The sequence below is a fragment of the Neopsephotus bourkii genome, unplaced genomic scaffold (assembly GCF_033783945.1).
Source record: "Neopsephotus bourkii isolate Nb327-2 ecotype Australia unplaced genomic scaffold, CSIRO-AGI_Nbou_v1 NB_1825, whole genome shotgun sequence".
Taxonomy (NCBI): domain Eukaryota; kingdom Metazoa; phylum Chordata; class Aves; order Psittaciformes; family Psittacidae; genus Neopsephotus; species Neopsephotus bourkii.
This window is the reverse complement of record NW_026902298.1, coordinates 12,347,983-12,413,355: the sequence shown is the minus strand read 5'-3', so window position 1 is coordinate 12,413,355 and position 65,373 is coordinate 12,347,983. Positions and strand designations below refer to the sequence as shown.

Sequence of the window (65,373 nt, the reverse complement as noted above, 5' to 3'; positions counted from 1 at the left end):
AAAAAAGCTCAACAACATCCACTCAGCAAAAATTCTATGCACAGAAAGAGCGACTGAGTCACAATTTCTGTTTTCCAACGTCTAAAGTTGGAAACATTGCACCATTGTAGTTATTTCTACCATAAGCCCTGCTCACAGCATCCAGTCAAAGACGCATGTGGTTACAATGTGATCACGTGCAATTACAATAGCCAAAAGCTACGTTATTTCAGCACTAACACGGGCTATTACAAGTACAATTTCACACATTTTATTATATCTGGTCATACACACAAATTTACTTTGTTGCAGTGTGGAGTTTCTAATCCACTGTTTCAAGGAAAATATGTGTAGTTGTAGAAATTAAGATTTAATCTGCTTCATATATATCCCTCTCTCTACCCATATGCAGACCTTATATTCGAGGAGCAACATCTCACTAGGCAGCAGCGGCCAAAAATACTCGAAAGTTGCACTGAGATGCGCTAAAAGCAGGAAGATAATCAGGCGGGGGAAAAACTGTTTCCAAAACGGAAAACAAGAAACAAACTAGCAAAAACCACGAGGCCCCCAAGCTGCAACGGAGACCACGATTCCTGCACACAGTGCTCACAGGAGGAGTCCCGCAACAGCCGCGTTGCCGACGGGAGCCCGGCGCCAGATCCAATGGCAGCGAGCGTTGAACGCGCGGCGCTGCCGTTCAACACCCCGGCAGCGGTGCCGTGCCGCCCGCCCGGGCACCCGGGGGGGCCGCGCCCGATGCAACGAGCGCAGGCGGGGCAGGTGGCGTCACGGCCGCGGGCCGAGCAGCGCACTTGTCGCTTGCAGCGCCCTCCCCCCGCCCTGCCGCCACCGCCGGACGGCCCCCAGCCGGAAGCCTCGGGACGGGGGGGAGGCGACCGCCAAGGCCTTTCCGGGAGCGGCGGGGGCTGGAACCAGCGCCGGCTGGTGGAGGCGGAGGGCAGCGGGGCTGGCGCACGTGAGGAAACCGCCGCGCCGCTCTTCGCCGGAGCCCGGCGCCGCCCCGCCGCTGGCGAGGCAGCCCCGAAGCGGCGCGTCGCGTCGCGTCCGTGGAGCGGCCCCGCGGGCCCGTGCCCGTGGCCTCGTGGCTGCGGCGGGTGTTAATTTTCGCAGTTGGGGAAACGGGCGGGAGGCGCGGGGGGAGCGGCGCGGAGCCCTCGGGAGAGCCCGGGAGGAGGCGCGGCAGCGCTCCGCGGTCGTTACCGTGCGGCGGGGCGAGGCGCGGGGCCCTCCCGCTTCCGTCCTCCTCACGCGGACCGTGTGTCCGCCAGCTGGGGACAACGTGCGTGCGCGCCGCGCTGACGTCACCGCGCCGCAGCGCGCGCAGGCGCGCCACCAGCTCGCGCCCCCCTCCCTCCCGCCTGCTCGTCACGTGCCCGCGCCGAGCGCGGGGTCCGGCGCCCGAGCCCGCAGGGCGCCGCGCGCGGGGAAGCTTCTGGAACGGGCGCGCACCGGTGCGGCACCGGCCGCCGCCACCGCCTTCGAGGCCCCGCGGGGCTCCGAGCGACAGCGCCGCCGCCGCGGCCCCGCTTCAGGCCCCGGTTTGGCCGGTGGATGGGACGCCTCCCGCGCTGGCGCACGACGGCCGGGGGGCGGCGCCGGCGGGACGCGACACCGGCGGCCTCCTGGGCTGGGCAGGGTCGGCGAGCACCGCACCGCGCCTTGGGGCGATGCGGGGAGGGCACCGCCAGCCCCGGCGCGGAGCTGTCGCTTCCCTCCCCGCTTCCTCTTCCGCAAGGACAACGCGTGCCACACACGGTCTCTGGGCAGGGCCCGCACCCCCTCGTCCCGAGGGAAGCGTCAGCCGAGGAGGCAACGCCAAAGCCGGGAGCAGCGTCAGCCCACGTCCCTCTGAGCGAGGTTGCACTCACCTGACATAATTTGTCCCTACAGCACGAAAGCCGCACAAGTGCCCCTCGCCTCTGGGAGCCAACGCACTGTCACCGTGCCCCGGCAGACCTGGCATCCTGGGTGAGGTTTGGCAGACTGAGTAACAAATCAACCCTGGCCTAGCAGTGACTAGGCATAACCTCAGGAGCCTTCCCTGCCTCAGCACCCGGCCCAGCAACGTGCCATGCACAGCCCTTCACACACATCAAGGAAGCCCCATTTTGCAAACCATGCATAAGTCCACTAAAAACAAGAGTTCTGAATGTCAAGGGAATAAACACCAAACAAAGCATGGCTGGAAGTGAACACCTCAATGGCGCCCCCAAGCCTCCTTTTTTCCATTAAAGACATCTATTCTACAACACTAGATCCATTACAAAGGGACAGGTAGCTCCACAGCGGTGCCAGAGCCAAGGCATCAGCATCAATAAGCTGGCACCAAAGCGAGGGTCACCTACAGACCACAGTCTGCCACACAGTGTCACTTACAAACTGCTTTGCAGTTGAATCAACACCTCAAGCCACGCCTTTGTTCTTGGCTTGACTATTTTCTGAATCCTAAGAGCAACATCACAGGGGCCAGCACTCTTTTCAGGGTTTCTTGGCAACTGAAATGTACGCACATACCTAAAGAAAAGACGTTTTTATGGCACTTGAAAAACATACATCAAAACTGTAAAATGGGTAGGCCTGTAAGTGAACACCACGGGGATTTTTTTTCCCTTTTAATTAGAAGAATGAACTCAAACTGAAAAACCTGAGGATTGAACACATTCCCTTTACAGAGAAACCGCTGAAATACAAAGTTCTACACATGCGAAAGAATGTAAGGTTGTGATCTTGATATGTGTGGCAGCTTATATAGGATACATGGACAGAGGCAAAGGGAAGCGCTAACTCACTGTGCTGGTTTGGGTTGGGAAAAGGGTTCATTTTCTTCATAGTAGTAGTGTGGGGTGATGTTTCAGATGCGTGCTGGAAACAACGTTGTTAACACAGGGATGTTTTCCTTACTGCTGCGCAGTGCCCACACAGAGTCAAGGCCTTTTCTCCTCCCACACCAGCAAGTAGGCTGAGAGTGCATGAGAGCTGGGAGGTGATACAGGCAGGACAGCTGACCCCAAGTGACCCAAGGGATATCCCACAGCATGTGACATCCTGCTTAGCAGTACAAGCTGGGGGAAGAAGAAGGAAGAGGGGGGGAAGAAACACGTGGAGTGACAACATTTGTCCTCCCAAGTAACCATTATGTGTGGTGGAGCCCTGCTTTCACAGAGATGGCCAGACACCTGCCTGACCATGTTAAGCAATGAATGAATTCCTTGTTTTGCTTTGCCTATTAAACTGTCTTTACCTCAACCCATGAGTTTTCTCACTTTTACTATCCTCTCCTACATCCCATTGGGGTGAAGCAAGGAGCAGCTGTGTGGTGCTTAGTTGCTGGCTAGGTTAAAACACAATCCCATCTACTCGGATAAGATTGGCACAGTGGAAGGGGAACACCCCAAATGCTGGGGTGTGGATTTGGAGAGAAGATAAGGTTCAGAGAAATAAGAAGGAAAGAGATACCAAACATCACAAAGAGATGGTAAGCTTTTTGTTAAGGGTCATGTTCACTCATTCTCTAAACAGCTTCACATTATGGGTCCATCTTGGAAGTTTTTAATATACGGACAAGAAAAAGCCAATGCTAATAGCCAAGTGCTTTCAAGTTTCACAATGCAAGGGGGATCCAAGGGGAAGGAATCAAGAAAGCTATTAATATTTTCTGTGTGTGCCTGCCCCTCGACAAAGGACCTGGGAGACAAGGGCGTGCCACTAGCTGTGTGTGTGCACATCAGGGTCTCTCTATAGGGCAAGGTCAGTGGGTACAGGGGTGCTGGACCCAGGAAGCACAGTAGCCCCAGCCAGCCAAGACCAGACAGCACATACCCAGCCTGGAGCAGGCCTGTGGCCTGCGGGCTCTAGTGTCCCGAAGCCAGCAACTGGGAGGACTGGGACCCAGGAATCAGCTGCTGGGCAGACTGTGTGTATAAGCCAGGCTGCTGGAGGGAATCTACGATGTGCATACACATACACATATATGTGTGTCTATACATAGATACGCACACATACCCTCCCTAGCAGACCTCCATCCTGCTCAGCTAGGGAAGGAAGGAGGATAAGGCTGTTGCTGCTATCTTGTGAGCAGCTGTGTACCTGGCAGATCTGTGTGGCAAGATACATATACATATATGTATCATGTACACATCTGCTCTATGTGCTTGTGCCCACAGGGTATACATTTTTAGCCTTAGTACCGGTTATACCTGGGGGAACAGAACTGCAGCAGCTTCAGGCTCTTGGATCCAGCACAGTATTTTTCCCTTAACAAGTTCAATCAGAAATAATTACACCAATAAAAAACTAAGCCACATTGCCCAAGATTGATCAAGAACAATCATTTTCTAGCTGTGGCATATATGTATAAGGTATACTGGTCATCAAGTTTTAGGGCCACAGGATACATTGATATATTGTGTATTAAGCAATGTATTTCTGAACAGTGACAATACAGAAGTGTCTTTTTCTTCAGCAAGGGGGACATATGCACAACTAAGAGCAGCTGCACAGAACTGAACAGCAGACAGTGTCACGTTCATGGCCCACAGGCCACATGTTCCAGTGATAATAAGAGAATCAACACCAGAGACTGTTGACATTGCCAGAGATTTTGCTAGCATTTTACCCAATGCAGGTATAAATCCTTGCCTACAGCAAAAGCAGAATGTCCAGTTTATCAAGAGAACGGATGCCCCAGACAAAGTCACAGCAGTACCACAGATTTCCACCACCTTAAGCTGGTTCTGAGGAGCTTACAGCTAACAAGAAACAGGAATACTGCAACAAAGAACTACATCCCATTTAGATCAGTACATACACCAGTTTTAAGGCTCTGTTTGTGCTAAACACCAATTGGCAGCATAGAATAACTGGTTTGCACCAAGTGAATACTGTCATCCATGATCAGAGTGAGTTACCTTTTACTAATTAGTAATTGATGGCTGCATTTGAAATGCTAAAGTTCACTACCAGGAAGTACCCTCTTTCCCAAAATGCTTCTTTCAAGCACATTCCCTGCTCTGCAGCACTTTGTAAGAATGAACTAGTCTTCACAAACTGTGCTTCGGTATCCAGTACATCACATTCCTTCTCTCAGTAATGCCTACAGACGTAAAGCTCCTGTTCAAGCCTACACACTGCAAGTAACACAGAGCAAAAGATTCCGTAACAGATCACTAGCTGGGGGGGTGTGTGTGTGTGTGTGTCACAAGGCTCAAGCTTTGCTAAAGATCTGCAAGTGGGAGAGGAACATATGTTGCAGAGACAGCTAAGTGGAACATAACAGTTGCCAACCTGTGGGAAACATAAACGCAACGCCGATTACATTTTTTGTTGGAATACAAAGATCTCCACTACACACGTAGATACACGACAGGACAATTCTGTCACACAGTATACTTTGAAAGGCATTACTACTGGAGGAGTATTGGAGCATAAAGGAAGCTTTCAGCTCTGGAATTCCCTAGCTAAAAACAAGCACCAGCTGAAACCGGATCCTCTAGGTGGAAACAACAGCTATCAAAACCAACTGTGCCCATGGAATACATTCCCAGCAGCAGGCAGTCAGCACAGCCTTGTCTACAAGTTTATTCCTAACCATGACCAGGCAGCTCTGATCATCGTACAAAGTCCCAAGTTTTGGCCATTAAAATAAAAAAAGGACTTTAAAGACCTGAAAATCTAGTGATATTATAAGTGTTGTGCAATGTGCACACTAAAAGGGTTAAAATACTGTAGTGGTTTAAGGACAAATACAAACCCATACTTTCTTTAGCCAATGTTTTGCCACTTTGGAGAATGATTAACACAGTAGCACCCCACAAGAAAGGCTGTTTATTCTGAAGCTTCAGGTTGGATTAAAATGCCAACAGAAAGGTATCTAATCCCATTTTGTAGTCCATAACTGGCCCCAGAAAGAGTACTGGCCTCCTAGAGTTGAATGTCTGCTCTACACAGATGGGCCTAATAACTTGCAGCATCTGTAACTCCAGACTCGCATCCTTAGGCAACAGAATCCCAGCCCAAACCTACTTAGAAAAAAAAAAAACAAACCCAAGGTTTTCATCATTTTGCTTATGATAGAGAAGTAGTTTAAGTTCTTCCTTTGGTAAGGAAGTACAACGCAGTGTCAAGCTTTAAGATATAACTGGTAACAGAATCTAGATAAAAGGTGTGAGATTAAAAAAAAATATTGCAAGAAATGGACTGTTGCAGATGGGCAAGAGAGCAAGAGATCTGATTTTCCAGTTTAGGTTTCTTCATTGATGCAAACATACTAAAACAGATGCTCCAGCCACACACAGAATGCACTAACCCACAGCAAGCATAACACAGCTTGTGTGCCACCAGGTCACTGCAGAGAGCATTACTTTACACTCAAACCAAACTTACTCTATTACTTTATACTGAAACCAAATCCACTGAACACTAAAGCCCTGACTACTGCAGGATGAATTGAGGGGTGACCTTATTAGTGTATATAAATATATAAAGGGGGAGTGTCACGAGGATGGAGCCAGGCTCTTCTCAGTGGCAAACAATGAAAGGACAAGGGGTAATGGGTACAAATTGGAGCACAAGAGGTTCCACTTAAACCTGAGAAGAAACTTCTTCTCAGTGAGGGTGACGGAACACTGGAACAGGCTGCCCAGGGAGGTTGTGGAATCTCCTTCTTTGGAGACATTCAAAACCCGCCTGGACACGTTCCTGTGTAACCTTATCTAGGTGTTCCTGCTCCGGCAGGGGGATTGGACTAGATGATCTTTTGAGGTCCCTTCCAATCTCTAACACACTGTGATACTGTGAATAGGGGGTTCAGGAAGTGCTTCATCAATTGTCAGCTACACCCCAGCGAAAGATTAAGCTTCTACTGGAGGAGTAGGGCAAAAACTTTGGGAGAGAAGAGAAATAGCAGCTTCACCTATTGGATTTGCCACAAGAGTCCAAACTTTCAGTGCTCCTTAAAGCTGGTGCTTTAAACAACATTAATTCCATGTACAGCACACAGTATTCACCATCTCCTAAGAGTTTACCTGTTTCAGCATACTATCACTTCAACTACTGAAAATTACAAAAGACGAAAGCAATGTTTCATGTTTTTTGCCACACAACACTATCAAACCCAAGCCATAATGAGCAGGAATAACATAATTTTGATGAATTTCAGTCCCTTTATGGCCATCAGGAGAAGCATTTATCACACATATGAATCCTCAGCTGGGGCATCTTATCCACATTACAGAAAAACAAAAAAGAGAGCAAAATGTAAGAAAATTCAGCAAAATAAGCCAAGCAAGTAAAAAAGCCCTCACCTGAGCTCAGGACTAGGCTGTTGTCTCACAGCAACATGCACTGCTAGAGAGTCACCAATGGCTCATCAAATTAGAACCGCCAGGGAACCTCTACTGCCCTTTAAAGTTATGGTAAAAAGGAGAGTTACACCAATTAAAGTGCCAGACTGTTGGTGACGGGTTCCAGGTTTATATCCATCTTCATTATTGATTTACTGACTTACCCTGTGGTCACGCAGACCACAGCTTATTAGCAGAAAGCACTGTATTGCAAGAGTTAGCAAAAGAGCACAATTCCATCATCAAAAGTATTTGTTCAACAGTAATTAGGTCACAATCTTGTCATTCTCCAAATTGGATTTTCCTGAAGATAGTGACCGTAGCAATGAATGCAAATATTTTTATTGCAGATATGTTTTATCTGGCTCCCACATTCATTTTCTGGCTTTTATGCTGTTTACATCCCTCACTGCCTTTCAGGTTTGGGCTTGATTAAAAACAAAAATCAATTAAAAAAATGCTTGCTTCTGGTTGCTTTCTTCTCATGACAAGCCTTCATCACCCTTCTCCCCCATACCCTTCTTAATGCATTCTTCATTATCTAGTTCAGAAAAATATAAATCAAGGATTTATCACAAATACTCAAACCAGATGGAATACCAGTGAAAACACGTCATCTTTCTGTGGAGAGAGAAGAGCAACTCCACCACCATCAGTCAAGTCTTTGTTCTAAAGTCAGCCAGTACTAAACAAACAAACAGCATGCACACCCCAAGAAAAACTCAAAACACACAGCACACCACATCCTTAATTATGGAAGAACAAGGCATCAAGTAAGACTTGCTGGTGGCACAGCTAATGGCATTATGTGCACACCATGGCTGAACCTTTTAGTAGATCCTCTGCTGCCTATGAAACAGCAAACGGACAACAGCCAATTCTTAGCTGACAGCTCTTTCTCACTCCTCTAGGCAGAGATCTATTCCATTGTGTTTGTAGAAAGAATGCCTTGGATTTCCGATTCCTTAGAAAATTAGGTTTTTAAAAGCCAACATACACAACCGTGTACTTTAGAAGTGATCTGGCTGATTTGAGTGTAAATGAAGAAATGGCAGAAGCTCGAAGAATTTCTTTTTCTGGTAGGTGACTAAACATTATTCACAAGTGGGACTAATACTGGTTTCCTCCAATTGCATGTTTCCCTCCCATGGGAGGCACAAAAGCACCTGCACCAACACTGAGCAAACAGTAGGCCAGGTTAGTAGTCAGCTGCTGACAGATGGACTGTGTAAGTGAATGAACACTTCCCATCTCTCCCAGACCCCCAAACTATGCTTTTTTCCCTCCCCACATAAACACACACATATAAATTCTCACCCACAGCAACATTTTCCAAGCAGAATCAATTCCCCATGCTGGTTCACAATACAGACTACCAAAGAACTGCGCTTGAGGGCACTTAAAGGGTCCAGTAGTTGCACAGGCAAAACACACACAAGTAGCAAAGCCAATTTGTCAGCCTGCCCTCTTCTTTACATATCCTTCAGTTTTCAAAGCCTTCAAATCTTCAGGGCTTTAGTCACTTCATCAAGCATGATGAAAGATAACCCATGAGTTTGGAAACTACAGTTTTCCAGTGCCTAAAGGAGCCTACAAGAAATCTGGAGAAGCACCTTTTACAAAGGCATAAAGTGAAAGGCCAAGGGGGAATGGCTTTAACCTGACAGAGGAAGATTTAGATTACACATTAAGGAAAAAACCCCTTCCCTGTGAGGGTGCAGAGGCACTGGCACAGGGTGCCCAGAGAAACTGTGGCTGCCCCATCCCTGGCAGTGTTCAAGGCCAGGTTGGACTGGGTTTGGAGCAACCTCGTCTAAAGGAAGGTGTCCCTGCCTGAGGCAGGGGGCTTGGGACTGGATGAGCTTTAAGATCCCTTCCAACCTAAACCATTCTGGGATTCTACGTTAGGAGTAAGGCAGTGTGACTGCATAAGCTCCGACACCTTAAGAAGCTAGGCAAGAAACTCAAACCACGTTATTGGAAGCCGCTCATCTAACCAGGCTAACAAAATAACTGCTAAACCCTCATGCCTACCAACTGCAGAACGAGCTCACTTTACCATTCTCAACCCCCTTTTAAACTGCTTACCAACTAGCGTGCTACCTAAGACCACGAACAGCCACTGCACCGCCGGGCACTGATCTGCTCGGCTCCCCTCGGCGGCAGCGACAGCCGCGGCGGGCCGAGCGCTCAGCCCCGCCACTCGAGGCCGCCTCCTGCGCCACGTTGGCGCGCCCTCGGCTCGGCGGCGCCCGGCCTTTGCCGGGGGCAACGCTGGAAGACACCAGAACAACGGCGAGCACCGGGACGGAGGAGCGCGGGCAGCGCTCGGCGGCGAGACCGGGGCGTGAGGGGAGTGCGGGGGAGGCAGGAGGGGCGCGGGGTGAGCACCAACCCCCGCCCCGCACCAACGGCCGCCGCACGCGACGTGCCGGAGCGCACGCGCGGGCCAACGGCCGCTCCGCCCCGCCCGCCCCAAGCCACTCTCCTGCGGCGCCGGACGGGCAGCGGGGCAGGGCCCCGGGAAGGTCTCTCCCGCTGGGGCGGGGCGCGGGCAACCCAGCCCAGTCTCACGGGTGGCGCCGGCCACGCCTCTCTTTCCCCTCTCCCCCCCTCCTACTCCGGGAGCAGCAGCTGCTGGGGGCCGGGCCTCACCCGACCCTTCCCGGGCGGGGAGCGCGGATGCGGAGCTGCGGGGCGGCTCGGTCCTGTTAACAAGACCCCCGTCAAGTGACGGCCAGCACTGCCCAGTCCGGCCGTCCGCGGCCCCGTACGGAGCGGCGCGGGATCAAGCCGAGCTGAGGGCAGCCCGTCCCGCCGCTCCACGCCTGGCTGCCCCGCTCCCCCTTCGCCTCAAGCGCGGCCCTGCAAGGGAAGGGAGCGCGCCCATGTGATTGGGCCGCCGCGCTCACGTGACGCGCACGCCTTACACCACCTCCTCGAATAAAACTTCAAGACGGGAGCGGGGGAGGGGAAAAACGAAGAGGAAAGAGGGGGAGGGAGGACACACGGGACCGGAGGGCAGCGCCCCGGGGGGCACCGGCTCCTTCCTTCCTTCCTACCTGCCTGCCTGCCGCCGCCGCCGCCGCCGAGCACCGCCCGGGCCCCCGCGCCCCGCTCCTGCGGCCTTCGCCTGCCACGCGCCACCTCCTGCCGTCCTCATTGGCTGCGGCGCCCCATCACGTGCGCCTCTCCCTTGCCCGCCGCGCCCCCCCTCCCCAGGCCGGCACTGGGAGCGGGGCAGAGCGGGCGGCACTCGCTGTGGAGGTGTCGGGGTTGCAGCCCGCGGCGGTCCCGGTACCGCTGCCTCACGACGCCCGCCAGCGCCGCGCCCGCAGACGCGCTTCCGCTCCCCGCCCTCCGCCGCGCCGCGCCCTTCCTGCCCCTCCCCCGCCCCTGCGCGAGGCGAACACGCTGCTCGCGCGTGGGTCGCACGGACGCCGGTGGCGGGCGCGGGTTCGATCCCCCGGGCATGGCGCTGAGCGAGCACCGGACGCTGGGGCCGGTCTCGCTGCCGCGGGGTGCTCGGCAGCGCCATCCCCGCCGCCGCCTCCCGTGGGCGCTCTCATCCCGCGGCTCCGGTGCTGCCTTCACGGCGCAAGGAGCCCCTGCTCTCCGCCGCCCGGCCTGGCGCCGGCTTCTTCTCGGCCCCCTTCACTGGGGACCGGCGGAGCTTGGCGTGCCGCGGCTGCTGTCCGCGATGCCTCGTCCGTCCCTCCCCTCTCCGCCCAGCGGGGCTTGTAACTCACAGCAAAACGGGCTCAGCCGCACCGGGGTGCGATGTTCTGGTGGTTATTGGAGCTCCGGTGAGCGCCCGCGGTGCGATTAACGTGGATCATAAACGTTTCCGTACCTGTGCAATGCTGCTTGTGCAAAAACCTCTGTCCCGACAGGGCTGCCAGCGCAGGTGTGTGTGCTGAGCCCGGGCAGAGCTGCATCGGCTTAGCAGGATGCTCCCCGTGTTACTCACAAGTGGAAAAAGTTAAGCAAAGTCTCTACAGCTCTTCTGCATAGGGACAAACTCAATTGCACCTCTAAATACGACAGCCGTGTTCAACTGACACAGCAGGTGATTCTGGAGATCACCCTCCAGAAAGTCTATTGGGTCCAGAATAACATAATGGAGCAAATGCTGAATTAAAAACCATGCAGATGTTGCCCAGAGAAGCTGTGGCTGCCCCATTCCTGGCAGTGTTTAAGGCCAGGCTGGATGGGGCTTGGAGCAACCTCGTCTAAAGGAAAGTGTCCCTGCCTGAGGCAGGGGGCTTGGACCTGGATGAGCTTTAAGGTCCCCTCCAACACAAAGCTGTCTATGATTCTATGAGAACAAAACCCCCTGAGCTACAGGCAGCACAGGCAAAGGCAGACACCTGAGGCTGGATGAACTTGTCTTCAATTGTAACAGAGTGCAGTAACTGCAACAAAGAACAAGGCGAGGACTCTTACACAGTCTTGAAAACTAATTCCAGGTTGACTTCGCTATAGGCAGATCACATGTGCTGGGAGCTAGTTAAAAACGTAAGCAGGAGGTGATGGTAAATAGCACCACAACGTAGCCCTGGGCTAGAATTTCTGCAGTGAAGGTCTTGGCCTCGAAGGATGCTCAGCCATGGCAGCCATCAGGATTGCCCAGGCATGGAAATGTTACTGAGAATTTGTGACAACACGGCCGAGGGGTCTGTGAGGGATGTGAAAAGGGAGACATCTAATTGGGCATAGATTTATACTTCTACAAAGTCGAGCTTCCTTTGGAATTGATATTGAATTGAGTGCTTGGTTCCCAGGTCACTGAGAAGTTCAACAATATCTTCCCTCACCTATTAGAGGAATTTTTGAGGAATCCATATACAAATGTTGAAAGCTGCAAAGACACCAAGCAGTGCATAAGCTAAACCTTTGGTGGGCGTTTGCAGTCTAGCAGCCAACGTTTGGGAGCATTTGGGTCTCACCTAGCAGAGTAAGCACTGGTGAGTTTGGGTTCTATCTGTCGAGTCCATGAGCAGATCAAAGGATAGACCACTCCTTTGAAATCCCTGTCTCCGTAAAGGATTTGGTGCCCAATTCCCAGCCACAAGATGTGCTTTAGCTAACAAGCCAAGCAGAGGAAACATCATGCAAATGAAATTTGCCATTTGCCATCAAATGTAATCACATTGCAACCCCAGGAAAGAATGAAGAAGTGATACAAAGACAATCGAAGATGCTTGGGCTCTGAACAAATGAAAGGTAACACATGAGGGGAAGGAGGTCATTGATATTTATTTCTCCGGGGGAAAACGACTTTTTAACTGGAGCAGTTTTGAAGGAAAGCTGATGGTGTTTGTGTGAATATCATGGAGATGAGCCAAGCATGTGATACAGCTAAAAAAAAGTGTTGTTTTGGTCTCCAAGTGCAAAACCCATCCTTTATCTGAGAGAGGCAGATCTCACAACTGCTCTGCTGAAGAAGCTCCTATGCCAGTCAGATTTGAAAGCCTTAATTTGAAGATGCACATGTAATCTGAAGCAGAGGTGCCCGAATTATGCGTTGAGGTTTTGCAGAATTCTTTGCTGCTTATTCCTTCTGCTTTTTTTTCTTCACGATGAACAATCTTCTGGCTAATCAGTTTGGGTTTTTAAAAGCTAAGTATTGTGAAGCTAGAGTTCATTACAGATTCAGAGTAAGTAAGGAAAAGAATATTCCTTTTCTCCCACTCCTTTCCTTTAATAATAAATCCTTTAAAGAGGGAAAATGGGGAAGAGTGCTACCTGTTCTTCCAGGGTTGTGTTTGCTAAGGGACCACACTCCTCTTCCACACCATCAGTTCATTCAGAGGCTCCCACTCACTGTCCCACATCTCCCTTCTCTTCTGTTCAGGGACTGTTCACCGTGGGCCTCCTTCCCTGCTCCCTAAATCAAATCCCAACCTTTTCAGTTCTTCCATTCCCACCCATCACAGCAAGAGTGATAAAGTGGGCCTGTCGATCCATTAGGAGAGTTCCCACTGAGGAGCATATTTAGGAAATAAAGGCATATGCTTTAGAAAACTGAGCAGAAACAGGCACATCCTTTTCGAGGAAGAAATCATACAGGTTTTGTGTGGGCTGAGGTGGTGGGAGGAAGGAAGTGTGATACAAAGAGAAAGGGTGGTGCTAAATCTGGTCTGTGCCTAAGGCTGGCATTTTATTGCCAAACTTATTACCTGGTGTGTTTATTCCTGATGACTGCAGAACTCAAACCCAGATAAATCAATTTTGTTCCTCCATTATGAATATCCATTTATAATTAGTCACAATGTAAAAATAATTACATTTAAACAACAATAATTGCATTTAACAACAGCCACCACCACCCTTGTTTTTGAAGTATGTTATTGAAATGCTTTAAATCAATCACTGCAAGTCTGCAAAATGTCAGAAGTAAGGATGCAACTTCCTGGGCACTGAATGAGTCAGGGTCATATGAAGAAAATAATGTGTGAACTTTTCATGAAATCACTATTACGCACATGGGAGCCAGATAAAGAATACTGAGATAATTGTGAAGCTGGCATTTACTAGCTTTCTAGTGTCGATTTTACACCCCAAATAAGGACCTTCTTGTCTGAATGCATAGGAAGGCTGGCTTTCTAAGAGTTCCCTGATGTTGTTTTTATTGGGCAAAGTTTTAAAAAGGATCAGTTGTCTTGGTTACCCTTGGAGCCGCTGCTGCTGTGCATCATCGTCACGACTTAAGCCTGAACCTTCCTTTTATACCTTTTAGACTTTTATACTTAATGTCACCAGGGCTGCAAAGGAAGCAGTGGAATTGCACAGCAAGAAAGGTTCTTCTTTCCAAGGCCAGGGATCAGCCACTGGGGTGGGAGGGGTGAGGTTAGGAGGAAGGCCTGGCCAGATTTACTTGAATAATTCTGCAAAGAAAAACAACAGAAGTGGAAGGCCTGCCCTAGCTTTATTGTTGTTTCTGTTTCACAGATGTAATACAGTCAACCAAGAGCTCACTTGAGGTCTCCAGACTGGTTCTTCTAGTAGCCTTCCTTCTTATATCTTCCTGGTCAGTGGTCAGAGGTTGGTGAAGACATCTCTCTGTCTCTGGACATACGGAAGAGCCTGCACTGCTGAGTCTGGGCTCCTCCTCTCTGTTTTAGAGAAGAGTGCAAGCTAGCCAAGTCCTCCACAGGGTTTTCTGTCCCAGCTTTCCTCCACAGGGACAGGGACAACTGTAACCTCTCAGTTCCCAAACTGTTGCCCTCCCCAGACCAAAGAAGGCAGGGCACAAACAGGGCTGCACTTCAGCCCCTCACCTGTCTTTCTACAGAGAGGAAATGCACTGCAGCACCCAGACAAGGGGAGCTGCCAGCTCCGGCTCCTCTCTCTGCAGTGCACTCCTGGCACTGTGTTTACTTAAGGCAGAAACCTCCCAGGAATGCATCTGTGGTGACACACTTGCACTTGGCTTTCTTGCTGTGGGCCAGTTCCTAACAGGCACAACTGCCTTTGGGCAGACGATCTTGGCTCAAGATCATCACTCCCTGAGGGAACAGCAAACAGCCATCCCTGCGCTGCTTTTCCAAGCCTTACTGTGTCTCCCAGCTGCTTTTTTCAGTGGAGGCTTGGCTCTTCTGCTGTGATAAGCCTTGTCAATTAGCCCAGTCTTTTTCCTTCTCTCGTTTTGAACAGCAGCCTAACAAACCCTTCCCTGTTTGAATGACTAAAACCCAGCATCCCCAGGCACCTGGCTTTGTGCTGCTCTTCTCTACTGTAATGAGCGACTCCAAAGGCAAGGACTTAAATCTTCCTCCCATCAAAGTGGCAAGGAAGGAGGATGCAGGCGCAGCTCCCTGAAGGCAGTTATCACAACAGCATAAATGTGAGACCTTTCAATAAATGGGGGCAGGGGAGGGGGATAAATCTTTCCTGAAACATCCTGTGGAAGACACTGCACAGGAGGAGCTCAAGGCTGGATCCCCAACCCTGGTTTCATGAGGGCCGGTGGTAGGCATTGTGCATGGCCACTGATGGCTCCAGCACTGGAGATTCTCAGTGCTCCATACACACAGATCACCTTGCAGGAGGACACTGTCCTCCGTACGCTCAGATCCTGTCGCAGGGGACACTGCAGGGACCCAAGCGCTGATTGCTCTTAATCCAAATGAGGGGAACTGCTCTGGAGACCGAGCAGAAAGCATCAGCTGCCAAACCCCTTGCATACATCTGTCGGCAGCAGTGCAAAAGCAGCTGTGGTTTTGAGCCCCCTGATTCCAGTGCTCCTGGCTGACCTTCCTGTAAGTGCCAAAACCACTGGCCAGCTCTTAGAATTATTTCCTTGTAAGCTGGAAGTGCTAATGGTTCCCAACGCATGTGAAGCCAGTAGTTCGCATGCTGCAATATCCTCATTCAAAGCACCTTTGAGAGGCCCAGACATTAAAAATGGCACTAAAAGACAGACTGTAGCCTTGCCCTGAAGCCTCCCCATCCTGCCTTGCACTGCTGCAAGAAGACATGAAGCTGCAGCGTGAGGTGCAAGAAAAAACTCAAGTGGGAAGAAACTGAACAGTCACCATTGTCTGTGGGTTTATCTGCACCAAGGGAAAGGTATGGTGAAAACAAGACAGTGCCTTGCTTCCACTTGCAGCAGAATGTTGTTGTGGAGGCAGAGATACACCTCACCCTGCTAATGCATGGGAAGACCACAGAAAGCCCTGTCTTCTCTCAGATGTTACCCCCATCCACACTGATGTTGAGCTAAGAACATCTTTATTTGCCACATTCACTGTGACACCCTGTTGCCCAGACCATTTGTAAGGTGTTTACTGAGAAAACAAATCCATTAATTTTTTCTCATTAGAGCCTTCCTGGAACAAAGGCAAGTGCAGATTTTCTACATTCACAGATTTCTGATGCCAACAGAAATTAGCCTGGAAACGGGCAAGCTGTAAAGCACGATGTTGAACCCTTGCCAGCCTTGTGACGGCATCATCCCATGGACTTCCGTGAACTGCTGTGCATTGCTCCTGCTGTGGGATCAGCATCAGGGCTCAGCAGTGCTAAATGACACTTGGCAGCTGAACAGGCACGAGGAGAAAAACCAACGTCCACCCAGCAAATCATCTTCACTCGGGAGAGGGCAGAGCATGGTGTAAAGGCAGGCTGGGTGCGTTTCCAGGTTGCACACTATGTGCTGCTTCTCTCAGTTGTGTTATTTTCATGCCAAGAAATAACCTCCGGTGATCTCGGTGCCATTCTCACTGATTTACACCAGTATCAGTAGTGGGTGATTCAGGTATGTGGTGCAGGAGGCCTCTGGGATAAGTTCCACTCCACTGAGACAGTGATGGTCAGATACAAGAGCATGAATCCCCAAATCCTCACAGTGTTCGAGGCCAGGTTGGATGGGGCTTTGAACAATCTGGTCTAGTGGAAGGTGTCTCTGCCCATGGGCAGGGGTGTTGGAACTGGATGGGCTTTAAGGTCCCTTCCAACCCAAACCATTCTATGATTCTATAATAAATAAGGTCCCTGTGGTCAGCAGTGGTCTTCAGTTACAGCACCACAGCACCCCACCAACAGCTTGACAGAGCTCAGGAGACCAGCAACATTTCCTGGAGTGTATTAAGAGGCAAAAGAGGAGAAACACTGAGCCATGTTATTTTCTGCTATAAATAGGCTCTGCTTCTCTCATTTGGATCCTTGCCTGCCGATGCCGGCAGAAAAAAATTGGCCCTGAGCAATTTCAGTGGTGACCCAGCACGATTTCATCAATAGGTGGAAAACATGGGAGCTATTCTGCACAGCAAGCCCAGCCGTTGCCTCAGGTGCAGCCCAGCGCATCAGCTTCCATCCGAGTGCACTGCACAGCCGGGAGTGTTGGCAGACAAAGCTGGAGTGAATCAGACGGGGAGAGGAGGAGTGTGAGAAGTCACCGGCTGTTGGCTCTGCCGGAGATTTCCACCCCCACAGCAGTGCTGGTAGGAACACGTGCCTCTGCTGCATCCTTTCTGTGCATCTCTTGCTGCCTTCGCTACCCTCAGCAGCATCAGACCACAGTGCTTGGATCCCTGATTCCAACAGAGGGGAGCAAACAAACAGTGGGGAGATAGGTCTTAAATAGCCCCAACTGTCTGCTGAGTAAATGCCAAGCCTTGAGGTCAGGGTTTGATGCAGGGGTTTGTTAACAACCAAGGGTTCTGGCAATAGCGAAGAGCCTGCTTCATTCCAGGGCTCAGTTTGGGTCCCCTGCATAGCCCCCAAGTTGCACCTTCCTTTGTGCTTACACCATGCAGCTTAGGTACAAGGTTCACAGGCACCAAAAGGCTGTTAAATCTCAGTCCCTTCAAGCACGCTTGCAAAATATTTCTGCTCCTGTTTCTCCTTGTGTATCTTTGTGCAAGAGGAGGGATAATGTAGACAAATACTACCAGAAAATGTATTAATTAGGTCTGAACCTTACCTGACGTTAGTGCAGGCATGCTGCTGCACATCGTCTAGCAATGCAAACCTTGTTTTCTTTTAGCTTCTTTTAAGGTAATTTAATAAGAAGAAGCAAGGAGAGGCATCAGTGTGTGACCAGAGGGCTCTGCTCTGGTTAACCCCTGCATCGCACAAAGGTGGCTGTTGCAGAGACATTCAGTGGTGGAGCAGAAGTAATAAGCCAGCAGCAGTCTCCCATGCAGCTTGGATAATGACAGCAGCCAGGGTCCTTGTCTTATGCACTAAGAAAGCAGCCACCTTCTGAAGCTGCTGCACTAATTGCCATGTTAGGGTGCACAGAGCGCGCTTCCCTCCAATGCCCCACCTCATTTTCTTTCAGCTCCCACTTTTTGCCACCTTTACTGGCACTGTAGATATCAGCATATAGTGAAATACCTTATGTTCCCCATTAGATCTCTTTCCTCTTCATGAATTCCTTGCTTCCTCACACCGCATGCTGAAAAGAGCCAGCTGCTACACTCTTCTAGAAACTAGTGCCATGCCATAAAATCCCTACTGAATCTAACAAGACTTAAATCAACAAGCACCACCTATTTCCCGAGGTCAAACGTTTCTTTCTGTTCTAAGCCAGTGAAAAGCGACTGGTGGAAACCAAAGCTGTGTAGATGTTTTCCAAGCTGTGGCTGGTGGCTCATGGGAACACCCACCTTGAGAACTGGGCTGAGTGGCAGCCAGCAGCCGTGCTGCTGAAAAACCTGCCTCCTAATTTAGATCCTATCATCAAATGTGACCAAAAGGTGTTCCATCTCCCCAGCCCAGCCACATTTGGGAATGACTTGGCTTTGCAGGCCTCAAGCTGGAGAATCTACGAAGTAATTAATAAGTAAGGAGTCAATCATCTTTCATTGGTTGCTAGTCCTCAGTGCAGTGATTGAGGTCTGATTCATTCTGATGCAGAGTTCATTTTATATGACAAAGCAAATGCAATCAAAACCCATGTCCATTGGTCTTTTCTGCTCTTGGACTAAGTAATTGATTTTTAGCTCGGTTTCCCATGGTAACAAAGCTTTCTGATCACCAGCTACATGTGTTGGCCCTAATAGCTTTTGAATCCACTGCGTCATTTCAGCCGAATGTGATGGGAAGATTGAGAACCAAAGGATGATGAATTTCCCTACAGGTTTCCTGAAAACAGGCTGTGTGTGGCAGACCCCCTTAGTGCCACATTGGTACCTTCACCGCAGATGGAAGTTCAGTGACTTTGTATTAGGCATCAGAGACTCCACCAAGGGAAATGCTCTTGTAAGTACCTCATATAGGGGCAAGCTCAGCTGGGGCATTCAGTCCCCTGTGGGATGCAAATCCATAGGACACCAGGCTTCCTTTCCTCCTAGTGTTTGCAGAACTCACTATTTTAAGGGAGCATATCAGGAGTTAAATAGCAAATCAATATAAAATGAGGACTATGTATGAGGGTCCTCGACAGAAATCCCTTGTAAAACAGATAAGAATTTGCAGCAGTTGGTGGCTGTTGAGCAGCAGGGGAGAATGAATACTGTCAGCAAAGCAAATGTAAATCAGGAAAATACCTATGTGCAAATACTGTTCCTTTCTCCGGTCAGCCAGGCTCAAGCTTCTACTCAAAATTAATTGCATTTGGCTTCAGGGGGTGTTTTTACTACAGCAAGACTGTAAGACTTCTCTCCCAGCACAGGTCAGGAAAGAATGAAGCAGGTCCCAGGGTAGCTGTACATTAGCTCCAAGGTATATTCACTCACTACAAGCACCTGCTGAGCTGTCAGCCCTGAGCACGCTATTCCCCACAGTGTGCAGGTACTGGATCAGACCAGAGCATCCCTGTATCTGCAGGCAGAACTGCCAGTGTAGCCCATGGTCTAGGGCCTGTCTGTCAGCCATGACACTGGAGCTGATGGGAGCATCTCTCCTTATGCATTAACTATCCCTGCACAACACAGATGACGCTGTGAGCTTCCGCTCTGACCATGCTAGGCACTGTGGGGTAACACTGCCTCACAACCCAGCTAGTAACTGCCCTGAGTGGCTTGAGCCTGTGTAGAATGGTTTGGGTTAGAAGGGGCCTTGAAGCTCATTTGCTTGGGAGGATGGGAGGGACTGCACTGTTGTAGTGAGGCAGGGAAAAGAAGGGTGGTTGTGGGGGAAACATTTGGTTTAGCTGGGAAACCAGTGTGCCAGGCTGGTGCCTAAGGCAGAGTGGTTGGGCTAAAGGGTCACAGAGCCAGGACAGCTGTGTACAGCCTCTGCACAATTCAAGAGCAACACAGTGCAGAGCACCAGGGCTGTATGCTTCACCAAAACATAAAGCCAGGCCCCACCTCAGGCTGTTGCCTGGTCCCAGCTGGGGCAATGCCTCCTCTGTTCTGGCATTTCACATATAAAACTCCTCATCTGTGCTTTCCATCTCCCTTGTTTGCTGTCTTCCCAGCTCGTCCTAGCTGCCCCCATTCTAAAATCGCCTTCCTTACCTCTTTTCTCACTGGCTCTTCTTGTGTTGCTTCTCCCACGCACAACACAGCCTAATTTGTACCTGACCTGACCAGGCTTGCGTGCAACAGGATTAAATCATCATCTGAACGGATCCAAGGGACATCACTGGGCAACGGAACCTTAAAATATTAACTAAATCAACGGCTTCGTGCTTCGGAAGTCGTTTTTCCTGCATTGCAGATGGGGGGTGAGCGCTTGTACCGTTTACCATCACTCTTCCTCTCTGTGTGAGCTGGCAGGCAGAGGGCGTGCAACGTGCTGTTTGCTGGTGAAGAATAAAAGCGTGAGGTACACCTTTTCTTCTCTGAGCTGGGAATCCAGGGGCTCTTTTATGTTGTGCTTGGAACATTTGACTCAGCAGCTGCATTTTACCCACCGCCTCCAAACCTCTCCTCCACAGACAGCACTGCCAGTGGTTTGGTGGGTGCAGGCCAGTCTTCAGGGAGGAACTGGTGCAGAGGCTTTGCATTCCCAGGTATGGTGCAGCACATACCAATAAGGGCTTCTCCCCAGGCCCCTATATAGTGGCGGAGCGCACCTCTTTGTGGAACCAATGGTCCATAAGCATCGCATTTCAGCCTTCACAGTCTCAAGGGTGGAGCAGTGCAGAGTAACTGCCATCTGCAGAGGCCAAACATGTTCTCTGCCTCCAAGAAGTAACTTCATTGTGCTTGGTGATGGTTTTCAGCTGGGGCTGTCAGATTCAGTATGCTCCCACCCATTAAGTGAACTCCGCAAGCTCTGCCACAGGTAAGAGGCTGGGACTCAGACACGGTACATGTTTTATTATTAAAAAATGCATAAAAACTAAAGACATGCTTCCCAAAGTTAGAGTCTCTATGTACATCTGCGCTTCCCAGGCAGCTGCAGGGAGCATAGCCTTCTGCCCTCACCGTAACCTGCACCACACAGGCTTCTGTTACCCTTTGTTAGGTGTTATCTTCTCACCCGCATTTACACCATTGCACCTAAATGAAGAGAAAACCCTGTGCTGCCTGGGGCATAAGATGGTGCAGTTTGTATCTCCAGCTTAGAAACTGCACTGAACTTCTGGAGACACCTGTAGGACATTGCTGGTCAGTAGGAAACTTTACAGAAAGGACCCATGCCCAAGCCCCCAGCTGAAATTTCCCTTCCCTAGGAAGTGTTCTCACTAAGGGCTGAAACTGGACCTGAATTTTGTAGTTAGCCCCAAACTTTACAATAAGCAAATACTGGACATCAAAGGGTGGAGTGTTCTGATACCAAGTCTGCAGTCTCATTAGACTTATTGGTCCCATCTTTGCCAGCTCAGCAAATGATGACATTTGTGGTATTTGTTTCTGAGGAGGAGCAATGTGGAATCCCAAGTCTTGTGATACTGCTGAATTTTCAGCGCACTGGAAAGAAAAGAAATGAAGATCTAGCAAATATTCTGGATAAGTAGAATAAGATGTAACTGCGCTTCCTTGCTGGGAACCACGGCACAAAACAAATGCTGATTTACAGTAAAATATTAAATCATTAAAAACCACACAAGCATTTGCAGTTATAGTGAGTCAGACATGCTGATTGGAAAACAAAACCAAACGCGGAGAGCAAAACCATTCATTTTGCCCTGTCTGGAAGGCTGCAGTGATACTAGTTTATGTTCTGATGTGACTTTTACAGCGTGCCAGAAGACCTCCTAAACAGGAAGGCCAGTGGTTCTCAAGCTTTTTCATCATGAGGACTCTCTCTTCAGAAAGAGATCTCCCCGTTGGTCCCTTTCCTCCGGCTCACACACCTTCCCAACACCGATTTCACAGCTTTACTGCAGCAGCTACAGCACTTGGTTTGAAAAAGTCATAGGACTGATAGAGATTAAATGAACCCTATTTAAAAGCAAACGCTGAATCCTGCTCCGGCTTAACCTGAAGCAATCCTGCCATTCCGTATCATCTGAGCTGTCTCCTTCCTCTCCTGGAGGGCAGCACTTAGCATTAATTAGCACTGTTTCCCCATTCTGCTAAGTCTTCTCTACAGCCTTTCCTTTCCATCCCTTTGAAGTTGGATTCTGCCCTCACACACGCCAGCTGCTTTCCTTCCCTTCCCATTTTAATGCCAGCTGCAAGTCCAGTCAGGCCTGAATTGGCATTAAACAGAAGAAAAAGAAAGACATAAAAGAGGTACGTGGGGCGAAGAGGGATGCTGCAGTTTCATTTTTTATAATTTCATTGCTCATCCAAACATCTGAAACTCTTAAAAGAGCCCCAGACTGAGGGAGCAGCAACCGTCACTGCATGAAATAAACCAGATGTTCAAATTCAGTATGGGGTAGAAGCTGATCCGCAGATCAGTTTGAGAACCACTGAGGTAGGCAACAAGTCTCAGCAGTACAGGTCTCGGCAGTACTGCTGAGTGAACGCAAGGGGAATTCTGCCCTCTTGTCCTGAATGAGTGTAGATACCCATTAGTGTTTTCAGAGGTACCAGTCCCGAAGTCACGCAGCCAGGATCGAAGACAACATCTACACAAGAGCGAGCACGGACTGAACAGAAGGTGTACTCAGCTCTGATCCAGCAGTCAGTGAGGAGCAGGGCACACACTCTGCCCACCTTAGCTTGGAGCTCCTTCCAGTGGGATGCAATCGACCTGCAACCCTACCGCCCTCCTCCCCCAAATCCAAGGTGCTGTTGGGGTTTCGGTCCTTCCATGCCATCCACCACTGCAGCCCACACAGGAGGTGAAAGCTACAGAAGCTGCCCAAGAGCTCTGGCCACTGCTGTTCAAAGCCATTCCATATCTGGCATCAGAGCCCCAGATAACACAGCACCACATCCCATCTCAGGGAAGCAGTGTTACTGCTATGTACAGGCTAACAACTTTTCTCTCCTTCTGTCTCCAGCTCATACAGAAGGCTTTTGTCCTCCCCTTCCTGCCCATCTGGATGCCTTTCACCCTCGGCATCATCTCCAAGGCACAAGGGGCTCATGATGTAACGATAGTCACTTGTGACAGCAGCAGCTGCCCCAGCAATGGTCTCTTCACCGTTCGTGTTCCCAAAGGAGGCATGCAGGGCAGGGTCACTTGCAGACGCCTCTTTGTCCTTCCCAATATTGACATAGAGAGGATCTTGACTGGAGGAGAGTATGGACATCCTCCCCCGAATCATTTCCAGCTGGGACCGGAGCACTCCAAAGCTGGGGCGTAGCTTAGGCTCAGGATGCCAACATCTGCACATGAGATCGTAGCTGCAAAATGGAAGGCGACAAGAGCAGTGAGAAGCAGAGCAGCCACCCCTGCACCTCTGAACAGGGGTGCTGCACAGTTCATCTTCAGAATCAAAAACACTTTTCCCAAACCCTATGTGCTTTGGCCTTGCATAGGTGACAGCACATAATTTGTTCCTTCCCATTCTCATTTTGGTCAAAATCATTATTTAGACAGTACCAAAAAAAACCCAAAGCCCTGCCAAAGGATGCTGAGCTTCTTGATAAAACCCCATTCCACCGTCTCTGGAGAGCTAGAAGAGGACCATGAGTGTGACACCATTTGGCAATAGCTTTTGAATTTATTCACAAAAACCCGATCCTGAACAATCTCTGCTGTGGCTGAACCCATCCCTCCAAACTGTAGCTCAACAGCAGGTGAAACACAGGAAGAAACAAAACAGGGATCCAACTGTGGGAGGTGCGAGTTATTTCCAGAGTACTGTTTTTCACATTGTGTTAGCTCAGTGCTCCCGGTGCCAATGTTGCTTCCCAACAGGTTGACAGTGAGACTGGAAAAAGGCAGAGTGGAGGGCTGTGGAGGAACGGACAACAGCTTCACTGCTGGAAGAGCGGTGCTGAAATGGCCTTTCTACTACAAAGGCACCACACCGATGCAGATGTGTTCAGTGATGTTACCAGCCTTAGGTCCTGTCCTTCAGCATTTCTCCTGCAGTCAAACACCCGTCACCTCAGCTCTGGTTGCCTGATGGCCAGTGTGAGGAGATATAACTACAGAACCATAGAATGGTTTGGAAGGGACCTACAAAAGTCATCTAGTCCAACCCCCATGAAATGAGCAGGGACATCTTCAACTAGCTCAGGCTGCCCAGAATCACATCCAAGGATGGTGCATCCACCACTCCCCTGGGCAACCCGTGCCAGGATTTTACCACCCTCATTGTAAAGAACGTCATCCTCACACCCAGCCTGAATCTCCCCTCTTTAATCTAAACCATCACCTCTTGTCCTATTGGAACAGGCCCTGATAAAGTCTTTCCACAGGACGTTGCTGGCTCTGATGGCCTGTGCTGGGCAAGGGGTGAGGAGCTCTGCTCCCTGCACTGGCTGCCTTTCCTCTGGAGCCCACTAGGCTGGAGCACAGCCGGAGCCATTGTCCTCCTCCTTTTTGTGCATCACCCACAGGACTGGCAGCTGCGTTCCTATGGCGTTATTGTTGCCAGTTCTGCAGGGAGCAGGAACAAAGCACAGTGCTGGCACTGAAAAACACCGCACACAAATGAACCTCAGTTAAACTTGTAAACGGGAAAAATCTGATATGGCCTTTACTGCGAAATAAAGCGTTTCATGGTGGCTTTTATTTTACTCGTTGTGTCCCTTGCTTGCTATCAGCTCTACAAGATTGGTTTTGATCTCACACTAGTTTTACAGAAAGCTTCTATGGTTCAGTCATCTTAATCCTGATTTACATCCCTCACAAACAGTAGAAATAACTCTGAATGCTCCAGATAACATGAAAACTTGCTGTTCTGTGGCACTATTCTCTTTTATCCTCACTGGCAAACAGCAGAAATTCATTTGAAAAAAGGCAGAAAACCACTGGCTTTAATAAATCAGGACAAATAGTCCATTTGTCCCAGTATCCTGTTCTGACAGCGGCCAGTATCATACACTCGGAGAAAGCACATAACCGGAGTGTGAACACTGTAGTGAGATCTTTCTGGTATGTTCTCTCAGGTCTCAATAACCTGTAGCTCAAGGGCCTCTCAAAATGCAGGCTGTACATTTTTAGTAGTCTTTGATGGATTTTCCTTCAATGCCTGTCAGACTTTTTAATCTCTCCTCTACTTTTGGCATCTATAACATCCTATGGCCATAAGCTCCACAGCTTGCAACCAAAGCTACTCACAGCAGTCAAGCTGCAGATACTTAATGTATTTAAGCAGTGGTGTAATGATGTTTTCATTTAAAAATAAGGAGGAGTTAAAGTGAACTGCTGAGAAGATAGAAGTGTACAGCTTTAATGGCAGATTATTTCCTATGTGGAAAAATGCAGGAGAAAGGAAACTGCATGAAACAATCCACCTAATATCAGAGCAGGAGGGAAGAGGAAGGAAAGAGGATTGCATGTTGTCCATGAGGCCATTGCCTCTGCAATCCAGTTTCCTAGATTGCTCTTCTGTTCAGCCTTCAGAGTGTGCTATGAACTCGTCTCCTTCCTCAGATACTGGCCTGAGAAGGTAGGGAGCAACGAGTTTCTGGAAATACAGTTCCCACAAAGCCAAGAGCTGCTTATGTTGACACTGTTCAAACCCTTGGGCCAAGTTAGCTGCTTGTGCAGCTACCACAGGTTCCAGGGAGCTCTGCCAGCAGAGAGTATCTGGTAGCTAACCCAGAGTCTTTCTAGTGAATGCCTCTGTGTATTGGAAAGTGGATGGATTCAGATCAGCATCCCAGCCAGCTGCCCCTGTTTCCTTCCAGCGAGCCAAGCTTCTCAAGGAATGTCAGCAGGGCAAGGAAGTACTCACACATCTTCCAGGCACTCCGGCGGCTGCTTGAGCCTGTTCCCGCTGATGAGGTAGTTGTAGATTTCTGCATTCTCAATGCCAGCATAAGGGGTTTGCCCTCGGGTCACGATCTCCCACATGGTCACCCCGAACGCCCACTGCAAGGGAGCAGCACACAGAACAAGTGAACAGACAGTCCCCAGCTCACTGGGCTGAGGTTTCAGTGTGCTCAGGCTGTGCCAACCCTCCCAGCCTGGGGTAATGTTATGTGAGCAGCAGTGATGCAAGGACTATCTCTAGCTAGAAAACAAAGAAATGACACATTATGTTGGGAGACAGCTGAAGGCTCTGCCTGGCCCTATCCTGCAGTGGAGCACAGGAAGATTTGGGAGTTACTGCAGTCTTCCACCTGCAGACCTCTCCCAAGCATCTCATGGTTCTTAAGCTATTGGTTTTGTTGTTCCCAGCTGTAAGAACATTTGGTCTGGGGCTCACACATCAGTTTAATTTGTTGAGCCTGACTCCGAGTTACTGGAAGTGTACAGGCACAAATGAAAGCAGTTTAGGCAATAAGCAGGGCAAGGAACAAACCATGTATGGCTCATGTTCATTTGTCCTCTACACTGCAACAGTTGTACATCTAAACTAAGTCACAAGGTTTTCTAGGTGCAAAAAATGATTATTTTCATAAGCAAAAGCCTGTCCAGTGTCTATGGTAAACTGGCTGAGCTGTCAATCACCAGTCACTAAACACTGTTCACAGTGGTTGCAGAAATCACCGGGCAACAGAGCAGCCAAGTTACAAGGTACTCTTTGTAAGCTCTTCAGGGACACTGTGACAGGGATAACTGGGAAGGCAAGTCCATAGGCCTAAAGGACAAAACTAGTGTGAAACTGGACCAAAAGGCAGCAAGGAAGAGGGGAGAAGGTATCAGAACTAACAACAAAACCCAAAAATCCCTCAAAACCAAACAAACACAACCCCAAATAAAACAAAGGGAAAGGAAGCAAAAATTCCAGACGAATGGGTTCAGCCTTACTCCGCAGGGGGGAAGTTATAGGGGAATGTCTAAGCACTGATATATTCACAGTCTATGAAGTTTCACCAATACTTTCTGTAGGAAGAGTGCACCTTGGCTGCACTTGCACATGAGTATGTGGGTTAAGGCATTGCAAATGTCACCTTCAAATTGTTGTGCAGAAGAGAAAGGAAAAGGAATAAGAGTAAGAAAGAAGAGACTGCATGAAGAGAGAGGAAAAGAAAAAGGAGATGGGGAAAGGTGAATGAGAGCATGGGGATAAGCACTGAAAAATGAAGGACCAAAGAACAAGAGGAGAAAGGTTCACGACTTCTGCCATAAACCACTTGCATGTATTTTTAGTCTTGAGTTCTGACAGCGCCCAAGACAGGTAGCACTGTCCCTCAAACACAAGGCAAACTCCCCTTCCCATCACCAGGGCCTTTTCCCACCTTCAATGAACACAGAAGGATTCCTCCACTTCAGCAGGAATACAACTGATTCCCAAACGCACCAGAGCAAAACTCACCACATCGCTGTGTGTTGTGTACAGATTGTCTGCCAGGCTTTCCAGAGCAAGCCACTTCACTGGCAGCTTGGAGGCACAGCCCTGGCGGTAGTAGTCTCCGCTGTAGATCTTCTTAGAAAGCCCAAAGTCTGCAACACTCACGTTCATGTTCTCATCCAACCTAAGGGAAAGATCCCATCACTGAGGAAAGCTTTTAGAGGCCACCTCAGGCGAAACAGAGCCCTGTTATGTCCAGGGAACTGAGGTATACAGATCACCAAGTGTTACCCAGAAGGATAATGACTTCATCTACTTGATGACCAATGTGAAATAGTTTAGTGGCCTCAAATCAGTTCCTTGGGACTAACAGGGTGATGATTAGGATTAAGGAAGCAAGGAAATGACTATGCTCAGATGGTCTACTCTGTTATGCAAAGTGAACTCAGGTACTTTCTGTAGTATCCAGGATTGCCAGAGGACACCTGCCGTGCTCACTGCTGTCACTAAGGCATTCACTGTATATAGGCAACCAAGTGCCATAGGGTGCTTGCCTAGACTGGCTGTTACAACTGCTCATACTAGATCTGCCACATCTTGTCTCCAGGCCCGGTTAATGGTCTAAATCGTTCTGTCACTACTTAAACCTAGACACACAGTGCAAGTAAAGCCCACAAAGGCTTCATGCTCCCAGGCCTCATAAAGGACCCCCTGCTTGCTCAGAAGATGTGCTGAAACAGGCATTCAGCTTCCTCTGGAGGAAGTCTGTGTTTTCTAGATATTTAAAAATAGGAAATCAGTATGGGTTTCTGGTAAGTGCCAAAGCAGGCTAACCCATCATTCTTTATTGTGAACACCAGGCTCCTGTCTGTGCATCTGGGAATTCAAATGCCTTTGGAAATCTGTGTCTCACTGAGGATCTTGCTGGTTGTCGTGGTTTTGTTCAGAGGCAGATTTCTGTCTGACAGTTCTTTACTCTGTTCTCAGAGGAGAATCAGAGTGGAAACGATAAGAAAAGGACTTTTCTTCCCTTCGAAGCAGGCAAGGCAGTTTGGGGACAAGAACAGCAATGTGGGATCATACAGTGTGTTCACCCTGCAATTATTTCTAAAGGCATTCTCCGCAGGCTTTCAGGGAAATTCTACATTTCTTATATTGTGATAATCAAGTCCTCAAAATAGACACAAGAAATACAGACTCCAGGCTACAGTGAAAGTCCCTTTCTCCTAACACAGCCAAACCCCTTCTCTCCTCTTGGTTACATTATACTGTGGAACAAATAGCCCATGCTGACACACAGTCATTTGAGTGACTAGTGACAATTGTACAACTCTATGAACCGTATGTGCAGAACATGCTGGCAAAGTTCCTTATAAATAGAGTCTACTTGGAAGCTCAGTGGGACTTCAGGGATCGCTCTGTGCTCCCAGCACTGCCCACACACACCCCTACCCCCATGGCCATGGCTCCCCTATGTCTATGGTCACTTAAATGCAAGGACCAGCATCCTTGGATGGGACCCATCTCTGCTTCTGTCACACAAAAGGCTTCCCATCCCTCTCTCTCCCACTCTGGTCCTTACGTGGGTCACTTACATGCAGTTCCGAGCTGCAAGGTCCCTGTGTATGAAGTTTTTTGAGCTCAAGTACTCCATCCCGCTGGCAATATCAATCATGAACTTGAGCAGTGTCTGAACAGGCAAGTTCTGAAAGAAATAACAGTTCAAGTTCTCTTCCTGGAAACATGCAAGCATGTAGGGCAAAACTGCAAGGTTTTCTGCTGGCTGACTGAGCAGGGATGGGGGAAACAGGGAGGGGATGAATGGAGGAGTTGGTCCTCAGCATGCATGGAATGAAATACTGCAACATCGCATCTCACAGCTTTCTCTGCTATTAATTCCAGTCAAATTCCAATGCCTTGGGGAGACCAACCCTGAACAGACCCGAGCAGATTCTCTGACAATCCATACCCTCCCAGAAGGAATTCTACAGTAAAACACTTACAAAAGGGTTTTCCCCAATCCGTGACATCAGCAGAAAAGCATGAAGGTCCCCATGCTTCATGAAGGGCAGGATCACCATGGGAATTGGGAGACGGCCCTTGGGACGGCTCCGCAGACTGACTCCTAATCAGGACACACACAGCAAATGGGTTTTAGCAAGCACATCAGTCCCAAGGGGGATCTCACAGGCTGCTGTGCCTTTTCTCTTACAAATCTGGAGGAAAATGCAGTTTTGGTGCGTAGATTCCATGCTCCAAGCTTCTCTGCGTGGCTTCATGCCAGGAGGTGTTAAGATACCTCTAACCCTGTTTACAGAGGGAGCACTGCCTCTCTGCTCTCCCAGCAGGACCAGCTATAAGTGTTTCTAGGATCACTCCAGACCAGCCAGCCCCAAACCTCACTTTCTTCAGAGCAGTCTCCACATTCTGTGTATTGTCTATTCCATAGTGCCCACCCACAAACAAATGTCTTGGTTCCTTACTTTGGAACATCACAATCTCCATTTGCTCTATGAGTCTACCAACCCATCTGTCCACAATTCACAGCAGTTCAGACACACCTCAGCCAGCCCGAGTAATACTTGCAAGATCAAAGAAATAGCTTAAGAGATGCTTACTACAGGTGTATGAGGGCAAGCGTCGTGAGCACTTACACACACTCCAACTCCCTCTAGGCCCAGGAAGAGTGCTGGTGCATGCAGGACTCCAGGCAGCACAGAGGTGGCTGCATTAGCACTGCTGCTGTACAGCAGTGAGGGTGAGTGTGTGAGGCTGTGTGGGACTGTGAAGGAACAGGAGGTGCTCTGTGGCACAAGCAGCAGCGCTGCCTTACCGATCAGTTTAGTGACATGGGGGTGGTCAAACTCCTTCATACAGGCAGCCTCTCGCAGGAACTCCTCAATGTCAGTCGAGGTGAAGATATCCGCTGGGAAGAAAGTGACTGTAAGTTTGCTTCATTTGTGGGTGGCTCCGAGGGACTTTACACATAATGATTATCAGACACTTGTTCTTTGTGGCACAGCTCATCCTCTCAGACCTACAGCTGGATGAGCCCGTTTACAACAAAGCAGAGCCTGACACTTTCTCCTGGGATGGGAGTGGTGAGAACACACCAGAGACATCTGGTAAACTGGTTCTTAGCAGCATAAGGACCTGCTGATTAGAAGGTCTGTTCTCAGTGACAGCCTCCCTTGGAAGCCACGCAGAGCGTGTGTGGGTTAAAGATTCAAGAAACTAATTAGCTAAAAGAACTTAAACTGCAATGTGAGGGAGACATCATACAAAATGAAAGAGAATGTTGAAACTGAGGAGATGGCCTGCAGCCCCTGGCTGGCACGGCAGACCCCAGCTCATCTCTCATAAGGGCGGCATGAAAGACCTATGCTTTTATGTCTCTTAGCACAACTGAGTCTTCTGAAGTGCTAGAGCTAAGATTTAAAACCCCACACTGCTGGAGAGCTTGGACCTAATTCAGCGGTGACATACATCAGCATAAAGCTGCAGTAAATTATTCCTCACTGCTCTTACTCCAGATTTATGGAATTATATCACTATAATAAAGAATTAACTCAGTGCACTACTTCGCCCACTGCTGCTGTTGAATTTAGCAGGAATCCTCCAGTCCTGCTGCAAGATCACACTCAGATCTGTAGGGGAGTATTCACATTATCTGCTTTAGGCAAGTCATTTAAATATGATTAAGAAGAGAAAGGTAGATTCCCTTTTTAGAGTCAATGGAGAAGGAAGGTGCTCCTAGAGGGTGACAGAGTTTCCAAGTTACATCCCTGAAGGTAGACAGTGTGACTACACGAAAGCTCGCAAACTGATTAGAACCACTGTTGAAACTGGTGATGCAACTTACACTAATGTGGTACTAGGATATTTCATTTCTGCTTTACAGGCAACAGGGGTGAAATAACATAGGTTCATATATATACACATACATATATATACGCATACTTGCTTTGACTTATACCTATCTATTAATTGCTTTTCTTGTTAGACTTCTGACTGATGAACATGTTAATTGTGTACACTCAACAAATGACAAATCAGAAGGGAGTTAGACTATTTATTCAAACATGCTTGACTAAGATGAGTTAGATTGTCACTGCATTCAGGCCAAACACTCTTTTGTTTATTCTAGGATATATGCTTGGAGGAATGCTGTCTTTCACTGCTGAATTACTGGGGCAGAGCAGACCTCTCTGAGCTGTCTATGCCATGTGATGTAGTGCTATGTTGAATCAAGCAACTAAACAAGATTCTGTATGCACAGAAGCTGTAGCTATGATTTGGCTTCTGTTGCACTCACCGCATGCAAGCAACTAAGGTGGTATAGGTCCTTCTCTGAAAAGCTTCTGCTACAAAAGCTTCTGCTGCAAGACTGACATGAAAGGGATAGAAGACAACATGGGTAGAGTGGTTGAGTGGGAAGCTCAGAGAGGAGTAAAGAGTACTGGGGGATGTTTCCTGGAGGATAGGACAGATAGCATTTAATCTTTCCAACCTCTCTTCTCTTAAGTACTTCAGGTAGCTCTGCTCCCACTTACCTTTCAGCATCTTCACTGCCACTTTCTGGAAAGAGCCGTCATCTAGCTTCAGTAGTGCCTCTCGAACTGACCCAAACTCCCCTGTGAAGTGACCAGAGCAGGCAATGAGGAAACAGCTTCTTGTAAAGAAAGTATGATTCACAGCAGGTTCACTCCAAGGGTCACTGGCAAAGCTGAATAACCACAGGAAACGCAGCTACCAGCTTCATTTTGTATTCTGCAGTTCCAACCAGCAGCTTTCAGCCTATGTATACCTAGAAGAGGTATCACTACCAGTAAACAGAGGTCACTGTGCTAGCAGTCCAGAAAACAGAAGAAAACAAGAGGGAAAGAAGGCAATCCTGTATCAGATGGACGATGCTAGATTTGCTCTTCCTAATTTTGTAACTGCTTACCCCACCAAAAATGCAGTCGTATGAGGAACTCTAGTACTGAAAAGAAGGAAGCAAAACATGGCACTCGGGACACTTACCCTGAAAGCATTATCTTTCCATTAGCCTTTCAGCAGTGTCCTTCATTACTGCATGGCACATGCCTATTTCACAATAACCAAGAGCAGTGGATCTGACCACAAAAGAGGAAAATTGGAAGGAGGAAAGGCTCTTCTGTGCTGCTTCTGTATTGTGGAGCTGTTTCTCAGCTGTAGAGTCAGCAGAGCCCAAGGCAGTGCAGCTATGCTATATTAGAACCTGTATGCTAAGCGTGGGATTGGGGGAACAGGGCTGACAACACAGACCAGCTGCATCCTCTCACCAAGGCCATCCCCAGGGGCCTCACTGCAGCCAATTTCCAGCTACCTGTCACGGGGACAGCCCAGAACCCAGAAGGGTTGAAGCAGGATCCCAGAAACTGGCCAGAAGCTGACACAGATGAAACAGCTGTTTGATTACTTAGCATTGTTAAGCCCTCTGAAGCCACTTCTGCAGGAAGGTCATCTTCCTGCTCTGAAAGAAACGCATTTGTTCTAGGAGGGATGGAGCAAAAGAATGCTCTCAGTGGGAAAGGGTCAAAGAAAACGGCAATGAAACTGCTTATAAATAAGAAGGAAGCCAAACACTTTAGCTTCCTTGTGCTTATAACCCCTGACTTATGCTCCCATCTTAGTTACTGGCTTTACCATTACATGTTTTCACTTATTTTCAGAGATTGCCTTGAGACTGAGAAACAGGGAAGGATGATTCAACAGTTAGCACACTGGCCTGCCTGCCATTTGGGAAATCTAAATTCAAAACCATCTTTTCACACTGGGTTTCTCATCAAATCTTTTAGCTAAAGCAAAATGAGAAGCAGCCTCACCTGTACTCTGCCCATCCCTCCTGAGCTGAAAACCCCAAAGAAATGGATGAAGCACCTGTGTGGGACATCCAGATGGACATCCACAGTCAGAGGAGCTCCTAAGGACCTGAACTAATGAGGATAAATGTTCCAAAGGGGCCTCTCTAAGAGCCCAAACTAAAATCTACAGTCAAACCACTCCAGACATTGAGAATAGCTGAATCAACATACTTTATGAGGGGTTGGAGTGTTTGAGGTAGATCACCTCTGTCTCTGTAGTCTCAGCCCATTTAATACCAGATGCATGCTTAATTAAGTGGAGGGAGTTCTGCAGCACCACTTTGTTAGTAGAAAGAGCAGAAGTTTAATTGAATATTCCTTTGTTGAAATCTCTGAGATTCACACACCAGTGAATCAACAGTGCTTTGGAAAGCTGAGCACAGACTACAGTTCATGACTCTGTAGAGCCATATTATAGGAATGGCTTAGCCAATATCCTCTTAGTTACGCTAAACCTTTGAAATGTTTTATCTCTGCGGAAGGAAAAGCTCCATTTAAATTGACATCTACAAGCAGAGGGACATAAAACAAGCTGCTTATAATTGCTTCTCCATACTCAACAGTAAAGGTGACACATGTGGGACTTGCAATGTGAAGACTTGTTCAGTTTTGGTTCTTACCCTTTCCCAACATTCTTCCCAAGGTGAACTGCTGTTCCTGGATTAGAACATCTTTGAGTTTCGTCTTCAGCTCATCACTGATCCCTACACTCTCCACTGGAAAAAAAGCAAAGGAAGAGTCAAATAAGGGATACTTGAATACTCTCTCACAACATCAAGAGCTGCCTGTTCTAGTCTCCATCTCCGATCTGATTCCCATACTGTAAGCATGAAAACCTGAAAAAGACAGAGCTCCCTTCCATGTCCTCTAGCCTCACCGACAGTACTGAAAGGGGAAGGTTGTGATAACATCATTCTTGAACATACCAAGAGCAACAGGAATACAGAAGTACTGTAACTAACCCTGAGAAGACAAAATCCAATGAGAAAGGACATTGATAGACACTGGTTCACACAGCTTCATTTAAGCTGATGGAGCTGCACCAGTTTTCAACGGTTGTCTCTCAGACTATTTTAAGTACAAGTCTCACAGTACCTGGCTGAGAGGATAACACAATGTCCAACAGTTTATGGTCACTAGATTTAATGGAGGGGCCTCAAAACCCAGATAAGCAAACTTCATCATTGTAACCCAGCCACGCAACGCAGCTACAGAGAACCATGGCATTACTGAACATAGAGACAGAAATGGATCATCTTAACTCTGGCCATTCCTGGGATTCGATCTCCTGTTTGAGAAGTTATGAATTCCTGGCATTCCAAGACTGATTAATTGGTTCATGCTTGTAGCACAGCTCAGCACTGAGATTAAAGCATGCTGTTATTGTTGAGCCATATTTATCTCACTGTTGCATAATATTACAGTAGAAGGAGTCACAGTAGTGTGAAACTGGGGCAGGGGAGTGGTGAATTTATGCCTCCCACTAATATACCCAATGACTGTATCTGTAATTAGCAAGTGCTTTGTAATTGGTATGGCAACAGCAATTCTGGCCTTTCACCTCTGCCACCCACACTGTCTAAACCTCCTTGTAAATTGATCACATGTTCTTGGTCCAAAACCCTCAGTGTCAGGGAAAACAAAAAGACAGTATAGTACATGCATGAACACAGCTTCTCAAGCAGAATCACTCGCACCATTTTACTTACATGTTGCTTCAATGAGCTCTGGGCCTTCCCTGTTGAAAGACCTGGCAGCTCTGAAATGGACTGCTGGATCCCCTCTGCCAACCACACTGCCAAAGGCATGGCTAGAAGGCAGAAAAGACACACAAGGACCATGGTTACTTACAGGGCCATTCACTTCTACAAGGGTGTCTTGAACAGTACAGATGATTTCTTATCCCTTGCCATATACATACTACAGACTGTTTTGTTAAAGAGTCAAAGAGGAGGAATGATGGGTTTATGCTGCCTTGTTGATGCACTTACAGGAGGTGAGAGCCCTTGGAAAGAGGGGAATCACTTATCCTGAGTGCCCAGGTTGGGGCAGGTTGCAAGAGACACATAAACAGAGACGCTGTTGTGAGAGGTTTGTGAGACCCTGAAAAGAATAGGACCCTTGCTTGCAGCAGAGAGCAACCCACAGCCAAGTGTCAGAGGTGATGGAAAGGAGACTTTTCTAGGGATCCAGCCGGCTCTGGGCAGTCAGGAAGTTACAAGAAGCCGCTAGCCTGAAAACTGGCATGGGATAAAGGGCCCAGCCCCTAAGAACACAGAAAAGGATTCATCTGTGGGTCTTTTCTCTTTGAGTCTCTTAAGCAGCAATGCTAAGAACTTACAGAGTTCTGTTTATCTAGCTTATATTTCCATATCTAGTTTATATTTCCATATTCTATTAAAGCCTAGCTATCGATACAACTTTTTTTCTACTGTATTTTCATTGCTCTGTCTAACCAACACAAGGAGAACCTCCCTTACCCAAACCGAGTTTCCTTTCTTCTTTTCCTAAGGAGAATAAGAGCCAGGGCAACAGCCGTGACCAGGGCTGTGAGAATGCCCAACGCCACAGGGACCCAGGACGTTCCATAAGGAGGTTGTCTCTGGCCACCTAGATGATGGAGAAAACACCAGTCAGGAAACAGAAGACTGTCAATAGTAAACAGACCATACTGGGACATTCTATTTGCTTTTCAATGGAAAAGCTATGCTGATGGGTCTGGTGTACACAGTGGGTTATTGTACACTGGAATTTGGCATAAACAGCTACTCAGTCGATCATCAGAAAAACTAGCTGTTTCACACAGCAAAGGCAGAGCAGATGCATCCAGTTATCAGGATCTGTTCTTCCTTGTGAGCCTCAAGAAAGTAAAAGGCACTTGCTGTTCCACATTATGTTACTTTACATGAGCTCATGATCTGGGGCACTTGAAACTGGACTCTCACAACAAAAAGGCGGCTTAATGCGAGCATTTTGTGTGCAGGTTTCACCTTGTCCTGTTTGAGGCAGGCAGCAGGACCTTGACCAGGCTACTCAGTACTGCCTGAATGCCAACCAGATAACACACAGAAAGACAATTGCCTCATGGCAATCTGAGTGAAAATATTTACACTTCTCCTCTCACAAAGAAGTCCCTCCATGGGACTGGTATTGGCTGTAACTTCCCAGTGTTGTTGGTTGGTTGTAACTTCTCAATGTCCCTCTACCAAAGAGAAGGTGCATTTTAAAAGGTGCCCTGCAAGGCAAGAAATAAGCTAGCCAGTGTGCAGGTTTCAGTTCTGGTCTAATATTTGCTCCCAGGATATGTATGATTTTGACTACAACTGTCTACAGAAGAAATGGAGATGTTGCTAATCTGAGTAAGCTGCCAGGAGAGGAAGGTAAGCAAATGGTTATGAATAAAAGAATATTATCTATGCTTGGCAAACAACAGAGAAATTAATCCAATTCCCCAAGAGATTTATTCTCCAAATACAATTACTAAATATTGGATGTTAATTTGTATGGGTTTATAAAAGCTAGTATAGCCTTCATATCCCCAAACAGGTAATAGGTCCTTAAACCCTTCCTTCATCTTCATGCTCCCCTGCTCACCTTCAGCAGTTGACTGTGCTTTACCAGAGCTAAGGAAGAACCAACATTGACAATGTATGTAATCCTATTATGTTATATGCCATCAGAGTGTAAGTAAATCTGCCCTTAAAACAGATGTTAGGTTAAGGCGCTGAGATCTGAATGAACCTCTCCATAGATGTATGCGAAAAGGAGTCAGACATCCCTACTGGCAGAGTCCCGGCAAGCAAAAAGCTTCTAAGGCTTAATTGCTAGTAACCTTGTAGAGCCTTATCATCCAAGTTTTTTAGAAGCAGTGTTAGTCTAATTAACAGGTAGAGCTTAAGGAAACAGAATTCTGGACCACTGAGGAAGCAGAAATGGTACTCCTCCACTTGAGACAAATTACCAGAGCTTTAGCACCAATTTCCCAGCATCTTATCAGTGATTCACAGAGCTTCATAGGCTCTGGGTTTCATGATACTCCCTCTTGCTGCACCTTTTGACCCCAGCCTTCAAGGCTGCTTATGAGGAGGGAGAAGGATCGGAAAGAGAAGTGGAATAAAATGCTATGAAAGGTAACTCCAACCCTCTTCACAATTCCCAAACCAATCGTTTGGGCTGTTCCTGCCAAACAATCAGGGCAGAAACAACTAACAACACTGATGTAAAATGTCTTCTCTGAAACTATGAGGTTTCCCTCCCTCTATGGTGAGACAAACCTCTCTCAGCCTGTTTTCTAGTCTCTCTCTGCTAGCTGGCCTGGGGAGAGAGCAGGGATTTAGGTCATCTTTTGGGGAGTCCCTCAAAAGGAGGATGGATGAAAACAAAACAACCACAAAACTAAATTACTCTCCCTGTTTCTGAACTGTAGGAATCAGGAGCACATCCCACAGTTCATAGCAAATGTGTCAGAAATAGAAATGAATGTTGAAATCCACTGCTTCCCCTCTGTCCCACAGATCATTGCTTCCCACTAGTGCCACTGAGATAGGGAAGATAGCTGCAGCCCAAGTAAAGACTGAGTTCCCTTTCCTCCCCCAGCTCTGTCTCCTTCCCGTCTTTTCCAACAGGCATATGCCTTAAGACTGCACAAGGCAGAGAGAAGACAGTATTAGATGAGCTTGAGTATTTAGGAGCCCTTTGATGATGAGAGAACCCCCTTTATTTCTGTGGCAGGTTTTACATCACAAAGGTGTACAAAGAGCGTAATCCAAGAGTCTTCTCCTGCATACAGTCATGAAGATTACAGACAGGAAAAAGCTATTAGACCATTCTGTTCCTCTCTGCAATGAGAGATGTTTCTACTGGAAATATGAAAGTCACCTTTGTTAATGGTGCACAAGATCTCTGCATAAGCTGGGTGGTGCTCTGATTGGCTTTGCTGTGAGCAGAAATATGATTTAAAATTTCTACAAGCTTAGTCATCCTCACTGCCACCCTGGGAGCCAGTCAGAAACCACCCCTGGCATTTCTCACACAAAGCAACCAGTGCCAGTTTGCTATTTTGGGAAAGGAAGCAACTTATATTTTCTACTAGGCCTGAAACAAAACTGCAGCCTTTCTGCAGCTCTGATGTTCAAGGCCTGTCAGTGTTTCCACAGTGAACCTTTATTTCCAGCCTGTTATGTGTGTGAAGAAATATACGTGTACTTTCAGCATTTGGCCAAAACAAGCATCACTCCTTATGCTACTTTCTTTGAAGTGGTTTGTATATAAAACCAAGAAAACATATTGAGCTTTCAAGTTTATCCCATTCCAGCTCCATGTAAAATGCTACACGTTCCCTGGTGCTTCTAGCAGTGCTGGCTGGCTTCCAAAGGGATATTCTAGTCCTTTCAGGTACTCTTCTCTGTATTTGGGTACCACAGAAAATAACTGAGCAAAAACCAGGAGGAAAAAAAATTGATGGACCCAATGCCCAAGCTCTCGTAGAGTCAGCTCTGGACCTCTGCACCCTTCATTCTCCTTTAAATAATGTGAGGGCTTTGATCCCACAGTGAGTATGTGCTTACACATAGCCACCAGTGCTGACTTCATCACAGGAACCCGGTTGCCAAAGGGCCTGAGTAATGTGCACATTAAAACCAGGATTAGATACACTACTGCAAATAAGGCTACAGTTCTCTCCTGTTACCCTGTCCCTATTTCCCACATCCTGCTGGCCTCAGAACCCCACTCAGTGTTTCCACTACCATCCCTAAGTGTGGAGGGATCATTGTCCATGTGATTCCTCAAAAGACATGTGGAATGGGAAGAAAGCAGCAGCGGGATGGTCAGCATCAGATATGAGAGACTGCTGCCTCATCCTGTCACAGGTGCTGGGAACAAAACATCAGGAGACTCTGGGGTTTTTCCATGTTGGCACCTCACTGACTTACCACCAACCCATATTTTCATTTGGAATGTCTTCCCCCTAGTTGTTTTACAGTGTCTTTCATTCTTTTCTCCCTTCTACCCATCTCCCCATAGAACATCCTGCCCTTCTCTATAGCCTGACTCCCACTTCCCATTCACTGTGAAACCCAAGTAGCAAGAAAACCAGCACAGAAGAGCCTAACTGCCCTTTATCACTAGGAATGCACTCTACACATTCATGGCTTGTTCTCTGCTCCCAACAAACCCTTCCACCTCGTCCAGATTGCATGATACAGCTTCTCTACCGTCATCTCTCTCTTCCTCTAGTAGCTCAGCTTTTCCTTGGAGAGAGCTAAACTGGTTTAATATGAACACATTCAGTAAAAACATTACAAACCCCCATGTGGCCATTGTATAAATCAGGCTCAACTGAAACTAGTCAGGAACGGCTTCAAATTAAATCCAAGAAGAGGAACTATGTTAGAGCTTTTGTCACATTTACTGTTATAAATGTGTGTGGCTTAAGCCTAAATGAAGGATTTCAGACCTTCCTTTGCGCCTTTTCTGCTGCGTCTCCTATTGCCAGGTTCTGCACTAAACACAGCAAATCCTGTTAAAGAAGACTCAGTCATGGCCAGAAGCTGTTTTGTTTGTACCAGCTCTTTAAATATGATTTTATTTGTACTCTGCTGGATGAAGTCTGCTCTATAAAGGCACGTGGCTCAGTCAGCTGTAAGCACTGGAGAGAGAAGAGTCAGAGAGAACCAGCAGTCCCAGCACTTTGCCTTTCTTCCCCAAAGAGAAGGGAAGGCAACGGACACTCACCCATGACCTCTTGGGCTTCAAGCAGGAAGAGGTCACTCCAGGGCCCGCATCCTGCAGTGTTCAGCACACACACCCTGATGATCAGGTCTTTGAGAGGGTTCCATGTGGTGAGATTAGCTTTTGTATCCTGCACGATCATCTCGCCCTGAGAGCAAATGGCAACAAACTGTAAGCTGTCTTCGAAGGAATCCAGTGCAAAATGTCACCTTTAAAACTACAGCAAACCATGACTGCGTACTTCACTGGTGCTACAACAAGGGTTGGGAGTTGTGATACAAGGTTTGGGACCTGGTCCTACTCAGTTTTGCCGTGGGATATCATCGGGGGTTTCTCTTCAAAAACACTGCTATTTTTCCCCAGTTTCCCACGGTATGTGGAAGAGATGGGGTTTAGTGATTTTCTCCTTTGAGGTCCTTCCATGAGAGTTGCTATAGAAATGTGGGGCTTATTTTGCTATTAAAAGATACACCTACTGCTTGTGGTTTAAACACAAAGATGCACTAACATACAGCAAAGCATCTGACAGCTTTAATCCAAGGGAGGAGTCTGTCTGTTTTAACTTGCTGACCAAATCCCACAGGTTTCTGAATTTCATGGCCAGTTTTCACTTAGGATGACAAGGCCAGCATGTGGATCTTCTTCATACACATAATTTGCAGTAAACTCCTGAAGATCTGGATGCCACCCCAGGCACAATGTAAATTCAATGGGAACTCAAAATATTGTCAAAGTCAGTGGTGCTGACCTAGAATGAAATGGGCCATGCAGAAAGGAAATAAGTCTCTTTTCCCTCTAGCTGTCTATTATTATAGGCTTGTTCATCATTAATAAGCACTGGCTAAATACATATTAAGAAATGAGAAACCATAAGAAATGCTGTGAACTTCAAAGGCAGGTAGATACCTGGGAAAGGTCAATGCTGAAAAAGAAATGAAATGCCTTCTACCCTGACAGGATCCTTTCAGCTCCCTACATACTGTAACTGAAAGAAACGAATCCACCACCTTCTTCCTGTGATTTACAGCACAACTCATTCACGTCTTAAATACACCTTTGCTGCTAGGATTTGGAAAGCCAAATCCCAGTCACAGGACAGAGAAAGCCCTATTACGCACTGTTTGTCTGAGCTGCCTTTGGGACAGCACTTAGGAAGAGATAGAGGTAAACCAAATTCTCTCTGTGGTATCCTTGTTGTACATGGAATGGCAGAGAACTGGTCTGTCTGCAGATGAACAGTCAAGTGAAGGAATCCTGAATATGCCAGGAAGGGAGAAATGGGCCTAATTCTTAAGGCCAAATACCAAGGAATAGATCCATTTACACAAAAGCAATACCAGCAGTCTAGTTCCCTGGTGTGAATAAGGGATGAGGAACCCTAATTCATAGAAAACGCGAACATTTTCCAACTCTGAGCCCAATGATTCAGCTCGCCTCTCGACCTGTTACCTGAGTTACATTATCCTGAATCCACTCCAGCCTGTATCCCAGGACATTTTCTTTGAGCACATCTGAAGCCACACCTTCCCACTCCAGAATCAGACCAGGATCTCTTTGAATAACATGGATATTTTGTGGGGTGCTACTTGGAGCTGAAAGCAGAGGACAGGACACAATCACCACCCACACTGAATATGGCTGCAAAGACAGTTTTACCCTCTTTCCTGAGATCAGCTGGAAGAGAGAGTGTGAGGGGAGAGAACAACTTCTGCAAGCCACCAGCACTATGATCGCTTCAAGAGGACAAAATAAGGTTGGTCAGAATCTCACTTCCTTCCAAGACCCCAAAGCCCTCAGAGCTAATGAAGCATATGCCCAGCATGAAGAAACCCCGTGATCATGCACCACTGATGTTAACCACATTTGACTGCATGTTGTTATGTTAGGTGTTACAAGACCCTTGGAGTGGACAAGCAATATAATAGTATAGAATCATAGAATAGTTAGGGTTGGAAAGGACCTTAAGATCATCCAGTTCCAACCCCCTTGCCATGGGCAGGGACACCTCACACTAAACCATGTCACCCAAGGCCTCGTCCAACCTGGCCTTGAACACTGCCAGGGATGGAGCATTCACAACTTCCCTGAGCAACCCATTCCAGTGCCTCACCACCCTTACAGTAAAGAACTTCCTCCTTATATCCAATCTAAACTTCCCCTGTTTAAGTTTTAACCCATTACCCCTTGTCCTGTCACTACAATCCCTAATGAAGAGTCCATCCCCAACATCCTTACAGGCCCCCTTCAGATACTGGAAGGCTGCTATGAGGTCTCCATGCATAACACACGTATAACATTTCCCTCATTTCTCAGTTAGCAAGGAGGAGTCCAATGAAGTTTATCATTGTCTCTTTCAGATTCAGAGCTGCTTTCCTGTTCTTGTCTGCTATTTGCTTACCGAGCTCCAGGGTCTGGAAATAAACCCTGTCGGTGAAAGGGGAGCTGCCCATCTCGTTGCTGCACTGCACACGAACACTGTAGTTGGTGGAATGCTTCAGGCCTTGCACCCCATAGGCAAAAGGTGGCACTGGGGTGACTTCAGTGGAGACCTCCTGGCCATCTGGTGACTCAGCTACCTGTGCCGAGAGTGAAACCCAGAAGACTGTTACTATACACCATATGACTAACAGGTCCACAGGTATAAGAATCCATTCCATGTTTAGTTTAGGAATGTGTAAGAATAGATAAGGCACCAGTGATGTTTAAAACACGCAAAAGGGAGTTGTCAAACCAAGGATCACAAGCCTTTATTCGGTTTCAGTGACATCACTTTCTGGCAGGACCATTTTTCACCAGTTGAAAATTTGGTTCCATGCTTTAAAACATTTCTTTGCCTGTGTTGCAAATTCTACAGTTGATTATCATTCCCTTTAAAGAAGACTAAATGTGCTCATTGCATTGAGTGCTATGGTTGGCTTCTGAGACTTGTCTAAACCTGGGCAACATCAACCTCGCTGTTGCCAAGTGTCACCTTTTTCTCAGCTCCTTTTTGTATATTTCCAGTTTTGCAGTGGATTAAAGGCATGGCAGACACTGGTGGCTTGGTTCAGCTGTTTCAAGTTAAACTGGAAAGAATCTTCTGCAACACTTCTCTCTTCCCCCCACCCAAGCTGAACTTGTAAGCAACATGAATGTTAATTTAAATCTGATATGACTGCATGCTTTCAGTGCACAGACGGGTTCAGTGCTCCTGCTTTTGTACTGACAATAGCAGAAATCACTGCATAGCTGCCAGGCTCAGCCTATCTTCCTTCTCAAGTGCATATGGAATAGCAAAGCTGGGATTAAAAGCAAGTTGTACTGACAAATGAAACACTCACGTGGACTTTATGTGCTTTATATACAGCAGCCTTTCTCCCTGCCCTTCTGCTCACTCTCACGCACACTTTTGGCCCACTGATTTATTTGGCTAGAAAACGGAAGGATCTCAAGTTTCCTTAACAGAAAAGCATATTGTTGTCATTATCAGTGTCATCCAAAGCAGGGAAAAAACAAGCAGACTTTTGTGTTAAACCCTGTCAGCTTGATGATGTGTGTTTCCGTTCAACAGTCTGAGGAGTTGGTGCTCTTACATCTGTCCCCCTCATGCCCTGGAACAGGGCTTGTGTTTAACAGGCAGTGAGCGTGGTGATTCCCTACCGTGTCCCCAGAAGCAATCTGCCTGCCTGAACATGGTGTTCTTGGGGCACCCTCTGCAATCCTGAGTGCCAGAAAACCACAGCCAAGTCTCAAGAACCCTTCTCTTTCTGGGAGGCTGCGAGCAGAAGGGCGATCATGGGGATCCAGGAGCATGATCGTTTTCACATGGAAATGTGGGTCAATGCCTCTCTCAGAACCTCTCATTGCGGGATACAGAGGAAGCACGGAGGGTTACTGCCAAGTTACCCTGCTCCCACATCCAGGCGCAGGAACTTCGTCCTCCCCAAATAGAACAGAAAAGGCTTAGAAAAGGGGTGAGAGACTGCTGAGTGCACAGAAACTGAGCTGCTCTCATCCAACCTCTTTTCCACATGTCCCATCCCCCTCCTCCCTACCCCTGCCAAAAGTGAGGGGGAACTCAAACCCCAGGGTGATTAGCATTGCTGCATGCAAGCCAGAGAGAATAGGCTGTTCCAACTGGAGATAACTCACATTGTAGAAGGGAGGAAGAACACCATTTTCAACTGTGAACAAGAACAGAAGTGGCAACAAAACCCATAGACCAGGGCCAGCTCTATTTAGGCACTATTTCTGCCAGTGAATCAAGGCAAGATGACGGTTTCCTTTACTTAGGAAAGGGAATAAACATCAGAGCATGAAATCTCTGGTTTCTCTGCCAAATAAAAAGAGGATTGAAAGTAAATGACCTAGGCTGATTCCAGTGTACCTTGTGTCTGTAATCCTCCTCTGTGTAGCTGGCAACACCCCATAGAAATTCCACTCTGGCTCATGTTGTAATCGGGTAGGGAAAGCACAGGGGCCCAATACTGACACCTGGCAGATAAATTCGTGGGGAATGTGCCTGCTTCAGGAACCACCATTTCTTCACGACACACTGCTACCAGCTGTTTCAGGTGTGCAATACTAGAAGCTACCTCTGCCTGACGTTGGACAGGTACCTTTTTCCCCCAGGAACCTAAAGAATCAGTCAGTTTTCCAAAGATGTTGATGTCTCAGCACCTGGTAGAGCTAAAGGATCACCCTTGATTTTCTGGTCTTTGGCAAGGCAAAATCAATCAAGATTCAGAGGTAGGGCTTAAAATTACACTCAAACATGCAAATAGCCTGACCTTGTATGAAAAAGCCCAGTGTGTCTGTGTCTTCTGCCGACATCATTCCCACCTTTCCTGTACCACATCCTATATTTTGCAAGCTCCTCGTCCCTTGGGCTCACTGGTATGTGTGGATCCCAACTTTTCCCCTGACACCACAAAGCACAGGGCTGAGCTGGCATGGGACTGCACTGCACTGGAACAAGTTATCACTGGCCAGCTGCTCCATGCTAGCAGAAGCACCCTGCAGCTACTCAGGGGCACTTCCCATAGAGCAATACGTGCTTCATATGTGCTGCTGTGTGATACCCTGCACAGAGTAGCTGCCATGGAGCAAATTACGTGATAACTGATGTGCTGGGAGGGAGAATGGGGCCAGTCTCAAATTCTCAACTGGACACTTGATGCTCAAAACTTCATGCCCTGCTCTTTAGCACCTACATATATGCCCTGAGTGCATCCTGTTAAGTTTCCATGCTTTAAAGCTGTGGAATATGAATTCAAACACTACTACATAGCAGTTAGGTTAGGAGAGCAAAAGATGGCCCAAGCAATATCGTGGCTCAGGGGAGTCCCATTCTTCATGCAGGGCAGGGGACAATCCAGAGGGGCCATACCTGAAGGGTGCAAGAATGGAGGGGTGCGCGGCCGTCAAATCCTGGCACCCAGACCACACTGGCATTGCTGCTGGTGACTTGGCTTACGGTTACATTGAGAGGCTGGAGAGGCATGGCTAGAAAGGAAACAAAGAGACCTTTCAGTATAGACAGAAGGGAGCAGGTATTCACATGGAAATGGCAGAGGCTTGAGGCTGGAAATTATGCAATGAAATCACTAACTAAAATGGAACAATATCACATCTTTAGAGAGCGCCCTTGGCTGTTGTGAATTAAACTATTGTTTTAACATTGAACAAGCTATTGGCACCCATTGTTTCATAGTATGTATCTTGCTTGTTATATACAGGCAGAGGCTGACCTCTTTGATAGCAGTGCCAGTGTGTGATGTTTACACCTTTGCTACTCAGCCCTCTTCCCTGCCCCCTCCATTGCAATGAATGACCCAGCCCCGTGCACACAATGGCCTGTGGACCTACATTGTGAACCAAATGAGGCTTTAAACTCCCTCCCCTGCTTCTCACTCCAAAACCATTACAAACCCTGAAACACCCTGGGAAGGAGCCTGGGCTGAAAACTCTGCCTCCTTCAGGCTTCAAAAGCACTGTTTTATAGAGGGGAGATTCGAGGCAAAGGGGTGCCTGATACACAGCTCATACCACACTGCAAATTAAGGGCAGAGCCAGGAACAAAACCAGGATTGCCAAACTGGCCGTTTAGTGGGATGTTTGTGCTTCCTACCAGCACAGAGCAGCACCAGAGCACTGCCCCCCTCCTCTCTCTCTGACCAGACACCTCCATCACTGCAGGGCATCCGGTGTGCTGCCACATCAACCTGAGACCTTCGGCTTCATTTTAGGATCCTCATTGTTTCCCTTTGCCTTCTTTTCCTCCCACTGTAATTCCACGCAGTTACTTCCTATTCTTTCCCATATAACCCTCACTATCTCTTCTTCAGTCCCAAATGTCTGTCTCTTCTAGGCACCTCACTCATGCAAAACTACTGGCTTCATGAACACCAACCTCTCCCCTGATCCTGTGCTCATTTTAAGCAATCCTTTGCTGCTGCTGCAATACTTTTCCTGCAGCACCTCCACAAACTGTACCCTCAAGAGTCCTCTTTTCACAAACCCAGTGGTCCTCAGGACAAGGTCTGCAACTGACCACGTTTTCCACCTCTCCTGAGTGGTATCCAGTGGAAAGCAGAAGTGGAAAAGTAATTGCAAACCATGATTCCTCCATCAGCAACTTGTATTCTGCTAGAGAGCACCTTTGTCTCTCCCTGCACCGAGGACAACCACAATCCTGCCTTCAGCTTCTCCACAGGGCCATTCTGTAGAAGAAATGTATTGACCAAAGTCCCCCTCCTAAGTCTCTACAGATGGCCTAGAGGAGAGTATGGGGCAGGGAATAGATGGTGCCACAGATTAACCCTATAAAGCCTTTGTTATCTGGTTAACAAGTTACCAGGACACAAGGTAGGGGTCTGCCACCAAGATAAGAAGTGTTTGTGGGTGAGAGGTTGGGCAGCAGAGCAAGGATCTGGGATGGAAGATGGGCAAATGAGTTCTTTGCAAGACCTTTGTAAAAGGCCATTGTGAGTCCACTTAAGACTTTTCTGTCTTGGTTTCTTTCCCTTTTGATGTTGGGTAGTCAGGTTTGTAAGCTTTTCTGGGGGGAAAAAAGCTCGGGTTTACTGCTTACTTGGGTATCATTGAAACACTGCCCTTAATTCAAGTCTTTTGTAAATGCACTTGTAACTTTTGGGTTTAGGGACATGTAATTTTTCAACACTGGATGGCAGGGCAAAGGGAGATACAGGCTGTACCATCAGTGAGAATAAATAACGAACTGCCAACATCCACTCAGCAATGGAGACAGCCAGTGAAGAGGGCTGGCTTGCTAGAACCTTCCCCCAAAGCTGCATCTGTCCCTTCTACAAATTGCATTTCCCCATCAACCATTGGGAAAAAAGCTGTGGGTGATTTTTTCCTTTTGTGCTCTGAAACACAAGATACAACCCTCAAAGCCTTCGCCACACACATGAAATAGATAGAGCAAAGCCAGTCTGAGCACAGGACCTTGAGTGTTAACATAATGAGGCTTAACTTCCCCTGTGCTTGTAGAGTGGCTGGAACAATGGGGCTTTGTACATGGCTTGGGACTGTGGGCTACAATAACAGTAATTTTCTGCTTGGAGCATACCCAGCACATTGTGGGCACTACAGAGAACAGATAATGAACAACAACAGCAGCAAATAGGAAGAAACGTTGACACTTTGTAAATGTCCTAGCAAAAATATTTGCCTCTGGAAACACAGAAGAAACAAATGGTTTAATAAATTGTAGAATGACATGAGTCCTCATTAACAGATGGATCCGGGTAAGAGAGGTTCGTGCATGTATGGACAGCTACTCCTGGGAGTGATTTCACTGAAGCCTACATGTTCACAGAATCAAAGACAAAACAAACATTATCTGGGCCTGTTCCTGTTTCTGCTGATGTCCTTGTTAGGAGGTTGGCTTTAATTGTAACAGGGGTTGTAACAGATCTTCAAAACTTCTGCTCTTTCAAAGAGCCTCATCACTTCCCCGAGTGTATAACCCCTCTTTCAGGCACACCTTTGAGGTATTACAGTGAGAACATCTACAGCTATAGCACTGGACTTGTTATTTAAGATCCAGCTTTTATCCCTAAGACTTGCCACATACCAGGGCAACATTTGCTGAATCACTTAAGCTAGCGCTTCCTTAGCCTGTGTGTGTGCACACACAACTGTGTGATGGTGAAACACCCCTCCCAGATAGGTTGTGTGGATTCATTAGCTGATAATTGGCCCTCACAGAACACTTCTGGCTAAACATAATTGCTGGAAATGCAAGAATTCAAGGCCTTTACCCCATCATCATATTCATACATTAAGAAAGATTAAAATCATCTGTGTTAACATTAAAAAAAGGCAGCTTGTTTATGCTAAATGTTGTTTCAAATTATGGCTTGATGAGATTTTTTAAAGCATAATAGCTTTGTGAACTACATTCTATCCAAAGGATAAAAATATCCATAGAAGATATATTCCACAATAACTAATTCCCCTGCGTAGACGAGCCTTTAAGGCAACAACTCCAAACATTTTTAAATTAAGTTATAAATCTTACTAGTCCAGCAGACTGCATTCTTGGCACAGCAGCAACCACAATGTCCTGAAGAAAAATACACTGTACAAACACTAGATCTACAGCTGGATTTGAAGGTACCCTTTAATGAATATTAGCTAATACAACTGTGAGTTCTGATACAGACATAGATGCGTGCTCTTACTCACAGTGAGCAATAAGCTACTACTTGGAGGAAACAATTTTTGTGACATGCCTCTCCTGGAAGTGATAATCATGTCATTTAATGCACATTAAAATATGACTAAAAATTCAAATGCAGAAGCATCTCAACATGAAGAGGAGGGGAAGAGCTGATTGCTCTGATCATCCCTGTTTCAGTCACCCGGAGGAACAGAGGAATCATGACATCAACTTAGGGACTTCCAAATGGCAACTGGTCATGCAAAGACTACGAATTATTTATTTTGAATGAGTTTTTAAAGAACAAAGAGTTAAAAAAATCAAATCCGTAAAACCCATGTGGATGAGCAGACTTTACCAGCCACCAGTGACCACCTTCCTTGTCTTTTTTCAGCATCAGATGTGATGCCAATTGAAGCAAGTAGAAGCAACAGCCTCTTTAGCTCTAACAAGACCCATCTATCTCCAGGAAGGAAAGATTTCCCCAGCTACAGACTTATATCTAGCTTAATCTCTCACAAGCAATTTGACTACTCCGACTCGCTCCTTTTCCAGGAAATACTGTTATTTGACATTCTATTTCCAGTTTTGAACCCCATTTTTAAGAGGATACGGCCCCACACACAAGTGGGAACTGCTGCTAGAGCACAAAGCTCTGTTTTGACTGCTGACAGCTCCAACTGGTGCTGGTCGCTGGCAGCTTTGATACATCCCTTTGCATTTAGGAGCCCTCCTTTCCCTCCCCAGGGAGCAAACCCGAGTCCTTGCCCATTCTCTCGTACTCTCTCACCTTTAATTTGAACAGTGGCTGTCCGAGATGAAGACAATCCCTTAACGTTGTGAGCTTCGCAGGAGAAAACTGTGCTTTGATTAATACCTGGAGATCAGCCAAGAAAAGGAAACACAAACAGCGATATAATCCAGCTTCAACCTTCAGCAGAATTTCAATTATGTGAGACATCCAGCTCAAGCTGCATGAGCAACTGGCGGGCTGAGCTGGGTGCCAGTCAAAGGCACGTGGAATTCAATGTAATTAATGTGCTAAACACATCTTTAATGGAGTGAGTGTGGAATGTAGAAAAGCTTCCCTGGGAGCTTCAGAAAGCGCTGAAAAAGAAGGGTGAATCTGGCAGAAGAGCAGCTCAGTTGATAGATGTCCACTTCCCACATCCTAATGAGCATCTTTGGAGCAAAGATCATGCTGAGCTATGAGCTTATACAACAACCAATGCTCTGGACTTCAGCGTGCCACCTGAGCAACAACCATCTTCTAACTGGGCCATAAGGCAAACCTCCAGCTAGATGCTGCAGATTTCAAGCTAATGCCCACCTGTCCCTCACTTTGCATCAGACTTCTGAAGATATGCAAAGAAGCTGAAGCAAAATGCTATGGCATGAGCACTGAGGCACTTTCCAGGGATGATATTTTACAAGCGAGGATTACACTCCCTCTCTTCTGTGAGCATCCATTCATTGCACAGGGCCTGAACGTGGCATCATACCGATGTCTGGCTGCTCCAAGATTTAGACACGCATTGATAATTAATCAGAACTGAGACAGATCTATAAAGCTGCCTGGAGAAATGTGTCCAGCCTGTGTTTTCACTTGACTTGGCCCTCAGCTGCCTTACAGGGCTATCTGAGAGATGTTGAGTATGCTATGAACATCCAGTATCTGAAAGTGGCCTATAAGGATGCTGGGGAGGGACTCTTCATTAGGGACTGTAGTGAGAGGACATGGGGCAATGGGTTAAAACTTAAACAGGGGAAGTTTAGATTGGATATAAGGAGGAAGTTCTTTCCTGTTAGGGTGGTGAGGCACTGGAATGGGTTGCCCAGGGAAGCTGTGAATGCTCCATCCCTGGCAGTGTTTAAGTCCAGGTTGGACAGAGCCTTGGGTGACATGGTTTAGTATGAGGTGTCCCTGTCCATGGCAGGGGGTTTGGAACTGGATGATCTTAAGGTCTTTTGCAAGCCAGACTGTTCTATGATTCTATGATCCAACTTAGGAAGGAAAAAGATTTCAGACCTGCATGGAGCAGCTCTCACAGTGTCTGTCTTTGCCCTTTGATTCAACTCCCAAGCCTGAGATTAACATCGTTGCAAAGAAGGTGTAGTGGAAGAGAGGAAGGACTGCTTTGAAATAAAAGAGAAAAGTATTTTAGCTTCTTCCATTCATCCCAGTGAACCAGAGGAAAATGCTGCCAGCAGGCATAAGGCCAGGCAGCAGAGCAGAGCACAAACTGATGTGGTAGACATGTCCCAAAGACAGAACCAGACACAGCCCTGCCCTGAGGAAAACACGAAACACACCACAAACCAAGATCTCCTTGCTCTCTAGCACCATTACCTGCTCTGCTTTCCAAAACCAACAATACTTTAAACCAAACCAACTGCTTGCTGAACCTTCTAAATGTTTGCTTTCTAGCCAGTACTTTATTATTATTTTCTTCTGAATTTGATATTTCCTTTAGCTAGCAATCCTTGTTTTCTTACCACCACTTTTGACATGCTTTGGCAATCTGACCATGTAGCTTGTGTTTGCTACACGCTTTTGCAAAGACAGGGAGTATCTCAAAGAACACTAAAAGGGGCAAAGAAAGGCACTGATGATGACTGTATGTAATAGCAATTCATTGGGAGAATCACTAGGAGCAGATGCCCTTCTTCAGGCCTCTCTGCCACTGCCCCACAATGACAGAAGTTGTGCGGGGCACCATGGGAGGAGTTCACTGGAAGAAGGGAGACTTCTTTCTTTACTGTCTTTCCCCTTTTGAGTATCAGTCTTTCCAGTCCCCATTTCAACAGGCAGATTATATCACAAGGGAGCAGTTTTAATTTCCAACTTGGAAGAGCATTGAGTGGCTACGTAAGAGAGGGAGCAGATTATAAACCACTGTAAATCACAAAATCAGGTTTTGATTTGCATATAAATTAAGTTCTAAGGGAAAGCTGAATAGGACTAGATAGGAAAATAGGATGGCCAAAGATGCAGAGAAAGAAACTCCCCCTGGGTATAACTGTATTAACACTGATGAAGAGGCCCCAGAGATGACTCTGTCATAAAACTTTTCTTTCTAAATAGTCAACTTTGGCTCAGGGCTGCTGAGAATAATAAAATACAGCAAAGAGAAGTATCACAGAGCTGTTCAACGACTAACTGAAGTTACCTGCAGGAGGTAACTACAAGAATAGCTGCAGTCAGGTCCTGGTAGAGATACATTGCCCTTCCCTGAAAGTGGGGGTGGAGAGAAGCATGGACACGTCCTGGCTCCCAAGTTCTGCAGCTGGCGCTGCTGGGAAAGGCAGGCTTACCACCATGCACCTAGTGCCTGATGTAGGGCAAACCTTGGTCTCTGAGGACATCAACCAGCCCACTTCAGCACCAATATAACCGCACTAAAAGGGTCAATTACATGAGGCAGTCAGGTTTTAACAATTACAGCTTCCAGCAGGCATGCAAGAACAGAGAGCCGAAGGAGAGGAAAGCAGTGTGTGTGACATGGCTGTGCGCAGAAGCATGATTTTGCATGTGAATGCCATCAAGCTAAATGTCACCAATTGAGTCACTTAATGTAACCATGAACACCTTCCATGAGGTGGAACGAAAGAAGCACCCGATGAACGCATGTATCCTGTAGCATCCTTATCCCATTACTGGTCCCACCCAAACCTGTGTGCCTCAAGCCAGCAGAAAATACACAAAGCAACAATCACCTCTCAGAATATCTGGCTTTGTAGGTGATGATCGTTATCTCTCAACCCTCAATGTACAGTCAAAGACCATTCTCACACTATGTGGCTACCCGGTATCACTAGGCGTGATCAGAAGAGAGCTCTCTGCTTCTTCTGATGCTCAAAGTGATCCCCTGGATCGGTAGCAGCCTTACCTGACACATTTAAGATGGAGGGGGAGATGTCTGGAAGCCCCACTCTAGAGTCTCCCATCCACCAGACAATTGTCACTGGTTCAGGGGGACCAACAGCAGCACAGGCCATATGAAATGGGACATTAGGGGACACGGACACATCCTCGGGTTCCACAGTAAAGTAGGGCACACCTAGAAAAGCAACAGACAAGTGATAATAACTGGAAAGATTCCTGTCTTATTTCCACTGATACCAGTGCCCAATATAGGACACCCATCGGCCATGCCCCTGTGCCTAATCCGACTCCCCCTTGTGAAGGGCTTACCCTTCACAAGAACCAGGGGTCAGATACGCTGGGGCACCTCAGGGTAGGAACATCTGCATGCTCCCACTAGAAGTCAGAGGTAAGAGTGCTTGCTTCCCAAAATGCCTTTGAAAAACCTTTTCCACTGAGTCTCCCTCAAGCCTCCCTGATGAAGTAGTTTTAGTGGCAGTATCTGCTCAATTTGTCAGCTGGAGAGATTGGAGTTTAAAGAGGCAACAACCAATAACTTCAACGGTGGCAAACACCACTTTAAAAGACCCCTAATCCAACAGCAAGATACTCCTTGACATGCATGAAAAACTGAAGCTTGTGACTGTGTTGAACTAGTGGCTGTAACAAACCAACGGATGAGGAGAGAATCTGCCCTGATGCTAGACTGGGATCATTTACAATGCTCTCTCCACAGCTTAATTGACTGGAGCCACCTTCCAGCACTCTCCGACACCACAAGAACTCCCGCCTTGGAGTGAGGTGTAATTTGTTTCAGAGCTGAAGGCGATCCATGCACATAGCTCTCTTGATAGCTATCTGTTCCCAGCCGCGCAAAGATCCCTGCTTGGCACAACCAGCCTTCTATCAGGCCCATAGGGAACAAAACACAGCTGCAGTGCTAACTGCCTCAGGTCATCTCTAAGCAGCAATAGCTGAGCGTAACTCAACACATCAAGATGTGTGGTTCCTTTTATAAGCAATGCTCTTGCAGTTTCAGTGCACCAAACCAGTAACACAAAATCCACCAGACATCAACACCAGTGCTGTGCCTGCAGGACCCAGCATGTGCTTCTGGTGGCTGGTAGAGGAGTTGAAGGCCCTGAGAAACACTGAGTTTGCTTTTATACCCAACACTTTACTTGGACTCCAGCTGAAGTGGTGTCCTCAGTCTGTCCAGTCGCTGTCTGTGTCTTCCAGGTGGCAGTTTCTTGGTGCCTTCCTCACCTCCTTGACGCTCCCTTTGGAGTGGCAAGTAAATGAACAAAATAGAAGAGGTCCAAAAATAGGTCCCTTTGGGAATGCTGGTGCCTATCTGTGCAAAGGCTAATGCCCAGGACAGGTAAATCCATCATCGTGATTTACTGCTTGTTTGTGCTTACATGTTTTATGTTTTTTATTGCAGTCATACATGAACAATAAAAGTGAATAAACTTCCCATATTCCAGCTCTGACATCTCCATCTGCTTTGCCCTCCTTCTCCAAGGAAGTTTAGAAGAGAAAATACCATCGTTTCTTCTTCTTGCAAGCAGGATCCCTGCCTCCTGTCCCTTTACCATGGCACCCAAGGTAACCTTTCGGGAGGATCCTGCCCAGCTCGGCAGGTTTTCTTGCTCTGGGAGCAGCTAACCAGATCAGACAAGACCACAATTAAGCACTCTCCTAGTTCAGGGTGTGCAGCTGACTCATCCCACTCAGGAGCTTGCACTGTGCCCATATGTGTGTTACCTGGATACCTCACTGTCCACGACCCATTCAGCCCTTCAGTTCCTTGTACAAGAGGTCAGTGCCTGCACCGCCCTTCACAGATGCAGCCACCAGGACATCAATGGCAAAGCAGGGAAATGAGCTTGTCTATTCCCTGTTCCACACCAGCATCCAACCTACAGGGCTGATTTTGTTCCTACAGCTCAGTTTATAGATGGAGACGTGTCCATACAAGTGTGACTGCAGCCACAACAGGGGCCAGCAGCCCAGGAACAGAGCATAGCCAGGGGTGTAATTTCAGAGGGAAACATAATCCGTGTTTTGAAGATGTTCACACTCTGCAGTGTGCCTCTTCAATTACCTCTCTGGGCACCAAATGCCATCATGTTCTTGGAAGGCCAGAGTCTCCTTTCTAAACCAGAAAACAGTTTCAGACTAATTTGGGGTTTACTTTGTGTTTCATAGGAGCAAACATTTGAGCTGTATTACAAAGCCAGCTCAAACACCATCGCTACAAATTCTGCCTGATACAGACTACCTAAGTGGATCTCAAGGCTGATATTAGACAGCATCGAAACCCATTTGAGCTCACTTTAGATTAGTTCACCAGTAGCTCACACTTGTTTGTGGCACACAAACAGGGTGTCAGCACCTACCAAAGGCTGCAAACAATCAGAGTAAAGATCCAGTCTCAAAGATGTCAATAGCTGTTATCAATACAGCAACCACCTCTAGACAAAGCTGGTACGCCCAGAGAAGAAATACACACAGATAACAGTGAAGGGACTGATAGGGTTTTGCATTCCCTGTGCTTTCTGATGCTAACAGCTGACACATTTTCAAACACTGACCCTTATCACTATTTGTTATTTATTAATTTTCCCCAGTAACTCCCTTTTCAGATGATTACAAGCTCAGTTCAGGTTTAACCAGGTTCTGCTGTGCTTGCTTTTCTCATAAAAGTCATTAGTTGCATTTTGTCAACTTCTGCTGTAAGCTTTGGCCTTCATTCTTAACACTCCCCCTTACATAGCTGCAGCTGCTTGTTGTGACTCTGACACTTGCTGCGGGTGCTGCCCAGGGCTCCTCTGTCTTTTCAGATGGCTTAGCACACTGAGCAACCCCAGCACTCCTAATGCACGCACCATGCAAACACAGCCACCTTTGGAGCAGGGATGGTGACTGGAATAGAACAGAAAACACTACACAGTACAGAGAGTTTTCAGCTGTAAACAAACCTTTCCAGTTGAAACTGCACCAGGTAAGAGTCCCTCTTGCTGTGAGAACTGCTATGGATGTTATCAGGGCTCTGAGTGAGTGCTTTGCTGTACAACACCCAGACCACACCACCTCCCACAGCATCCTCCCTCCTCCCCCTCTTTAAGACTGCTGATTCAACACTGGACCAAAACGTCACCAATTACATCCGAAAAGCCGCTTCTTCCTGCAAGTGCACTGTTAACTTCCTCATCAAATATTAAGCCATCCTATGACTATTAACACAGTCATGGCTCAAGGGAAATGAAACTGGAGGCAGTAAGAAGCCACCAATCCATGCTGCTTTGCGTGACTTCTTTATCAGATAAGACTGGATGAAACAGTGCCACATGGAACGGTCACAGCTATGAAGTGCTGATGTACAGTCCTTCTGAAACTCAGAACTGGGCTAAAAGAGGTCCTTGCCCTCAAAGACCTGCTTGCCTGGTACACAGAACCAGGCAGTGACTCTGCTTTGAGAAGTGGGCTGGACCACATGGTCCCCATGGATCCCTTTCAACTTGAACTATCCCATTATTCTATGAATTATTTGGAGATGAAAACAACAATAGATTGAGGGGCTGGAAAGAAATGTGTGTGCATGAAAGGCTCTTGTTTCCTAACGTGCCAAAAGGAAATCAGAATAAGAACTGACAGCTCCTCTCCTTGAAGCTGCTCTCCTCTTCTTACTCCTGCTCTGTAGCGATCTCACTGCAGCTAGCAGCAAAGGTTCAGAGCCAAGAAGCCTGTCACGAGCAATCTGCTCTCACCACTTCCACCTAGAGCATATTGGTGGGTCAGCCCTGGAAGGAAACCAGCACTACTACTCCTCCTTACCTTCCACTATGAGCCACACTTGCTGTGATTCTTCCTTCTTCCCCCCGTTCTCAACCTGGCACCAGTACTTCCCAGAATCTGTTCGCTCGACGGATTTCAAGCTGAAAAAAGTCAAAAGCCAGATCGATATTTTACGTGGATAAAGCATGTTTTTGCCCCAAAGGACCCTTCAGTGTTTGGCAAACCAGGTGCATGGGCAACACCTACTGAGACACAGCCAGCTCTGGAGAGGAGGGCAACAGCCAGCCAGCACAAAGCACGCAGCAAGTGGGTAGAAGGAATCCTCAGCAGAGCAGACAGCCTTCCTCTGAAACATCCTTGCAGAAAACCCATCATTTGTGTCCTCCAAGAACAGAAGGGGTTGGTCATCTGGATCCTGGACCACGACTCTAGCTAGCCTTCAAGAGCAGCAGCTTGCCCTGCAATGTCTGAGCTAGAGGGAAGCTCCAAATCACAAACCTCCAACGAGCCCGATGGCTTTGCCCCAGTGAGGTGACAGGACTGGTGACAGCCTCATATAGGAACAGATGGGTCAGAAAAGAGCCCCCCTCACCTCAGCTGCACTTAGTGTCATTCTTACCCCCAGAGTGCCTCACACTCCTTGGGCCTCTTGGCTAATGATTTCAAGAGGTTATGCTGGCTTATTCCAGCACAGGACCTCACCCTATGAACGCTTCTGTGGTGTCCCTTGCTCAGCAACAGCTCCCTGTCTGAGAAGATGCACCCAAGCAGGGGAAGGCAGTCATGGGGACTTGCATTCAGGTCATAGACCTCCAGTTCAGGGGAGAAATTCTGCTCCTTGCTCCACTGCTGGAAATCTGCAGCATCCTCACTGCTGTTAGCAGCACAAGGCTAGCGTGGTGAATAAGGGCAGAATGTGGTCCCAAAGCAACAAGATCTCAGCTACCCAAGGCACCACTGTGCCTCTGAGTGCCTGCCAACGTACAGAAGTGGATTGCCCCCCGTGGGATGTGCACCCATGTGCTTGCTGCCATGCAGGGATCCTCAGCAGATCTGATGCCCACCTTTCTAATGCTAGCAGTTCTCCTCGAGGAAAGAGAAGAACATCTCAGGAAGGAAGACAGAAAAGGGAAAGTGTTTGCCAAAATGCACTACAGCCTGGTTTTCAGAGCTGCACCTTTAAATGGCAACAGCTGTCCTGCCCATCCAGCCCCATGTTCTGAAACACAGCTATTACAGCGAAGTCTTACACAGAGGGTGGTAGAAATGATCACTTTAGGAGAAGAAAGGAAAAAGGAGAAAGAAATACAGACACATCTGGATTTAGCACCCTAACTTGGCCTTGGTGCTGCGGAAAGTTTGCAGTGGAGGAAAACAAGAGGTGAGAAAGGAGATCAGGTTGAGAGATTGTGGAGAGCAAAGAGTTAACAAATAGAACAGGGGGGCAGTAAATGGTGTTATTTCAAGACAAACACACTATAATGCAATGATTTTCTTAGGCACAGATTTTTTCGTTATCAAAACGTTTCTTGCAGACAAGCTTTAGCACAGAGACCTTTAGTTGCTTGAATTGGAGACTCTGTGCAAAATCAATCCAAGAAACCTAACAGGAGATGAAGCTGGAGCTCAGGGAAGAGTGATCCTCAATCACCAGTTTTGAGTCCTCATGGTGATGGCATGTTTGCTCGTACAAGCTCTCTTTATGCATAGAAAAAGCCAGAGCAGAACGCTGGGTCTTGTTTAACTTGATACTTCTGTAACTAGCTGACATCCCTCTTCTGCTGAAATAAAGGCACAGAGAGCTGTTTTGCAGAAGTTTCGTGCCTCTGAGAATGGCAGGACTGATACCATGTAGCGTAAATGCATTAGGAAAGTCTCTGAAAAACGACTCAGGGATGGTTCAGGTAACAAACCCTTCTCCCCAGAGAAAGGAATGGGATGGAATCCTGGGAGTCTCATTTCAATTAACAACCCTTACCCTTTAGGCAGACTGAGAGCTCAAGAGAGAGAGTAAGAGAAAGGAATGAGTATGAAAGAGAAAACGTATTTATGTAAGTCAGACCTTAGTCTTCCTGCTGCACGGCAGAACAAGATGAACAAACAAGGTAAGAACATCCTTTCACCTTGAAGTCACGTCTCAAGCACCACAAGCATTAGCAAAGCACCTGTCGCCACAGCAGTCAGGAAACCAATATGGATCTAGTGCATAAAATCTCAGCCCTCAAGTGGCTTCAGCTCTGCTCTCAGTTATGCCCTTGCCACGTGCTGAACTGCAGAGCAAAGGACCCTGCCCTGCCGAGGGCACTGCAGTTGCACAGATATAGCTGACAGCAGAAAACTGTGTACTAGTTTCCACAGTATCCTTCCTTCCCTGCATCTGTTGTACCTGAGGAAGCCGATCCAGTGTTCTTCATCTACTGGAATGTACACCTGGTCTACGCTTTGCACCACTGCTCCGTCCTTGATCCACAACATCTCGGGATCTTCTGTTCCCTCGAGGCTGCAATTTAGTTTCACGGGTTGGCCCTGGGACACCTTTAATTTGATTGGAGATCCTGTAAATTTCATACCTAAAAGAAAAATACTACTCCGCCCCACCCCCAGAAGAAGGGGGGTTGGAGTACAGCAAATTACTCTAGGTTGGTGGTCTGGAGTTACATACCCTACCAGCACAGCTGCAGAGGGGGTCTGTTAGTCTCGGCACCGCTATACTACGCCTGCTAAGCAATAGTCAAAAGCAAGCACTGAAAAGCGGAGGGTCAGTGTATACATGGGGCTTCTTTAAGCTGTGTAACAGCAGGGTGAGCTTCTGCAGAGCGGAGCTGGACAGAAGCACCGGGAGCTTCGCTGTGCCCGTGATCCCGCAGCTCCGAGCGTGTTCGCTCAGCACGGTACCACACCTCCCTCTTTCTCCCAGGCTGCAATTTCGACTACGGGGTTCCTGCGCTGCTAAGAAATCGCCGTGCTGCCTCCATTGTATGCCTTTGCAAAGAGCCGGGACAGGAGAGAGAATCAATTACGTCTCGTTATTCAGCGTACGCTGTTCCCCCGCGCTACAGAAAGCCCTGCAATTTGCGAAACCCATGAAAGCAAAGCCTGCTCCACAGCACGCCTCGCCAAGGAGCTGAACTGTTTACAGAACAGATATTTCTATCGCGTGATGTGGGTGTGCGCTCCAATGAGCCTCCCTGACCCTTCAGCCCAGCCAAAGGGCCACGTTGTACCCAGAGCTACGGAGCCGAGACCCCGTGGTAGCAGGGCCAGAGTCGGTGGAGCTGCTCGGGTTGATGTTGACACAGAAGCGATCAGGATCTGACCTCGAGCACTGCTGCTTGTGTGGGTGGACGGGGAGTGTTTCCCTCAAGCAGAAGTGAATATATGAAATGCATTACCATGAGAAAACACGGAAGCCAGCTATGTAAGCGCATTTAAGAAAGAAAGGCATATAAAGGAGGAATGAGAAGATCAAAGGAGACCATGGGAAAGCAGGAAGGTGGGAAGTGGGAAATGAATGTAAAGCCAGTTTTGTTAGGGAGAGTGGCCATTTCCTATGCGGTGGCGCAGGACTGACAGACCAGAACAGGTCTGGCCAAGTTCAATATTATGCCCTGGCAGTGGCTTCCACATCCTTCAGAAAGAAAAAGAAACAACTCCATCACTCTTGCCCAGAAACATATCACAGTGAACTTCACCCACTTCACTGCCTGGTCACCTTCTCACTGATGCCTCACTAAGCCTACAGAGCCCAGCAGAAAAACACCAGTTGTGAAACGCAGAGCGCTGATAAGCCAAGCAGCCCTGCTGCTCCTGCTCTGTTACAGCATTACCAGTGATCAAATACCAAGATTTCTCTTGTGCCACTTCCCTCCCTGCCCAAACACCACCCTCGCACAGCCACGAGGCGCCTCCTCACCAGGCAGAGGGACACAGAGCACGGGTGTAACTGCTAGGAGAAGGGACACCAGCACTGTGGGACCAGCTCTGCCACTGGCAGCTGGTACATGGGAATAACACTGTGCTCTGTAACTCCTGGTGGAGTACCACTGCTCTGGGAGCAATCCCAGAATACAGGCAGAAGGCCCCTACTCCTTTCCTTAATGAGATCCCCCAATCTGTTAACAGCTGATTTCCCCAAGTTGAGTCCTTTGCCTCTCTATCTGCTGTTATTAATTGAACAGATTCCCAGAGAGCACTGTTAAACTGGTAAGATGATCATTTCAGTTTAGTTGGTACAGCTTGTTTGCTGGGTTAAGGATTTAATCACTTTGGGTGAGGATGATCTAACCTTGCATTACTTAACTCATTGGTAACACGAATGACAGGTCCCAGTGCATGCCAGAAAGCACCCTCCCTTCCACCACTCACAATACTGGAATAAAACACAAAAGCTTCACAGCAGCTCTCTCTGTGTTAAAGCAAACGGATGGTGCCAGGCTGACGAACACATGCACAACCTGACAGCCACTTTCACTGCAGGTGCCTTCGTGGAAGAGCAAACTACTCAGCTCCCTTCAGACTGCCCTGCTGAAAGAGTTAGCCACATGTTCAACAAAGAAGTGTTGTTAGAGACCCTCTGTACTTCTCGGTTCCCTTACAAATTAATGATGTCGGAAATTAACATAGAGTACAAGTGTTCAGCCCGAGTTGTAATTCTCCACATCACCAAAATATAATCCCTCTACAATATAAGATCGACTGAAATGAAGAAAATACACATCAGGGATTTTTAATAAATTCACCGTTTTTTGACAATAATCCAGTTCTAGCTGCAGCATCTCTTCCTGCAGGTATTAGGAAGAAGCACATAGAATGCCAATATGGATTGTAATTTCCACCTATTCCTCCTTCCACTCTCCCACTCACGATTTCTCATCTGATAACATTCTTGCTAGTGCAACAGGCTCAAGCAAATAGGCTCCTCCAAGCCTACCTGTAGGAGTTCAAATGTATAGATAGGAAATAATTGCATGAAATTTCTTATCAAGCAGTTGTTAGACAGAACTGACAGCAAGCAAACACACTGGTTGTCAAATACGTGATGTATCTGTTTGGTTTTAAACTCGCCACCTCTGAGTATTGATTCCTCAGAACAGAAGTATGCGTTTAGTGAAGTTATGCTGGGAGCGGAGAGGGAGAGGAAGATGCTCTCAAGCACACCAAGGGAAAGGCTTTTCGCTTCCTCAGGACCCTGACCTGGGGATGCAGCCCGCACCGCCGCCTCTCCCGCTCGGTGCCACCGCAGGCTCCCGGCGGAGCTGCAGCTCCCGGTGCAGCGGCAGGAGGCTCCCGCACGCTGCCTCTCCCTGCCCACTCGGGGTAAAACTTCGGAAAAGGAGTTCAGGAGGGAAAAGCCAACAAAAGCCACTCAGGAATGCGCTAGCGCCCGGCTTCCCCCGGCTGCGGTCCGCGCTGGGCACGTACTGGAGTAATGCCTCAGCAAACAACCAGGAGGATTACTTGGGCTGCGTCTCACTCCTCCCTGCTTGCAGGCAGGCGGGCGGGCGGGCGAGGCTCGCAGCACCCCGCACAGCCCGAGCTCCCCACCGGGCACCGCCGGCTCCCGAGCAGCCCCAGCACCTGCACATGCAGCAGAGCCTCCCGTGCCCGCGGGGGGGAAACGGGACGGGACGGGCCCGACCCCCACTTGTGGCTGCCCGAGGGTCCGCAGCCGCCACCTCGGCGGAACCCCGCACCCCGGCGCTGTTCCAGCCCGCCCTGTCCGGAGAGCGGTGCCCGGTCCCCCGGCGCTGTGCTCGCCCTCAGCGGGCTGCCGGCACCAGTAGAGGCGGCGCGGCGGGGGCTGCCCACGGGGGAACCCGTCCGGGGGCTGGGGGCGGTCCCCCTGCACGGCCCCGCAGGTCGTCCCGCCGCGCCGGGGGGTCTCGGGGGGCACTGCCCCGCAGCCCTTCCCCGCTGCCCCCGGTCCTCTGCCGCCGGCGGGCTGTCAGCCCCGCTCACCTGCCACGGTGGCGACGTCCCGGAGCGCCGCAGCCCACAGTCCCAGGAACAGCAGCCGCGGGATCGCCATGCTCCGCTTCAGCTCCATCGCTCCCGCACCACCATCCTCCCCACAGCTCCCGGCGCGCCGCGGGGGGCTCCCACCACCCGCGCAGGCGGCGACGGCGACAGCGGCTCAGGCAGCCCCGCACCGCCTCCCGTCGACGGGCTCCCCGGGGAGGCTGCGGGGACTCAAACTTCTGGCTGCAGCTCCGGCCGGGGCGAGCGCGGGAGGCCCCGCCGGGTCGATCGGTCCGGTCGCGGTGTCCGGTCCGCTCGCCGCCGCCGGTCGGTCTCCCCCTGCCGGCGCGCAGCCGCTCGGCGGCTCCCCCGCACGGTTCCGCCCGCCCGCCCGCCGCTCCTCAGCCGCCGCCGCCGCCTCCTCCTCCTCCAGGAAATGGCGCTCTCGGGCGGTCACGGCGCGCTGTGCTCCCCCTCTGACATCACATCATGAATATGCATCAGCCGGGCGCCCGCCGCCCCCGGAGCGGCGAATCACCGGGACTGGCCCAGCTCCTCACCCGCCGGACCGGACCGGACCGGACCGGACCGGACCGCGCCGCGGTTGGACCCCTCTGGAGGGCGGGCGAGGGGGGCTCTGCAGGCGGCTCCCCCCCCACACACCCCCGCGGGGGCTGCCCCACCGGGCGGCCTGGTTTGCGGAGCGCAGGGAGCGGGTGACCCACATCGGCGGGAGCTGCCGGGGCACCGGGAACCAGGTCGCTTGTTGGCCTCTCTACATGTGGAAGCAGGAGGCCAGCCTGGCCCCTATGGAGCCCCCACGCACCCTCCAGCCTCCGAGGGGAGGAGGGTGTGAGGCCACCACCGGGGCTGAGCCCGAATAAACCCAGGATTTAAACCTGGGATGAGCAGCACCTCCCCTCGATGGCAGCAGCCCCAGCCCCATCTTCCCCTGGCCGGCCCTTTCTAGCCCCACGCTCCCCTCACTCGGGGCTGCCGGCCACCCGATCCCGGTGCCTGACCTGTGGAAGAGCACCGGCAACGTGAGGAGAGCCGCCCGTGCTCTGCAGGCTTGGCCTTGCCCTCTTTTCTGCCAGTGGAAAAGTAGGGAGAGCTCTGAGGAAGGAGACCTCTGCTGCCACAGTTACAAGCACGGCGTGGAAAAAGTCACCGGCAGTTCTTAAAGAGATCTGTCGCTGCCTTTACGTACGAGTTAACAGTGAGAATCTGGGCTGAAAAGCACCCTAAGAAACAGTACCATTAGAACACGATGCAGCTCTGCCACAGCCATCAGCGTGCAACGCTCTGGAAACCTGGCTAAACAGAGGAGCGCAGGGAAGCTGCGTTATCCCAGCAGGGGGATGGAGAAACTCAGGCACGACAAGCTCATGTAATGCCCTCTCAAGCTCTGATCTCCCCCTCCCTCTCCTATTTGCTATTTCTGATAGGAATTCCTAGGGGACTGGAGCCATGCCAAGAACATTTCATTACTGGAATGGAGATGTCAGTCCCACTCCAGTGCCTCCGGCCGCAGTGAGGTGGCCATGAGGGGATACACTGGGAAGACATCCGCTTAAAAGCTCGCGGGAAGCCTCGGTGTTCTTGGGGACAGGAAATCGTGACATACCTCTTGCCAGGATCACGATGGCTCCTGGGCTGAGAGGTTCTGTGCTGGTTCTTTGCTAAAAGCCTCACGTACACTTGCTGTCACTGCTCCCTCTCCCCCGTGTATCCATATATACCCATCGGCACTTACTCATGGCAATAGCACCTTCCACAAAGTAGCTACTTCTGCAGATTTTAGTTGTTTCACGAGAAAAACAAAGAATGTCCATTAGAATAATGCTGTGTCTCTATGGCATTTTCCTTCTAAGCATTTCTCCCAGCCTTGCAATTACAGAGGCTTACACCACCACCTGGGCCCTGTGGGCTCAGGGAATGCTCCAGTGCACAAGCAGGAATGAGGAGGCACAGGCGAGCACTGCCACTCAGCCAAACCCATCGGGGAAGGCAGCAGCAGAGAGAGGCTTGACTGGCTCCATGCTGCACGCCTGGAGCATGCTTCTACCATAACCAAATCTACCTTCACCCAAATGTCATAGGCGATACTCCCAAAGGCTTTGGGAAGGGGAAGGGAGCGTTCATCTGCAAAGAGGAGTACCTGATGGAAAGTTGTAGCACAGCACAGGCCGGGCTCCAGGCTAGTGTGAGAAAGCAAAGCTTTGCTGGAAGGAGGAGACCAAAGGGAATTTTCCTCAGCGGGGGATCTGGCTTCGGCTCTTCTGAAAAGGGCTTTGTGTTAACAGTGATAGGCAGGAAGAGCCATATGAAAATTGGACTGGAATCCTGCACGCGCTGCCAGTTGGAGTGCAAGCTGCTGTGGGAAAACTTACGGAGGAGTGCAATGGTACCGTGCAGAAACCAAAGGAACTGGAGAATCTGAACTGATTTTAGGTACTGAACAAAAATAAGCTCTCCTGACCTCTTGGGCCACTGAATTAAGCAATGTGGCTTTGTTCTACAGGCCATAACACTGGTGGCAATGCTCGCTGCTCACATGCACAGGACACAGCACAGTGGATTATAAATAAGGCCGTGCCTTCCTGGCTTATGTCCTTTCCTTACTTCTGCTGCGATACTGTGTTGTCACATCTCACTGGACTTGCTGGGCTGCATAGGCATGCGCTAGAGAATGCCTGAAGAGCAGCACAACAATCAAGAGATGAATTCCCAGTGCTGGGAGGCTTCCGAAGGAGAAAGAGAAAAGGAAGAAAGGAAGAGAGGGAGAGAAGCATGAGAGAAAGCAGGAGAGAGAAATATTTGCTGGGCATCCTCACCTTCCTGTGCTGTTCAGCCTCTTCTAATCATGAGACCAAACGGGAAAAGGATGGGTTATCCCTGTGAGAAAGCACCCCAAAACACCTATTTCCATGAGAAGCCCTGGAAGTTCAGCAACAGCT

The 65,373-nt window shown here is 48.4% G+C and overlaps 1 protein-coding gene across 4 annotated transcripts; it reads right to left on the bottom strand.

The window, feature by feature from the left end:
• Positions 1-21,044: 21,044 nt before the first annotated feature.
• On the bottom strand, positions 21,045-62,940 carry TYRO3 (TYRO3 protein tyrosine kinase). Of its 4 annotated transcripts, none has more exons than XM_061343575.1 (19): positions 62,414-62,940; positions 58,842-59,025; positions 56,495-56,595; positions 52,680-52,850; positions 49,580-49,666; positions 45,490-45,605; positions 42,520-42,697; positions 41,571-41,713; positions 40,125-40,269; positions 35,870-35,999; positions 35,099-35,199; positions 34,010-34,105; positions 32,055-32,135; positions 30,335-30,427; positions 29,505-29,626; positions 29,097-29,206; positions 27,526-27,685; positions 25,999-26,135; positions 21,045-23,491 (listed from the first exon to the last, which is right to left on the bottom strand). In XM_061343575.1, exons 1-19 carry the CDS (start codon positions 62,499-62,501, stop codon positions 23,116-23,118), a joined length of 2,619 nt encoding a protein of 872 aa, XP_061199559.1. In that variant the 5' UTR covers positions 62,502-62,940; the 3' UTR covers positions 21,045-23,115. The 4 variants fall into 4 exon arrangements, with proteins under 4 accessions (XP_061199559.1, XP_061199560.1, XP_061199562.1 ...); XM_061343576.1 differs by having other exon boundaries at positions 58,842-58,990; positions 62,414-62,935; XM_061343578.1 differs by lacking the exon at positions 58,842-59,025 and having other exon boundaries at positions 62,414-62,930.
• Positions 62,941-65,373: the final 2,433 nt, after the last annotated feature.

What these genes read in the sequence shown, in the direction of transcription:
- TYRO3 (XM_061343575.1), bottom strand. Translation starts at nt 62,501, where the DNA reads ATGGAGCTGAAGCGGAGCATGGCGATCCCGCGGCTGCTGTTCCTGGGA. An exon ending in TCCATTCTTGCACCCTTCAG is followed by an intron (nt 42,698 to 45,489) that starts GTATGGCCCCTC and finishes CTCTCGGCACAG; the next exon opens with GTAGCTGAGTCACCAGATGG. An exon ending in TTTCCAGACCCTGGAGCTCG is followed by an intron (nt 41,714 to 42,519) that starts GTAAGCAAATAG and finishes CTCTGCTTTCAG; the next exon opens with CTCCAAGTAGCACCCCACAA.